This window comes from Morus notabilis, unplaced genomic scaffold (assembly GCF_000414095.1).
Source record: "Morus notabilis unplaced genomic scaffold, ASM41409v2 Scaffold165, whole genome shotgun sequence".
Classification (NCBI taxonomy): Eukaryota; Viridiplantae; Streptophyta; class Magnoliopsida; order Rosales; family Moraceae; genus Morus; species Morus notabilis.
In genome coordinates, this window is record NW_010363979.1 from 819372 (window position 1) to 891080 (window position 71709).

General features: G+C 33.5%; 6 protein-coding genes across 12 annotated transcripts in view; 2 read left to right on the plus strand and 4 right to left on the minus strand.

Annotated features, from left to right (window-relative positions):
* The window catches only part of LOC21406949 (uncharacterized protein At1g10890), a 7104-nt gene extending 2535 nt beyond the window's left edge, over positions 1-4569 (plus strand). Inside the window, exons 1-4 of one of the 3 annotated variants that reach the window (XM_024170393.1) lie at positions 1-498; positions 617-844; positions 3505-3724; positions 4159-4569. The exon at positions 1-498 is cut by the window's left edge and continues 506 nt beyond it. In XM_024170393.1, coding sequence (XP_024026161.1) covers positions 494-498; positions 617-844; positions 3505-3724; positions 4159-4425 — 720 coding nt within the window. In that variant the 5' untranslated portion in view covers positions 1-493 and the 3' untranslated portion in view covers positions 4426-4569. The remainder of the gene's footprint in view (positions 499-616; positions 845-3504; positions 3725-4158) is intronic. The other 2 variants (XM_010105597.2, XM_024170396.1) reach the window with 2 other exon arrangements.
* Positions 4570-25417: 20848 nt separating this feature from the next.
* Positions 25418-34167, minus strand: LOC21406952 (phosphatidylinositol 4-phosphate 5-kinase 7). 2 transcript variants are annotated; one of them, XM_024170390.1, is made up of 10 exons: positions 34103-34167; positions 33109-33276; positions 31896-32975; positions 31221-31388; positions 29839-30004; positions 28620-28730; positions 28127-28314; positions 27500-27651; positions 26729-26897; positions 25418-25804 (listed from the first exon to the last, which is right to left on the minus strand). In XM_024170390.1, the coding sequence occupies exons 2-10, from the start codon at positions 33123-33125 to the stop codon at positions 25525-25527; spliced, it is 2331 nt and encodes a 776-aa protein (XP_024026158.1). In that variant the 5' UTR covers positions 33126-33276; positions 34103-34167; the 3' UTR covers positions 25418-25524. The 2 variants fall into 2 exon arrangements, with proteins under 2 accessions (XP_024026158.1, XP_024026159.1); XM_024170391.1 differs by lacking the exon at positions 25418-25804 and adding an exon at positions 25929-26200.
* A 9560-nt stretch (positions 34168-43727) lies between these two features.
* LOC112092975 (3-ketoacyl-CoA synthase 7) lies at positions 43728-45095 on the minus strand. The gene has a single exon (XM_024170385.1). It carries the CDS (start codon positions 45093-45095, stop codon positions 43728-43730), a length of 1368 nt encoding a protein of 455 aa, XP_024026153.1.
* Positions 45096-46798: 1703 nt separating this feature from the next.
* LOC21406953 lies at positions 46799-52220 on the minus strand. 2 transcript variants are annotated; one of them, XM_024170416.1, is made up of 7 exons: positions 52006-52220; positions 50212-50311; positions 49970-50090; positions 49740-49861; positions 49008-49129; positions 48751-48910; positions 46799-47013 (listed from the first exon to the last, which is right to left on the minus strand). In XM_024170416.1, exons 1-7 carry the CDS (start codon positions 52130-52132, stop codon positions 46905-46907), a joined length of 861 nt encoding a protein of 286 aa, XP_024026184.1. In that variant the 5' UTR covers positions 52133-52220; the 3' UTR covers positions 46799-46904. The 2 variants fall into 2 exon arrangements, with proteins under 2 accessions (XP_024026184.1, XP_024026185.1); XM_024170417.1 differs by lacking the exon at positions 46799-47013 and having other exon boundaries at positions 48747-48910.
* Positions 52221-56433: 4213 nt separating this feature from the next.
* LOC21406955 (importin-4) lies at positions 56434-64487 on the plus strand. 3 transcript variants are annotated; one of them, XM_024170374.1, is made up of 22 exons: positions 56434-56878; positions 57114-57246; positions 57627-57763; positions 58048-58093; positions 58493-58705; positions 58867-59370; positions 59457-59591; positions 59688-59903; positions 59986-60075; positions 60162-60406; positions 60509-60597; positions 60927-60967; positions 61636-61666; positions 61770-61892; positions 61980-62197; positions 62288-62383; positions 62486-62598; positions 62845-62980; positions 63109-63213; positions 63346-63759; positions 64178-64256; positions 64395-64487. In XM_024170374.1, exons 1-20 carry the CDS (start codon positions 56604-56606, stop codon positions 63544-63546), a joined length of 3147 nt encoding a protein of 1048 aa, XP_024026142.1. In that variant the 5' UTR covers positions 56434-56603; the 3' UTR covers positions 63547-63759; positions 64178-64256; positions 64395-64487. The 3 variants fall into 3 exon arrangements, with proteins under 3 accessions (XP_024026142.1, XP_010103905.1, XP_024026143.1); XM_010105603.2 differs by having other exon boundaries at positions 64178-64487; XM_024170375.1 differs by having other exon boundaries at positions 56797-56878; positions 57647-57763; positions 64178-64487.
* A 3162-nt stretch (positions 64488-67649) lies between these two features.
* LOC21406956 (pentatricopeptide repeat-containing protein At1g19720) lies at positions 67650-70565 on the minus strand. The gene has a single exon (XM_010105604.2). The coding sequence runs from the start codon at positions 70395-70397 to the stop codon at positions 67755-67757; it is 2643 nt and encodes an 880-aa protein (XP_010103906.1). The 5' UTR covers positions 70398-70565; the 3' UTR covers positions 67650-67754.
* Between the last annotated feature and the right edge of the window lie 1144 nt (positions 70566-71709).

Here is a 71709-nt window from a genome sequence, read left to right on the forward strand (position 1 = left end):
GAAGTCTTTATTTCTACGCATTCTAATAGACAGGGATTAGTGGTTTGAGTGTTTACCTTATACTTGGTATGCTTTGAACGTTGTCATTTATTTATAGCCTTTATGTATAGTGTAATTATGAATTCAGTTGTATACTTCTATTAATACCATGCCGATGCAATTATGGCTGATTTTGTCTGAAAAGGTCTACTGATTGTATTAGCTCAATTGGGAGAATAAATTGATGTACGAATGATCTTTGGAAATTGACTTGCTAATTTTCCCAAATTAAGGATATCAAATACAAATAGTTGGAGCAAAATAAACAGAGTATTGTAAGAGCAGGATATAATTCTTGCTCTTCATAAAAATTAAAGACAGCTTAGTTTCATCCCATGCTATGGGAAGTGAGCAGGTGATGGGTGCCGTTGAGTATCCTTTTTTCGTTCGAATGTGACATTTGCTTCTTCATGTGATAAAAGGTGGAGCGCAGAAAGGTTATTCTTAACAATGTATGAGGTAACTGTACGTGTTTTTGTATTTCTCATGCTGTGGTAGGTTGTCGTGATAGTTCTTGATCAGCATGCCATTATAATTCAAGGTTCATGGTTTCTCAAACTTATATATTACTGCACAGAAGGAAAAGTCGTTCTGTTTCCCCTAGACGTCGTAGAAGTCGCTCCCATTCCCCAACTCCAAGGCGTCGTAGAAGTCATTCTCGAACTCCAAGGCGTCATAAGCGACAAAGAAGTCGAAGCGTGTCACCATCTCCAATTCATAAATCATCTAGTCCAAGTATTGGTTCAATAGAGCGCAAGAATGCTCATGAAAAATTGAGAAAAGAAGAGGAAGAAGAGAAGAAAAGGTATATGAGTTGATTCATACCAGTCTTCTTATTTTCATAGTCCGTGACCTATTTTTTCTTTTATGGAACGCATGTGTTAATGTGACCTTTTTGAAATGTAGGCAGGCTTTCTTTATTGTTGTTCCACAAGTTATTCTGTTTAAACAATTTTGCTTTTTGGATTTATTGTATCAGACCTTATATTAATCATTTTATTGAGTTGATTGGAATCATGTTTTAGCTAATTTTTAATATAAAATACGTTATATTCTTTGATTATAGTGTAGTGTTTTTTTTTTTTTAACTCATGGAAGAAGGAAACTCTGATACTAGATTTTTTGTTGAGCCTTGTTCAATAGTTTCACACAACCATATGGCAACATTAGTGATCTTGCCAAACGAGCCAATTGCTCATTGTTTGTTTTTCAAGGAAAATTCAAGTTATGATGTTTAAAGCGCTAATTTCCTACTTAGTAGTTAGTTTTTAGGATATAGAAATGTTCTGCATGCTAATTATAGTCTTCTATAACATTAAATGAGTTTAAAGTTGCGGTAATTTTTTTTCCTTTATGCTTTTCTTAACTCTTAGAAAATGAACTTTTAAGATTTCATTTTTCACAATGGATGTGTAAAGCGGCATATTTAATTGATAGACATTAGTTGGCTAGTAGTTCTAGTATATGCATTTTCATAGCTCTTTCTACCTCCCTGGCTCCCTCTAACCCCATCAAGTTTATTTGATTTTACTGGTAGCGTGTAGAAAAGGTTGCAGGGTGCTCATGCAATATGTTACCACACTAGTTCTGACTTTATTTAATTTGAAACTGCGTAATTTTACCATTCATCACAGAATTATAAATAGTCATGTCATATAAAAAAGTAGTGGTTTCAAAACTGTTACACAGGACCAAAGGAAAAAGAAGTCATTTATTTGTATTCTTTTATGACAAAATGGAATAGAATTTTCATTGCGGCACATCATCGCACTTTGAATGCTTTGCCATTATCAGTTCGTATCATTACAAGAGGCTATTGAGTCACTTTTTCACGTTTCAAATGCATTGTTAATACTTTATAATTTTCCACTGCTTCGTTTCATGTGCACCTAGAATGTAATGCATTGATGACCATTAATCATAATTGTTCGGAGAAAATGGAAATAATGTCTTTATGTTTGGTACGTAATGTCTACTGAACGAAATCAATAAATTTTGACATGTTTAGTTATTGGCGTTCTTCTTGATTCATAGGTCTCTACGTTCCATTGAATGCTTGATTTCCTATTTCTTAGCTGATATTAGCATGCTAATGATTTAATTCATTTTCTTTTTTCTACATTTCACTTTTTTATTTTTTTTAATAATATGTTGGATCAAACAAAATACAAAGGTATCCGTGTATTGTCGCATGAAAACTCAAGGTTCTAATGGCACATAGGTTTCCCTCAGAAAAAGGGAAAAAAGGCCCGTAGGTATATATTTATTTGTTTTCCCATTGCTGCCCTTAAGAGAATGGAACAAGAGCAAGTTAGCCATGAATCATGATTTTGCCGGATCAAGAGTAACATAGTTCGAACTTCGAGTTAGCCATTCAAATTGGGTTTAAGACTCTAGTTTGAGGCGGTGTTTCCCTTGAAAAAGAAAAAAGAGAAGAGTTTGAGGCGTTCTCTTTTCCTCTCTAACCCGATCTGCATCCTACCTTAAAAGAAAGCTATTACAATTTTCTTATCATAGTTGTAAATGTAATTGTTTCAATTCTCTTTTTATGCACTTTCCACTTGTCAATGAGCCCTCATTGTTCCATGAATTTATTTTCGATTTTGGTATGACCACTTGGTAAATTCAATCTAACGAGGTTAAATATAGCTTTCTGGTTAATCTCAGTGTCTTACTATCCTATGAATCAAATATATTAACTTTCTAAGCGCCTTTAGTGATTTTTTGTTGTTGCCCTGCATCCAAAGTAAGGAATTGATCCATACGCTTCTATAGTGGGTATGCTGTTGAAGGTGTGTCCAGGTTAGGCTTTGGTTGGGCTGTAGTCAGACCCTTTGAGCTGGAATTGACTCGTATTCTTTCACAACCCTAAACTTTCATGTTGCTAACCTAGTACTCTGCTATTGTGGAGCTTCTGTTTTTGGCCTATGAATGTCTTTTGAACTGTGAAATATTGAGCCTTTGGCGATTGAAAAAGGATTAAACGCCGGCCATACATTAAGGAACTTACAGATATTTTCTAGCAAAAATGCATCATGCATGTAAAGTGTGTTTCAGTGATTAGTTTTAAAACTGCAACTGGTTACTTGACAATTTTCTCTACAGGCTATTCTCAAGGAAGATACTGCTATAGTTCAACTTGTTATATTTGATGATCAATATGGTGCTCCTTTATCTACTGTCACCAGTTTTGAAACTCATTTATTTGGATCAGATTCACTTAGAGGTATGCCTTAAAAGCATAAGCATATGATTAGTGCCTTTGCCCCGTCGAAGGTTAGTTGCATTTTGTTATAGTCGTGGATCGACATAGATGAAAAAAAGAAGAAGGATCATATGTTGCCTGCTCTTCTATAGTTACTCTTCTCTTGATTTAGGACATTTAGGATCCATAACGAGGCCTTTCCCCTAATTTGAATTAGAGATCACTTTTTTGCTTTAACTTTTTTCCCCACCTTTACTCAGGCGGCAGCAGGAAGCAGAATTAAAACTTCTGGAAGAAGAGACTGCAAGGAGAGTGGAGGAAGCAATTCGTAAAAAAGTTGAAGAAAGCTTAGATTCAGAGGAGATTAGAGTGGAAATAAAAAGGCGGTTGGAGGAGGGGCGGAAGAAACTTCTTTATGAAGTTGCTGCTCAACTTGAGAAGGAAAAGGAAGCCGCACTTATTGAGGCTAGACAAAAAGAGGTAAATCATTTGCAAATATTCTTCCTTCAAGTGCGTGATGCATGACCCCTTTCTACCTTGAACTTGTTTTTGCAAGCGTGAATCATCCTGAAAGTTACTGGACGAGCTGTACGTGATTTATTTGGGAAGAATTTTTCTCACTTTAAATACCCTGGTTTTGAAATTAATGAAAGATAAAAGTTGAAGATTACATGGTAAGGGGTACGTGACTCAGGATCCCAGATAAGATGGTTTTCCAGCAGACGTGGATGGACAACTGAGTAGCCCATTTTGATTCACGAGTGACTCTTTTTTCAGCCCTCAAAAAACACATGAAAAGAAAGAAACATGATCTTGATTCTGGAAGTTTTTGTGTCTGCCATCTTCTACTTGAATTGATCTGGGTTATAAATATTCTTATTTCTCACGCTGGATACTTGCGTGATTGATCAAAGGAACAAGCACAGAAAGAAAAAGAAGAGCTAGAAAGGATGCTTGAAGAGAATCGTCGGCAGGTGGAAGAATCCCAGAGAAGGGAAGCTCTGGAGCAGCAGCGGAGGGAGGAGGAGCGGTACTGGGAGCTGGAAGAGCTGCAGAGACAAAAAGAAGAGGCCTTGCGGAGGAAGAAGCAAGAGGAGGAGCAAGAACGGTTAAACCAGATGAAACTTTTGGGCAAGAACAAATCCAGGCCAAAATTGTCATTTGCACTTGGCTCCAAGTAAAATAAGAACTGAATTGAAGCGTAATTCCTTTCTGACAAATCTCTGCTTGGACTTGATTGGATGTTTGAATATGTAATTTAAAAATATTTTACACAACAGTTTTCTTGTGTTATAATGACTTCAATTCCCAAGTTGATTTTATCATGTTGTCAAGTTTAATACATCTTATCCAGTCAATTGTCTGTTATTCTCTATTTTACTGCGGGGGACTTCTGGAGTGCAATGAACTTTTCTTGGTGTAGCAGCCGGGATTTAGAATAGCTCTAAACATGAATATTTGCATAATCCAGTTCATGCCTTAAATTAGATCTTATTGCATGCTAGTGGTTTAGCGAGGCTTTCACTTTAATAGGGCTGTATATTATTTTTTTAATATAATAAAAATAAAAGGTTAACTTCAATAGGAGATATATATATACTAATTTTGAACGCATTTAAAATAACGGTTTAGGGTTGTTTCTCGGTTAAAAGTTGTCAGTATCAGTTGGTTTGGTGGCTGAATTTATTATTTTGATTTTTTAAAATCGTGCATTGAAATTGAACCGCATAAGGGAGTAGTCGGTTCGGTTAACTGACTTCGATTTTCTATCGGTATTCAATTTTTGTAATCAGGAAGGTATCTCTCAGTAAATCATAAGGTTACCAACATCTTTAGTTGCATTTTTTATTCAGAAAATTTGAAAAAATGTAAAACTTTCATTCTATGCAAATATGTAATCACAATAAATGAAAACAAAGCACAACATCCAAATTGATAATACTACAAACAAAAAATATCCAAATTCAATGTCTAAATCCAAATCACTGAGAGTCGAGAGTGTAAGTGGATGAAATGAAGGGAGTGTAAGTGGATGAAATGTAGGGAGTGTACGTGGATGAAATGTAGGGAGTGTACGTGGATGAAATGAAGGGAGTGTAAGTGGATGACATGAAGGGTGTGTAAGTGGATGAAATGAATGGAGTGTAAGTAGATGAAATGAAGGGAGTGTAAGTGGCCTAAACTCCGGAGAGAGATCATCATCGAAAGAATAGAAATCAAGATCTTCCGTTGAGGTGGAGATGGAGGAGGTGGTTGGGGTGGTGGTGGTAGTGGTGGGGGTGGTGGTGGGGGTGGTCTTGTGTGTCATGGGGAGGGTGGTGGTCTTGTGTGTCGTGGGGAGGGTGGTGGTCCTATGTTTCCAAAATGCTATCAGCCATATGGAAATGAAAATAAAAACAAGTGCAAAAAGAGCAAGCAAAAATTGAAACTGGGAATCCATTTCAGAAATTGAAATTGGTTTCTGAAAGACTGAGAAATGTTTAGTCTTGAAGAAGCTCTCTCACCGCCAATTCTAACTTGATTATTGCGTATATGAGGTATATACAAAATGCGCACAAAAGAATAAAAACAACAAATGATAGTGCAAATGGAGAGAATATCAAATAAAAGAGGGCAATGAAACCGGATAAAAAGCAAATGACAGTGAGAAAGATGAGAAAACGTGGAAACAAAACAACGTGACAAGACATGCCTTCTGGAAATAGTACTTATGGAAATAGTGCCTCCTGGAAATAGTCCACACTCTGCGCCGAGCAAGAAATGAAATAATATTTTGTTCACGTTTTTCCAGACAAAAAAATGAGATTGAGGGAGAAAATGTGTTTGGAGGAAAAAAGGTAAGAGAATCGAAAATAATCATTTTTCAGTTCAGTGTTCAGTGAACGTTTAGTTCATTGATTCAGAACTATTTTTAATTTACGTGTATTTTTTTAAATGAAAATACCATAATGAGTCACAAACTTTAATTCGAATCATGACACAAAATTTTGTTTCAAACGCACACTTAGTGTAAAATCATTTAGAAAATGAAAACGATTTGAAATCGTTTTTCATTTTTTATTTCTATTTCTTTAGACAGAAGCTGTTTTTTGGGGCAGGTAGGTGAAGATTATATAACTAAACGAAGTTTCAATTTTTTCTTAAACTGAAAATAATCTATTAATAAAACTACTAAATATATTTTTAAAAACGATTTCTATATGAGATTAAAAACGTTTTCATTTTCAGTTTTATAAAAAAAAAAATTATTTTGGAATTAATTTTAAACACACGTATGAGCAGTAAAAGTAGAACAAGCAGACATGACAAGCAAGAGTAGCCTGCAACAAAAAGCAAAAAAGTAATAATATGCTACTAAAATTTTATAGACTTGCTCAGGAAAAAAAGTAACGCACGTATGAGCAGTAAGAGTAGAAAAAGCAGACATGACAAGCAAGAGCAGCCTGCACAAAAAAGTAATAATAGGCTTGCTCAGTCCGCGAAGTCGGAGTTTATAGACTTGCTCAGGAAAAAAATTACCAAACCAATCTCGAGATCAGAGACTGCCGTGTATCACATTTCGTCTGCGTAGTCAGAAAGAGAGAGAGAGAGACCGCCGAGGACCTGCCAGGAACAATCTGATAATCTTGTTTGAAACGATGTGATCATTTTCGAGAAACGATTTGACATTCTTGTTTGAAAGAGTGCGAGGGAGTTAAATGGATGAAATGAAAGGAGTGTAAGTGGATGAAATATAAGGAGTGTAAGTGGATGAAATGAAGGGAGTGTAAGTTGATGAAATATAGGGAGTGTAAGTGGATGAAATGAAGGGAGTGTAAGTGGATGAAATGTAGGGAATCTTGTTTGAAAGAGTGCGAGGGAGTGTAAGTGGATGAAATGAAGGGAGTGTAAGTGGATGAAATGAGGGGAGTGTAAGTGGCCTGGACTCCGGAGAGAGATCATCATTGAAAGAATAGAAATGAAGATCTTCCGTTGAGGTGGCGATGGATGAGATGGTTGGGGTGGTGGTGGTGGTGGGGGTGGTGGTCTTGTGTGTCGTGGGGAGGGTGGTGGTCCTATGTTTCCAAAATGCTATCAGCCATATGGAAATGAAAATAAAAACAAGTGCAAAAAGAGCAAGCAAAAATTGAAACTGGGAATCCATTTTAGAAATTGAAACTGGTTTCTGAAAGACTGAGAAATGCTTAGTCTTGAAGAAGCTCTCTCACCGCCAATTCTAACTTGATTATTGCGTATATGAGGTATATACAAAACGCGCACAAAAGAATAAAAACAGCAAATGATAGTGCAAATGGAGAGAAGATCAAATAGGAGTTTCATATACGTGTGTCTAACCAATCCTTCATTTTAGGTATTTCCGATAAAGGTCAAATCTTATGGAGAAGAAGATTCATTTTTTTCTTGACCCCCTATCTTTTATTTTTATTCATACTAACTAACAGGGGGTCAAATCCCACGTTGTTGGCGAGAAAACCTCGTCTCTCAGAACCCTGTCTCTGACATTATTCCCATCTTTCGGGAACAATTCCGGTTACAACTCCTTAAGTACAAGACGGCACTGATCGGTCTGTAAATCAGAAAAGATGAGGTCCGGATATTGTTTAATGAAGGATCAGGGAGAGAAACTCATATTTTCCGTATGATCGCTAAAAGAACTAAAGGATGAGAAGTGGTGAACCTCTATTGGCCTTTAGTTCTTTAGCTGCTATACTTGACCGACGTCGGCTCCATATGGTAAGATTAACGTATGAATTGGTTACAAAACGCTGGACTTTTATTTGGTAGGCTCTTTATTCCATTCCTTCGGAATGGCGGGCCTCAAACGCTTTTTTCTTTTTAGAAGGTCGGCCACCCTGTTCATCGAGTGCAAAACTTGACAGTTATACTTGACCGACGTCGGCTCCATACAGGATAACAGATGTATAGTAATTCTTTCAAAATTTCATGCTTAGCACATGCTTTTTCAAACAATCACTATACATCCAGGAGGTGAGATAGAAGGGAGAGGCAGCCCTCGTACCTAACGTATACTATAACAAGGAGCTATAAAAGAGTAGTCAAATGTAACTAGTAACAATAGGATTGTCTATCCTGTAAAGTACATATTAATTGTATGAGCATTTTAATTAAATATAAGCTTGAGTTGTTTTCTTTTAAATAGTACCTATCATTGTTAGACTAGAATGTTATTTGTATTTCATGTATAGCATGGCTAAGGGAAGGGGAAGGTTAATCCCTTCCCCTTCTCTCGCTCCTCAGAAGCCTACAGGAACGGAGTTGATGCTCCCACATCCATAGCATGAGTAGTTAAAGCAAGTGAATGATTTGAAATTCGAGTTATTTCACGGAATAACACTCGTATATATTGAGCTCGTAATGGTACCTCGCAATTCAAAAGTCTCTCTACGGCTGAAGAATGAGCGTGTTCTTGGGCCATCGTAGAAACATAGATAGGGTCGACGACAAAACGAACAACGAAACTTTACGACAGCTTTTTCATACACGTTCACTTGCATCACATACACAAGTGCTCTCTGAACCGTGCAATAAGGTCACCCATAACACGGCTCTCCCACTTGAGTTACCTTAGCCCCAGGCCATGCTATTCAACGATATTGGAAAAATGGCAGCGTAACGTAACAACTAGTATGGAAAGCTGGTCGCGAGGGAAGGAAAGCGTTTCAATAGGAGCCCTACTTCCCTCTTTGCGACCTCATCACTTCAATTCAAGCGCAAACCAATTTCTTTCTTAGTCACCAGGCTTCGCGCACCTTTGGTACTTCAATAGGGCGAGTTGTTTGATAGTGACTTCTTTCGTTTGGTAGGGTGACGAAAGGCAACTTCCATCTAGGAAACAGCCGGAAACTCGAGAGTTTCTCCTTCCTCTAACAAGTAAGCAAGTAAACTACCTTTGGAAGCGTTCGCCCGTAACCAAAGCATATCGTTCCCGCGGTACTTTCCTTGGGAGAGCAAGAAACAAAAGAAAATGATTCTTTTTTTCCCTTTTCAATAAAGAAGCCCCGCTCCATAAAAGAGGGCGATGAAACCGGATAAAAAGCAAATGACAGTGAGAAAGATGAGAAAATGTGAAAACAAAACAACGTGACAAGACATGCCTTCTGGAAATAGTGCCTCCTGGAAATAGTCCACACTCTGCGCCGAGCAAGAAATGAAATAATATTTTGTTCACGTTTTTCCAGACAAAAAAATGAGATTGAGGGAGAAAATGTGTTTGGAGGAAAAAAGGTAAGAAAACTGAAAATAATCATTTTTCAGTTCAGTGGACGTTTAGTTCATTGATTCAGAACTATTCTTAATTTACGTGTATTTTTTTAAATGAAAATACCATAATGAGTCACAAACTTTAATTCGAATCATGACACAAAATTTTGTTTCAAACGCACACTTAGTGTAAAATCATTTAGAAAATGAAAATGATTTGAAATCATTTTTCATTTTTTATTTCTATTTCTTTAGACAGAAGCTGTTTTTTGGGGCAGGTAGGTGAAGATTATATAACTAAACGAAGATTCAATTTTTTCTTAAACTGAAAATAATATATTAATAAAACTACTAAATATATTTTTAAAAACGATTTCTATATGAGATTAAAAACGTTTTCATTTTCAGTTTTATAAAAAAACAAAATTATTTTGGAATTAATTTTAAACGCACGTATGAGCAGTAAAAGTAGAACAAGCAGACATGACAAGCAAGAGTAGCCTGCAACAAAAAGCGAAAAAGTAATAATATGCTACTAAAATTTTATAGACTTGCTCAGGAAAAAAAGTAACGCACGTATGAGCAGTAAGAGTAGAAAAAGCAGACATGACAAGCAAGAGCAGCCTGCACAAAAAAGTAATAATAGGCTTGCTTAGTCCGCGAAGTCGGAGTTTATAAACTTGCCCAGGAAAAAAATTACCAAACCAATCTCGAGATCAGAAACCGCCGTGTATCACATTTCGTCCGCGTAGTCAGAAAGAGAGAGAGAGACCGCCGAGGACCTACCAGAAACAATCTGATAATCTTGTTTGAAACGATGTGATCATTTTCGAGAAACGATTTGACAATCTTGTTTGAAAGAGTGCGAGGGAGTTAAATGGATGAAATGAAGGGAGTGTAAGTGGATGAAATATAAGGAGTGTAAGTGGATGAAATGACGGGAGTGTAAGTGGATGAAATGTAGGGAATCTTGTTTGAAAGAGTGCGAGGGAGTGTAAGTGGATGAAATGTAGAGAGTGTAAGTGGATGAAATGAAGGGAGTGTAGGTGGCCTGGACTCCGGAGAGAGATCATCATCGAAAGATTATAAGTCAAGATCTTCCGTTAAGGTGGCGATGGAGGAGGTGGTTGGGGTGGTGGTGGTGGTGGTCTTGTGTGTCGTGGGGAGGGTGGTGGTCCTATGTTTCCAAAATGCTATCAGTCATATGAAAATGAAAATAAAAATAAGTGCAAAAAGAGCAAGCAAAACTTGAAACTGGGAATCCATTTCAGAAATTGAAACTAGTTTCTGAAAGACTGAGAAATGTTTAGTCTTGAAGAAGCTCTCTCACCGCCAATTCTAACTTGATTATTGCATATATGAGGTATATACAAAACGCGCAGAAAAGAATAAAAACAACAAATGATACTGCAAATGGAGAGAAGATCAAATAAAAGAGGGCAATGAAACCGGATAAAAAGCAAATGATAGTGAGAAAGATGAGAAAATGTGGAAACAAAATAACGTGACAAGACATGCCTCCTGGAAATAGTCGACACTCTGTGCCGAGCAAGAAATGAAATAATATTTTGTTCACGTTTTTCCAGACAAAAAAATGAGATTGAGGGAGAAAATGTGTTTGGAGGAAAAAAGGTAAGAAAATCGAAAATAATCATTTTTCAGTTCAGTGGACGTTTAGTTCATTGATTTAGAACTATTCTTAATTTACATGTATTTTTTTAAATGTAAATACCATAATGAGTCACAAACTATAATTCGAATCATGACACAAATATTTGTTTCAAACGCACACTTAGTGTAAATTCATTTAGAAAATGAAAACGATTTGAAATCGTTTTTCATTTTTTATTTCTATTTCTTTAGACAGAAGCTGTTTTTTGGGGCAGGTAGGTGAAGATTATATAACTAAATAAAGTTTCAATTTTTTCTTAAACTGAAAATAATCTATTAATCAAACTACTAAATATATTTTTAAAAACGATTTCTATATGAGATTAAAAACGTTTTCATTTTCAGTTTTATAAAAAAACAAAATTATTTTGGAATTAATTTTAATTGCACGTATGAGCAGTAAGAGTAGAACAAGCAGATATGACAAGCAAGAGTAGCCTGCAAAAAAAAAAAGCAAAAAAATAATAATATGCTACTAAAATTTTATAGACTTGCTAAGGAAAAAAATTAACGCACGTATGAGCAGTAAGAGTAGAAAAAGCAGGCATGACAAGCAAGAGCAGCCTGCATAAAAAAAAGTAATAATTGGCTTGCTCAGTCCGCGAAGTCGGAATTTATAGACTTGCCCAGGAAAAAAATTACCAAACCAATCTCGAGATCACAGTCCGCCGTGTATCACATTTCGTCCGCGTAGTCAGAGAGAGAGAGAGACCGCCGAGGACCTGCTAGAAACAATATGATAATTTTGTTTGAAACGATGTGACAATCTTATTTGAAAGAGAGTGATGGAGTGTAAATGGATGAAAGGAATGGAGTGTAAATGGTTGAAATGAAGGGAGTGTAAATGGATGAAATGAAGGGAGTGTAAATGGATGAAATGAAGCGAGTGAGAGTTCGAAGGAAATTAGAAGGGAGGAAAAAAACGACAGCAGAAAGAATAATGAAAGTAAAAAACGACAACATTAAAAAAAAAAAAGATTCGCCGATTCGGTTTTTAACCGAACCTCTAAACCCAAAACTGAAACCGAAACCAAACCACCTTTGAAAGAGTTCGGTCGGTTAACCGAACCGATTATCTTTGGTTCCACGTGGCGCTGTCTTTTTCAGTTTTTGAGTAATTAGTTCTTCGGTCAGTGGCGGTCGATTTCGGTTTTACTATTTTTTTGTACAATCCTATAACGGCCGATTGAGATCATGGACGACCACTATGCGCACGTGCAACTCACAACTAAGAAGAGGCACATATGGGCTCTAGGTGCGACAGTTGATTGTGTCAGGTGGACCCGCCACATTCTTGCGTCAACCAATGAGCGCGTGACATGTGGCCTGGTTGTCGGCGACTTTCTTTTCCATGTGAGATCCGCTGCAGTATTTCGCGTGAAATCATTTTTTCCGGCCAATGAGACTTCAACACGTGTCCACTTAATTGGTGAACTAACCACGCGCTGCCACATGGATTCCATTGAAGATGCCTTCCAATAAGAAACGGATGCGTGGCGATTTCAAAAAAGGTAGCACACTGCATCTTTTCTTATCAGCAAAAAAAGTAAAAAATAAAAAATAATAAAAAAAATAAAAAAAATATAACTTAATAAATAAGCAACGAAACGATTCGTCGGCTATACCCCAAAAATTCATTGTTCTTTAGAAGGATGCAATAGTTGTTTTTCAAAACGCGAATCTTTATACGTCAAAACAAAACAAAAAATTATAAAAACTGTAAAAGTTATTTTTAAAAAATTAAAAAAGAAAAATGAGTCCGGGCGGTGCCCTACCCCAACTCAGCCTCAGGTGGCGCCAAACACGCCAAAGTATAGACGGCAAAACTCTCACATCAACCCATCATTTGGTACAAGACTAAACCTTATAAGAGCTTGTGTTATTGACTGCCATAAAAATACAAAAGAGCTGAAGTGGGAAAACGACAATCGAGTTTTATTCCTTCCAAAAATCTTTTCATATCTTTCATTATTTGAATATCAGAGAGGACAACAAGGTACACAGTGGCAAAAAGCAAGAAGACCGGGATACTTCCAATAGTTTTACTGTTCGAATCTTCCAACATGTCTCATGAAATTCAGTACCTTAAATGCTCCGACGCTCTTTTTTCCAGTCCAACATTGAATTCATCAGCAGCTGCGTTATATTTTTATACCAGCTCAACCAAGACTTCATGGGTTTCTTTTACTCTTTTATAAAAGCCATTACGTTTTCACTCTATACACACACACACAAACACACACATGTATATATGTGTTTGTGTTTGTGTATGTATGTTTGTAAATGTATATGTCGATATATAAACTCATATTTGTGGGTATTTTTGTGCGTGTCAAAGCCAACATGTATGGAGGAGTGATAAGGTTATTCAACTCCTTAGTTAAGATGGAATTAAGAAAGAATAAAATAAAATAAAATAAAAAAACAAACAGCATGCACAGAATTGATATAAATAAAGAATTTAAGCGTCAAAATATATACCAGATCATAAATAGTGCCAAGTTAGATCATGAATAGCTAGGGCAAGAAACAACAGGGTTGGACACCATGTAGCTATAGTAAAGATTCAGCCATAGAATCTGAACTGACATACACAGGAATAGATGAAAGAAAAGAGAAAAATATTTCATATTAATGTGTTTGGAGAGCAGCCTTCAGCTGGCTTAAGTATTTTCTTTCCCCATTAGTCGATGTTATTTACTAAATTACTTATATTGAATAACCTAACTAATTTATGAGTTGCAAACTCTAAATTACTAAAACTATATTACTTTTATTTCCCAAAAGATTAAACAACTATATTACTTTTATGAAGGGTACTTCTAATTAGCACCATTAGTTCCTGAACTATAAACATTAATATTGTGAAAATTCGGTCCCGAAAATTTTAATTGTTAGCAGTTTTAGTTCCTAATAGTAAAAATAATTAAAGATTTTTGAACTTTAACAAATTAAGATAATCATTTCACTATCGCCTAACAACTAAAAATTTGACATAACACTTGCATAAGTGCAAAATATTCTAGTTTTCAATGAGCTTGAAGATATCATTTTCCACATAATTAATATAACTCTTTGTGTAAAATTTCAAGTTATCACGAGATGTACACGTAATAAAGTCTGTTTAAGTCTTAAAAATCCTTTGTCAATTTTAGTGTTAGGACCAAAACTGCAAAATAGAAAGTTTAGAAAGTAATTTGTAGGCCTTGTTCAGTTATCTAATTTGAGTTTTTAATTCATTTTAATATGTGATTTTTTGTGAGAGTTTTTTACTGTAGTAAACTGGAATTAAAAACTAAAATAAAAAAACTGAACGAGGTTTAAAATTCTACGGACTAAAGTGAGACTAACAATGCTAATCACCTTCTTATAAATATATTGATATGTTATAAAAGGATAATTCACTTACCAAATCACTTAATATATATATATATACACACATATATAGAGAGAGAGAGAGATGGAGAGAGAGAGATGATCAATACCTGTGCGACAGTCATCATCGTCTTATAATAGAGAAGATATGAAGAATTGGAAACGAGGAAACGACGTTTGAGGGGAATGAAGCCTGGTCCGACATCACTTAGGGCTATATATGCATATTGATTGTATGCATCTATATATATAAATATATATCTATGTATATATCACGAAACATTACGAATTCAAAGACATAAAAGTACGCATGATTATGAAACAGACTTAATAATGAGTACCCTAGATGACATCGTGCCAAGCAACATTCCCATCAAATCCTTAACCTCACTGATTATGCGCGCGCGGCCATAATATTTGATCATATCTAGTCTTGAGCATCTACATATATAGACTATCCAGTTTCTCCTTTTGTAATTTGTACCCCAGAAACCTAAAACCAAACTTCCCTTAAAAATTAATGATAACAGTAACAATAAAAAGACACCCACATAACATAAGTAATTCAGAGAGTAGTGCATGAGAGCGCTTAATCTAGCGAGCAATATTCCCATAATTTGAAGGATGAAAGACTTGGTATGGCTTTGAATTTTGATAAAGGTGAAAGACAAACAAAGACAGACAGGCAGACAAAAAAGACAGACTGGCAGAGGGAATTATGTGGTACTTAGAACAATCACCTTCTTAATTTATTCAGAATATATATATATATATACAAGCTTGGAACTCTGAAAATTGGCCTATGCCGAACATATATATATGGACACGAATCCTGAGTGATCTGCAAGTTCGCTATTTGGGTACGTAGATACACAATTTAATCGAATACTAATTGAAAATCTTTATTCGTATTTTTTTATTTTATTTTTAATATTATTTGCTGTGTAGCTCTATGGCATAACTCTATCTCTGTATAGTATGCTTCCGTCATAGCTCTGATCAAAGAACGTACAAACTCCATTTGAGAGATAAGATTCTTCACTATAAATTATATTATAATCTGCACAAAATATCATCCATAATATTAATTTCCCTTTTCGTTTTTATCAAATTTCTAAATCAACCTCTTTAGTTCGCTGATTCGAGTTGAGATAAGACTTTATGTGAAAGCTTTTTTTAGTAGCAAAAAAGTTAAATATGACTGTTTCTGAGAGCTTTTTACTGTAGCGAAACTCGAATTAGTGAAATGAACGGATCTGTAAATTTGATACACAATTTGGGATTCTTTTATGCTGCCGGGAAAATATTCTCGGCACCGTGCCAGGAGATACTATAATTTGTAAAATTTTACGTTAAAATTTGCATACTCGACCGACAAAGTTGTAAAAGTTTCGATAATTTGTGAAATTTAAATTTTACGATAATTTACGTTAGAACTTACAAACTAGAACAATTCATCATATAATTTGATACACAATTTGGGATTCTTTTATGCTGCCGGGAAAATATTCTCGGCACCGTGCCAGGAGATACTATAATTTGTAAAATTTTACGTTAAAATTTGCATACTCGACCGACAAAGTTGTAAAAGTTTTGATAATTTGTGAAATTTAAATTTTACGATAATTTACGTTAGAACTTACAAACTAGAACAATTCATCATATAATTTAAAATTTCACAAATTATCATTCGAGTTTGTGACTTTATCGTTTGAGTTTGTAAGTTTTAACGTAAAATTTTACAAATTATCGTATCTCGTGCCGAGAAAAAGTGTCTCGACAACATAAAGAGACCCCACAATTTGATATTGTTGTATCCAACCTAATTTAGCGCCCGTTTGGCATACGAGTTCAAATCAAAATTCTTGATTATGACTTTTAAAATTTAAATTTTTTGTTAGAGAAAAATATTGTAGCAGAACTAAAACCACTATACTGTAGCATAACCCATATACCAAATATAAACTTAATGATTGAAAAGATTTTACAACCCGCGCATCATTTCTTTTGTTCAAGCACATTTTAAGTGAAGTTTATTAATTAATTAGTAACGTAATTATAAGTTAAAAGAGTGGCCTCGTTCACTTCGCGGATTCGAGTTTTTAATTCGAGTTGAGATGTGATATTTTCTGAGAGCTTTTTACTATAGTAGAAAAAGTTAGATGTGACATTTTCTGAGAGTTTTTTACTGTAAAAACATAAAATTAAAAATTCGAATCGGTAAAATGAACAAGGCCTCAATACTTTTAATAGGAGTGATTTGTAAGTGAAACTGTTCACTAGAGCTAAGCACGTGATCCATACGTTAAAACTTGCATACTCGATCGACAAAGTTGTAAAAGTTTCGATAATTTGTGAAATTTAAATTTTACGATAATTTACGTTAAAACTTACAAACTAGAATAATTCATCATATAATTTAAAATTTCACAAATTATCATTTAAGTTTGTGACTTTATCGTTTGAGTTTGTAAGTTTTAACGTAAAATTTTATAAATTATCGTATCTCGTTCCGAGAAAAAGTGTCCCGACAACATAAAAATACCCCACAATTTCATATTGTTGTATCCGGCCTAATTTAGAGCCCGTTTGGCATACGAGTTCAAATCAAAATTCTTGATTATGACTTTTAAAATTTAAATTTTTTGTTAGAGAAAAATATTGTAGCAGAACTAAAACCACTACACTGTAGCATAACCCATATACCAAATATACACTTAATGATTGAAAAGATTTTACAACCCGCGCGCATCATTTCTTTTGTTCAAGCACATGTTAAGCGAAGTTTATTAATTAATTAGTAACGTAATTATAAGTTAAAAGAGTAGGCCTCGTTCACTTCGCGGATTCGAGTTTTTAATTCGAGCTGAGATGTGACATTTTCTGAGAGCTTTTCACTATAGCAAAAAAAGTTAGATGTGACATTTTCTGAGAGCTTTTTACTGTAAAAACATAAAATTAAAAATTTGAATCGGTAAAATGAACAAGGCCTCAATACTTTTAATAGGAGTGATTTGTAAGTGAAACTGTTCACTAGAGCTAAGCACGTGATCCATTTCATTTCCCTGCAATGCCATAATACTATAACATCACCTTCTTCTTGTCTTTTCCCTTTCCCCAAGCATCATTTCATACTCATATTACTCTTACTTCTACTTTGGAAAATTTTGAACTTAGGCACTACTTGTAGCAATTTGGTTCCTCAACTCGTGAAACTTAACATCCATATCTCTCTGGACGTTTGAAAGTGACTAAACAAATTCTTCCCATCATTTGACAGATGAAAATGCTCAAAGCGCGGGCCACACGAAGTTACTTTTGAGGATAGAATTGTACAATGAATGTTTTGCGTTATTATTTTGAAATATTAGCACCAAACATCATAACGTCACATTTATTCCTCATTATGCTAAAACATTGGTGTTTTTAGTGACCAAACTTTCAGCGACACTATCTTGTGTTATATTGAAAACAATGTTAGTTGCTGAAACGTTTTTGTCCCTCTCAATATAAAAGGATTGTTCTTTTGTATTTTTGAGTTATGGTGACTTGAGTGATGATCTTAAATTGAGTTTGAGTTTTAACTTGAGTTGAAGTTGTAACTTGAGTTTGTGTTTGGATGTGCACATTTGAGTTATGATTTAAATTGAGAATCTATTTGAATTTTTGTTTGGGTAGGTCAAAACTTAAATTTGTATTTAGATAGCATTTTAATAAAAACTCAATGGTGATGAAAAATTTTAATATGGTATATAAGTGAGGTTTTATTCGTCTTTTCGTTGTGAATGCATAAAAAAATCATCTCAATCAGAATTAAAACGAAAAAATTATGACATTTTTAATAATAGAAAAAATACTGTTTATTAACTTGAGTTTGAGTTTATAAACTCTAATTGAAGAAAAAACTTGAACTCGAGTTTAACTCCAAACTCGAATTCAAACTCAAATTTTATAAAAGAACATAAACTTAAATAAAATTATAATTCAAATTTAAATTTTTTCTTTGAGTTTTGTTATAAAAGAACAACTACAAAATGTCCACTGTGTAGTCAAAGAAATTTTTGCGATGACGTTATCGATCGTTGTTGAATCCCTAGAAAAATAATATTTTCAGTGAAGATTAATTCCTTATTACTTCTACTATAATATTGCTTACACGAAAGTAATTTGGCGGCCGAAAAACATTTTGTTTTGCTTTTGAGGCTGAATTGATAGGGTCATAATGTAGCTGATTGTCCTGCAAATTGGGTAGCTCCTAGAGATATTAATGACTAATGGTACGATAATCCTGATTTTTGCTCTCAAAATGTAGATCGTGATTTGTTATGCCTTCTCAAATATATAGATTCTATATTAGTCACTGAATCTTTAGTAAATACGTACTGTTTTTTCATCTTAGCTGTTCCATCGACTTTTATGCTATGTTTAGTAGGGGATAGAGAAATATGCTCCAACAAAGTAAAATTAACAAAATGACATTTTTCATTTTTTATAAAGAACAACTACCTAATCATTTTTTGTAAAAAGTGGTCATTTTATAAATAAAAATTTTTAAAAAGTTATTTTATTAATAAAATTTTTCTATTGAATTATTTTTACAAAGACCTCGGTAAGATAGATAAAAAAGAAAAAAAAAAGAAGTAAAATATTTAAGTGAATAAAGTAAAATAATTTTTTTTCATATTATTTGGTAGTAGAGAAAAAAAATGAAAAGAAAATATTAAATTTAAAGCATTTTATAATAATACCTTAATATAAATAAAAATATGATGAATAGTGGAGGTTAAAATTGTTATTTTACATCTCATTTTTTTATCAAATTTTTTTCCTCCTCTTTTCTTCTCAAAATTGGAATGATTAAAAATTAGTAGGCCTCATGAATTTTTATTTTCTTTACTTCCTCATTTTCTCTCTACCAAACAACTTAAAATTTTAATTTTCTCTATAAAATCATTCCTTTATTTTTTTTCTTCTCTCTTTTCCACCTTACCAAACATACTGTTAGTTAGACGGCTTTTAACGAGGCACATTTATAATTTGTTAGCGAGGTAGAAATTTTGGCTTACTTCTATTTGATCAACCTCCAGTCTTAGGCTCTTTAGCTTTATTTCTGGATTTTTCTTTGTTTTGGGAACTCATGCTGCCATTTTGATGTTTTCTTTTTTTTATTATTATTATTTTTATTTTTCCTATATATTAACGAGTAAAAATTTTCTTTCGCTGTGATAGTTCTCACATGTTTACCAACCTAGTTGAGACGTGTCTTTAAAGAACAACGCAACTTGTTGCCTTTATTGCAAAAAAAACAAAAAATAAAAAAAAAATCTTTAGGTGGGACGTTTAATTGGAAGATTCAAACTATGATTTGAATCATGATTCATAGGTCGTTACAGTATTTTCTCTTATAAAAAATACACGTAAATTAAAAATAATTTTAATCACATAATTCTAATCTATGAACTAAACGCGGTCTATTATTCTTAAATAAACTTTTGGAAGTCCTTTACTGTTGGAAACCCAGTATTAGTAGTTTTTAGTCATTCAAGAAATATCGATAACTTTTCCTATCAAATTTGATTAAGTTAATAGGATTGAGTTAATTCAGTTATAACAACGACAGACATATGGGTCTACGGTCCAATGGAAACTTAATTAGTAAATAAGCAATTGATCATAGAATGAACTGGCCGGCCTTAGTGCAGAAGAAATTGTCAGATCTTGATATTTTGAAAAAGAAAAGTAACCAAAAAGCCTGATAAGAAAAACTCTTCTCACCACCTTGGATCTTATAGGGGAAAAGGTTTCAAATTGAGAAAATTTTAGGGTCTATTTAGTTTGTTGATTCGAGTTTTTAATTTGAGTTAAGATGTGATTTTATGTAAGTTTTTTATTATAGTAAAAAAATTAAATGTGTGTTTTTGAGAACTTTTTACTGTAATAAAATTTAAATTCTAAACTTAAATCGGTAAAATGAACGAAACTTTAAGTTATTTTTATTTTTTTCTTTTGGTCGTTTGCGATGCATCCACGTGTACAAACTCAATATATTTGGGTTTAGAAAGTTGTTTAAGGCCCGTTTAATTCGCTGATTCGAATTCGAGTTGAGATGTGATTTTATGTGAGAGCTTTTTATTGTAGTAAAAAAATTAGATGTGATTATTTATAAAAGTTTTTTACTGTAACAAAATTTGAATTATAAACTCGAATCGATAAAATGAACAGGCCTAAAAGTCGAGAGAATGTGCCTTTAGTGTCATAGAAATGCTAACATGTCGAATCAAACACTCCTAAAAGATTTCGGGCACATTTTGTTGGTCAATCACTCATTCATTCAGTACACAAAGATGAGCATTTTTTAGTTAAATCAATGAGAATGGGAAAGTACACAATCACTTGTGCCTTTTTTATTATACAAATGCTCAAAACACCTGTGTTTATAAAATCAAACCAACAATAACAAGGCAATTATACTCATCTTTTCTTAAGAAGTAGGGTGACCTTCAGGGTCCCATCTTCCTGCAAAGTGTTTCCGCCGTCAAATTACTTCTATGCAGCTGCATTACAATAGAAGTAAAGAAACAACATGTTTGTATACAATTTCTTTTAAAGGGTTACCGACATTATTAATATATATATCATTCCTTTCTAGAATGAAACGAGGTTATTCGCATCGTTGATATGGAAGGATATTTAATGAGTATATTTTATATAATGAAATTATGTATGATTGTGACAAAAGACAATATGAATTTTTGATAATTTTCTTTAAGTATAAAAATTTTAATTGAGCCTACCGATGATCATATGTAGAATGATCTTAATCCTGAGTTATTAGCATACTCTTATTTATGGATTCGTGTCTTTTGACTCACTCGGAAAAGATCTCGACACGCTTAGATTTTATCCTTGTATCTTGGAGACATGAAGAAATAGGTAGCTGAGAATGCTAATATTACGAGATGGAATCCATTCCTTTTTTAGAAAGAAGCAGATAAATAATTCTCTCGATGATTGATTCGGTACTTAGATTAGTAGGAGCTCCAATTTATGAATGTGTTTTATGAATCACTATCCATTAGAAAATCAATGGTACTCAAAGATAAAGATGTAATTAGAGAGGTTAACGGATATCACCTAGCTCTAATTATGAACTATTTATGGAGGATCGATCTATATGAAGTGACTATATCAAATGGACGTTTCACAAATGTAATTAATTATCTATAATATCAATAGTGTAATTCTAAGTTTATAGTGGAATAACTTTTGTAATTAATAGAATTAATTAATTAATTAAAAAATTATTTAATTATTAATTTTATTGGAGCTTGATATTACGGGTTCATTAGTCACTACGTCGTCATGTTAATTCTACAAGACACTAAAGGTAAAAAAGTAAATTTAGAATTATGAAATTATAGAATTCTAAATTATATCACTCAAAAATAATTAATTAAGAATTAATTAAACATTAAATAATGTAATTATTATTTAATTTAATTTTGGAAAACAAAGGGTACACGCCCAGTCACTGGGTGTAGGGGACGTGTGGCACAGGGAGGAATCCCATTGGGATTCGCTTGCTTGTTCTCTAAGTTATCTAGTTTACTTGTTTACAAGTTGTCTAATTAAAATTTAAATTTACGGAAAGTTTAATTTTTATTAGAATTTGAATTTTGAAACAAAATTAGAAAATAGATAAAAGAGAAATCTTCTCCTTTTTTAACTGCTATTGGCGCCACACACATAGTTTTGGAAACTTTGGTGGCTGAATTTCACAAGGAAAAGGAAAGAGAAAATATTCTAAAATTTAAACGGAAAACTATCTCTAAATTTCAGAAAACTTCATCTTATGTGATAAGATAAACTTTCCATAGAGGTTAGGAGACACTCTAAAAATAAGGGATTACAAAAAATTAGAAAACACAAATTTCTCATTCTCTTATGTGATAGGCGTGTAACATATCAGTAATGAGCGTGTAACATTTTGTCAACAGCGTGCAGCATGCTAGTGACCGACGTGTAATTTTTTCACTCCCTTCTTAGTGGCTTGGCTATTGTTGGCATGTAATACACAGTTGGTTAGTATGTAACCTTCCTGCAGTGGCGTGTAACATTTTTTAGAAAAAAGAGAAGAAAAGTTCTTTTATTTCAAGTTCCACATTTACATGTGTTGATGTTTGTGGAAGACTTGTGAGACGAGTGATAGTCTTTATTGTGTTTTCAGGTGTGCCCAAACACACAATCTCGTTAGAATACAAGAATTGACAAGGAAGCCTTGTGGTAGTTTGAGGAACGGGAGCACTTGAATTGTTCGTGATCAAAGACTCAAGTTATATTCCTAATTAGTCGTAAGGTATAATTCCTGAATTAAATTAATTAGATTAATTTATTTCGTTGTCAATCAATATATTCTATAGCGTTCACAAAAATTTTATGAAAATTTTTATTCGGACCCAATCTATATTTCTATGTTTCTACACCCGAATTCGATTCGGAAACCAACACCAAGGACTTAAGCTGCTCAGAAGCTCTAAAATGTAATCCCACCAGAAGCCTATAATCAATTATGTGCTGTGATTCTAAGAACATGCAGTCTAATTCTATATGTCTGCACAAAAAGAGAGAATTCTACCAGTATTACATTTTGTGAATATACATTGTGTACCAAGATCATGACATTAGAATTCAATTTTCAATTCTTTCTGTTAATTGCAAAAAAATAAAAATAAAAATAAAAATAATAGTAAATTTCAGTTTTCTTGTGAATTTCAATCCCAACTGCTCCCTATCTTCTTAGAATCTTTTATAATATTGTCCTAACCTTCACAAGATCTCAGATATTATTCTACAGACCCACAATTTTCTGCAGCTTTCTTGTTTTCTTACCATCACCTTTTCTCAAGTGAGTGATATTGATACAACTCGGTACTTTATAAAAATAAATTGAAAAGAAAAAATGACACTTGATTGTGTTGGTAAAAGTACATTTTTATTGACTTAACTCATATATTTATACTAGTCAGACCACACACGTGATATTTTTTTTAAACGATTATTATACAAATTTTTGGAAGAAAAAAAAGGGAGAGAAAAGAAAAAAAAAAGGAAAAAAGAAACAAAGACAAGGAATAAAAAAAGTAAAAAAGAAAAATAGGGAAAAAAGAAAAAGGAAAAAAAGGGTAAAGAACAAGAAAAATTGAAAAACGAAAACAAAAGTAAATAATTAGTTAAAAAGGAAAAAAAGGGAAAATTAAAAAAAAAGTCACGAGAAAAGGGGAATTTTTTTTTTAAAAAAGGAAAAACATAAAACGTAAAAATTATATAAAAACAAAAAAAATGGTAAAAAAACGTAAAAAATGTAAAAAAGAAAAGAAAAAGAATTTAAGAAAAATTAAAAAATGAAAGCAAAGGTAAAAGATTAGTTAAAAGGGAAAAGCAACAAAAAGGGGGGGAAAAAAAGGAGGAAAAGGACAAAAAGAAAAAGAAATTAAAAAGAAGGGTCACAAGAAAAGGGGGGTTTTTTTTTTTTTTTTTTTTTTTTTTTTTAAAATTCCCCAAAAAAATTTTTTTTTTTTTTTCAAAGTTCCCCAAAACGCTGGCAGCACGGGGGATGCAATTGCAACTATAAGTCATTGAAAGACAACATTACCACGCATCTTTTAATTGTTTCTTTTTTTTTTTTTGTATTTTGTTTGAATCCTATTGATTCTGGTGTTGAATTTTGGTTTAGCCATTTCTTGTACGACAAGTTAAAAGGCAATGCAGAAATCATGATCTATTGATATGAAAGTTTGATATGGAAGAGGTTTCAAATAAGCGACACTTAACGACAAAAACAAGTAATCTCAAGTTAGAAGTGGTGTTATGTTTAGTATTTACAACATCTCTCGACCATGTTGTTCTTCATCGACAGTTTTTGTGATGTTTCTTTACTTGTACTGTAATACTATGGTAATTCCTCAAAAAGAAATTGTATACAAACATGATGTTTCTTTACTTGTACTGTAATATTGCAGCATGGAAGTAATTTGACGGCGGAAACACTTCGCAGGAAGATGGGACCGCGATGACCGCAGGCTCAACAAGGCACAAAACAGGCTGCAATTGCAGGAAGAAAATATATTGTAAAATGCTTCAAGGTACAAATTTATCAGTGCTTTTTCATCCAAAATGACGAACAAAATGTATACCGTTCTGTTCTTATATTACTAACATGTTGACGTTGCTTGGAAATCTCAAATATGCTAGCAATAAACAAAAATTTGCTCTTGAATTTGCTCTGATTGGATACAATTTTCTTCTTTTGAAGGGCAATGTGGGATGTTCACGTACTTGCAGACGTGAGGATTGCCAAAATTCTTTTGGCAGGAAATCGGATCCTGGTTAGACTCTATGGCCATGTGCTTTAAGATTACAAGCCCATTCATTTTACCGATTCGAGTTTAGAATTCGAGTTTTATTATAGTAAAAAACTCTAAAAAGCAGTCACATCTAACTTTTTTATTACAGTAAAAAATTCTCACATAAAATCACATCTCAACTTAAATTAAAAACTTAAATCAGCGAACTAAACGGACTCTACATATGCTCTCATGTTTGCGGCCAAATTCAACTGTCCAATTCCTACGTTCAACTGTCTGATTCCTTATATTTGCTGCCTCGGAAACAACTACCGTTTCGAAATAATAGCTTCACGACAATATGGCGACGAATTCTCTCGCTGAACACGTTTTCTCCTATTTGAAAATGAGATTAAATGATAGAGATGCTTCAATGGAGAAGTGAATTAATACACAAGCAACATGACATGATCTTTATATCATCGATGTAACATGAAGTAGAAATGGATGCTCTTATTACACGCATGGTTATACAAATGTACAACAAATAATATTAAAAGAATTGCTTATAATAGTTTGATATGAAGCCTTTCGTATAAAAAGAAGAAAATAAAAATAAAAATTGTTATTGTGAATAATAAAATAAAGGGAAAACAAAACTAGGGTCTTTCATGGTAGATCGGGGAAAATTCTCTCTAAGAATTTGGTGAATCGACTAGCATACAGGTGTGGCTCAACAACAGAAATTGACATGGGGTCAAATTGCGTTGACTTGTATGCATGCTCGAGTTTCTTTTTCACATTGTATTCCTGCAATATGTCAATTATTCCCATAAAAAGAACAACATCATAAACCTCAAAAAGTTCAACTTCTGAAGAGTCTTCCTCAACAAGACAAAGCTTCCGCTGTGCCTGCGCCGGCATATTTACTCCTAATTGCACTCGTAACCTGAGAAGAATGCAAGTAAATGTCTGTTATGCTATATTCGCACAATAATAAAACTGCTCTCAGATTCAACTGACAAATAACATCGAGTCACGGTACACAAAAACTTGTGAATGAAAATGATTGGATTGATAAAAAGTTCCGTTCGGTAAAATTCTTTTTTTTTTTTTTTTTTTCCTTTTTCTTTTTCACTTCATAGGACACACCCGTTGTGTAACTATTTCCACTTTAGCCTTATCGCTTCACTGCTTTCCATAAACGGGTCTACACACGAAGGAATAACACTCCTCAGATCCAAAGTGCCTCTTCTTCTTAGGTGATGCAGGACACACACAATCACCTTATCTTGGAATCCCCTTTGTGTACATATCGCCTCCTTTCAACTTTACTATAGTTTTCCTGCAAACATGTCCACACAAGAAGGGACAACCTTCGTCGTTATAAGTACCAGAGACCACCCACTACCAGTTAATGTGGAACACTCCATCATAGCTATTTCAATATCTCATATTTCACTGTATTCCATCCCAAGTGTCTCTATTTTCAGAGTAACCAAGCATAAGAGTAGTGACTCAGTATTGTTGATCACAACTTTACCACTCCACTAATCACCCTTAGTCTAATAGAGTTTGCGTTTCAATATTCACCCTTGTTGTTAACCCAAAGCACCGGTGAGTGTCCTAAATTAAGAGTGGTGTGACCTGTTACTTTCAACTTGGCCAAATCTGAGATGCAATACAATTGTGAGCAATGGCATCAACAAGTGATGGTTATCCATTTGAAGGTAAAGGAGGCTGTAAGTTATTAGGCTTATCATTCCACACACACAGAATTAAACATTAATCATAACAAATGTCAAGCAAAAGATTAGTTATGCCAGGGGTGACGAAACATTAGTAAGTAAAAAAAAATAAGCATAGAAACTACCTTCCAGTACCAGGGAGTAAAACATCAACTTCCTTGTCGCCTAAAGAAAATGCTTTTAGTGTCCTTCCTCTGATGTGAGGACCTGGTGCAGTACTGACAGAACTAGGTTCATGAGTTACCAATCGCAGGCCATTAGGAGGAATCGGAAGTTCAGCTTGCAGATTTTCACCTACTCAAATTAGAATGAAACGATTCATAAGCTAAGACAAAAGTAGAACAAGACAAGAAAGTATTTTCAAATAATAACACCAACGCATACATGGCAATTAACTACCATCTCGCTGACATCGTAAGAGATAATCTATTTTATTCCTTTAAGAATAAAATGTAGCTAGCTGTTGATAAGAATTTCTGTCAAGCCAGTCTGGCAAACAGCAGATCTGCCCGTAGCATTGCACTAAAATCACGTATAATTACATCCCGAAGGTTTACGTCAACTCTGCAGTGAGGTTTAGAGGCTTTTTCACTGAAATGACCTTGGTTACAAAGAGATTATAAACGTTACTATCTCACTTTCTGTCTTTTAATTGTTTGGGTCGGACGTGTTCGATTTTCTTTGAAGCAAGTCCATTAACTTTGTTTCTTGTTCTATGTACAATTTGTAGAGTACCATAGGTAGTTTAAATTTGAGATTTATATTGATTTTTGGAGTGAAACAAACCATTCATTCAAAGTAAAGAGAGAAAAAGGATTCTAAAACACTGAAATCAATAACTTGTACAATAACTACCAGTAAATACCAAAAAAAGATTTGCAGAATGAGACGCCTACCGTCATTAGCAAGTAAAGTCTCTAGAGTGTGCCTTGTATCAGGAGGTTCGAAGGACTTGAGCTGCTCAGGAGCTCTAAAATGTAATCCCACCAGAAGGCTATAATCAATTATCTGCTGTGATTCTAAGAACATGCAGTCTAATTTTATTTGTCTGCAAAAAGAGAGAATTCTACCAGTATTACATTTTGTGAATATACATTTTGTATCAATATCATGACATTGGAATTCAATTTTTAATCCTTTCTCTTAAAGGAAGAATTAAAATAAATGAATTCTTTCTGTTAATTGCAAAAAATAAAATTAAAAAATAAAAAAAAAATAGTAAATTTCAGTTTCCTTGTGAATTTCAATCTCAACTGCTCACTATCTTATTCAGATCTTTTAACTCTTATCCTAGCCATCCCAAGATCTCAGATAATGCTACAATTTTCTGCAGCTTTCTTGTTTGGTTACCCCTTTAACTACTTCAAAAACAAAATATATAAACACAAATATTGAGCTTCATCATCACCATTTCTCAAGTGAGTGATATGATAAAACTCCGATACTTTATAAAAAGATTGAAAAACAGATATCATACTTGGTTGTATTGGTAGAAGTACCATCAGAAATTTTCATCGACTTACTTAAACAGTGACTGCCGCAATAATTTGTCCATATGAAACTCATATGTCAGATCCAGATCTTTCAATGTGGTATGCTGGCTGATTTTATCTTTCTTTGTGATTCTCCCATGAGTTGATCCTTTCAAATCATAGCGACGATGAATCCGTAGTTCAGTATAGAACATATTCCCCATGACTACAAACCGTACCTGAGAAAACAAAATGGTTAAGAAGAAGAAAAGTAGTGAGCTGAATCACAGATGAGAAGTGTGGGCATCTTCTACGATAGTTTAAAGATAGCTCATTTTCTATTCTTTTGTGCTGCAAGGATGTTCCATAACGCGTTTTTTTTTGTTGCTGTGTTTCGTTAAATTCTTTTTCCTCTTTGCTTTATTTTGTTTGCTTGTTAGTCGTTCTCGTTGTCGATTACGCTTTATTTCGGAGAGAAAACAAATCATTGAACAAGATGCTTGGGAGAACTAAAAGTAAGTGCAAGTGATAAACTTGTAGACACCTTTCTTCCACCTCTTAACTTTATGCGATGGAGTCCAAAAAATTTCGTAATGAGTGTATTTTCATGTTCTCCTACATGACGATAGTAATTGGGCAGCATCTTGAGCATTGCCTACAAAAACAAATTAAATGGAAAAGAAGAACAAACAATATTATATATGAACATCCACCGCTTTTATCATTAAGTTAAAAAACACAACATTGGTACACTATTAAGTTTTGAAAACACAAGTGTAAGCTCTCAAATAATATAATTAAGCTACTATACCACGGAACTAATTTTGATACAAATGCAATGTGTTTCAACATCTTCAGCTGCAGTCCATTAGATTATTTCACATGTTATTTTTTTCAAATAAGAAATATCAACTTCAGAGTCACATTTTCAGGTAAGAAATTTAACCTGTGAATAAGTGTTTTCCAAATCACGATGTCATTATTTGAAATGTAAAGATTCATAAATGTAACCACTTATCTGTGAAGTATCAGCAAAAGTAATTTGGAATCCACAAATCCCATAATAAATTAGAAAACAGAGTAGTTTGGACAAGAGATGTGTCATGATGACAATGGCCGTACCTCTGTGTCTATTTGACCAGCCAAAAGATTACTAAAAATGCTTTCTTACAGTCTACCTCGCCTCATATGACATGCTCTGACTACCAGAGTTCGGGCAAACAAGATAATCTTCTGTTCATTATTTTTTATGATCACACTAAAGTTTGATCGTCATGAGGAGTTTGTCAAAGTCACTCAGAATCCCAGGATCCTATGAGTGGGTGGAAAAGTCTTACGTTTGTATTCCAATAAGTAAATATTTTTGTCACAATTCCCTGAATATATTTAAAAACTGATACACAAGGACGCAGCAACATCAACCTAATTTCATTCTTGATCCTTGGTATCACTTCAGCCCTAAGGTTCTACAGGATTTCCAAGTTAAATGTGAACATCCACAAATTACTTCCATGTGCAAACTGAACTTTGCTACCCTATTTTTGTTTGTTTCATGATGTGTAATCTTGTTGCCAAAATTGACCTGACAAGGACCCTATAAGTTTAAATTGTAATTTTAAACAACTTATCTACAGCCAAAAAAACGTGATAAGGTCCAATAAAAAAATTGTCACTTTCCATTCAGATAGACAAGTGAATCAGATAGAGATGCTACAGCTAGAAATTCAGAGTACAGAAATAAAATATTATATGGAAGTTCAAACCTTAAGTTCCGGCCTTTTTAATGTCTTAATTACAAATCTATCATCATGAGAGAGATAGAAAATACTGCCACTTTTCCCCGGAGAAGAAAGCTCTCTTAGACCATCATCACCACAAATGGACATCATATACTCTGCCGCATCTAACTTGAACATTTCCCTCAAATTCCTAATTTAGGTTAACAAGATTAGAGGAAATACTGAAAGAACTTTCAAATAGCTAATGCATATTGGAAAACAGAATGTATATGAAGTAATCATGTGGGGCGCTTTGTAGATACTAAGAAACTTAGGGGTCTGATTGTTATTCTGGTCATTGATGTACTTTATCAGATAATATTAGGATACATATCAAAATCCTTTATATCCCTCATATTATCCTTTTGTGCATCCCTGATTTTATGTCTTGATTTTTAACTATTTATAAATTGACAGCTCTAAGTAGAGTTTCACAGGTTAAAGAGGGCTATTAGAAGGAGAACAAGTAGTATTTAGTTTGTCTCGTTTTACTTTTAGCCGTGAACCAAGGTTCCTGAGTGTTTATTATACGTATGCAGGAAAGATAAAGATTAAACTTTTTCCCTTTAAATATGTAGGTAGCAGATAGTCAAAGTCAAACATTAAAAGAAAAGCATTTCACACCAACCGTGTACTAATGCATCATAAAGTATGGTTAATGACTAGTATAAGATATAAACAGGGGAGGAAGTTAAACAAAACAAGATGATACATTATGAACTTAAAAATTTGCCAGATTTAACAAGGCAACTAAAGCATAAAAAGAAGCAAAAATCACAACGATGCTTGAACTTTCAAAGTTACTGCGGAAAAAAAAGAAAGGCAAAGAACCCCATAAAGGTATAAACCTATTAATTCCTTCCCTCTATGAAGACAAACTCACATAAAATTTACAGCATACTAGTTGTTAGGTAGTTTTCTGTTCTATTCGTACTTTTTTTCCGCACAAAAATATCTGGACAGCATGTTTCAAAGCTTAATACCATTATTTTTGTCTTTTTCTGGAGTAACTCGAACCAGTCAATTTTACGTGAAATGTAGGAAGACACGATGGATTAACTACCATAATTCCTCTCCTTTTGTTTTCTCCCAATCCCTAGAGTCAGAATTTCCCAAAACTTTTGATGTTATTATTATTATTTTTGAAAAAAAAAGGCCTCTTCAAAGTAATTTCAAATAAAAGATGTGAAAAAATGAAAGGAATACTATTTCTTATTTATGAGACTATGGTAGACCCTTATTAACCTAATGCTACAACTTCAATGGCCAGTGAAAGTGACCTAGACAGACAGATAACCTGTCCTCGAGTGGCGCTCGAGCAAGCAATTCAAATGCATGCATCTCGCACATATAAGATTAGAAAATACCTGAAGACCATAGGGCAATAATCTTTCCAGTAGAAATCAATTGAATCGTGCGGAGGTGTGAACTGGGAACCTTTTCGGGGGAAATACATCCTTATTCTAGCTCGATCTCCAAAATCGGAAGATCGAACTTCACGCACAGGAACTGGTGTGATCTTGCCAACAGTATACCTGTGAACTTCAAATAGGATTTCAGTAAATGTTACAAATCCCAGAAAAGTAGTTAGTTTACTTAAAAGAGAAACAGAAAATACCAGGAAAAGTTTCACCGCCAAAAGAGAGAGAGAGAGAGAGAGAGAGAGAGAGAGAGAGAGAGATAAATGCAGAAATGAATTTAATAAAACCACTTGAACTGAATTAATCCATTTAACAGATTGAAATTATATCTCGGTAAATTCTAGCTGCAGATATAGTGATTTAGAAAAGGAAAAAATTAGGCTTATGCGTGATTGTTTATATGGGATCACATAGTGAAAGTATCTGCACCTTAATCTGGATAAGAAAGTAATGTTTTTGATTCTCACAAAGGAGATTGAAACTTGAGGTCTGAGTTCTAATCAACAAACAACAAATTAGAACTTATTATACACACTAGACTACAGTTAACAGTTGAATTCGAGAAATGATTTTATCCACGCACCCTAAACTGTAAAAGAAAAGATGAGAGAGCAAGCAAACCTGATACCAAGTTGCAAATTAAGTCTTAAATAATGACTCCGACGGCCTTCAAAAATGTCAATGCATGACGCCTTCTTTGCTTTGTCCGTATGAAAGCTATTTGGCTCTTTACATTTTTTTGACAACTCGGTATACTTCCTTATTCTCTCTTTAATCAGAACCCCCTGCATGTATTCCCTTTCATAGACTAAACTGTCACTATCTTGTGACACATATTGACCTCCTTCTATAGTATTGGACAATGTGCACGAGGGGTCATGGCACAAGAAATTTCTAGAAGAACTAGAAGTTCTAAAATTTTGCTTTAACAATGTAGCCCCGTGTGATATTCGACTTGAACTTTTCAAAAATCCACCGACAGAAATCTTCTCTGATAGACTTCTCTTAACAATTGATGTTTGCGCTTTTCCTTCTGAATTCAATGATGAAGATGACAGCAGATTCTTCCCCTCCTTATCATAATCACGAGAGCTACAACACTTCATTAGGTATGGATGTTTACTTCCAGCAGGATAGAAAATTCCTTTTCCATCCTTTAGATCCTGACTCCACGTTCCAAAATAGTATCCTCCATCTGCATACCTATAAATGCCATTCCCATGTCTAAACCCATTTAACCAAAGGCCATCAAAAAGATCACCATTTGCCCATCTCATAACCCCTCTACCACACATTTTCCCAGCTTTCCAACTCCCAATATACATATTTCCACTGTTCCATGTGTACTTACCGCTACCATCATGTGCTCCTTCCTTCCATTGACCTTCATAAATTTCAGAATTACAATATTGCTTTTTTCCAACACCGTGCACAATATTCATCCTCCATGCCCCCCTGTAAATTGACCCATCAGATCCAGTTAAGGTACCAAAACCATGAAGGTAACCCCCAGAGAAATCACCTTCATATCTTGCTCCTGACAACCAGATCATGTTTCCTTTCCCTGTCATCTTACCATTTTCCCAATCACCCTCATATACAGTCCCATCTGACCACGTGTATTTACCGTTACCATGTGGCAGCACTCCATTAAAATTTCCAACATAAACGTCCCCATTTGAGAAGGCTTTCTCCCCAGACCTGGAATTAGTTCAAAGAGATCAGAACAACTAGATCAAGATACTGTTGCAGTTGAACCTGACATTCTTACATGAGAACAAAGGGAGAACAAAGGGACACACAGAATTAAGCTGACAAACTTTACGAAATTTACCTTTCAGTGTCTTCCATAACCAGCTAATGAAAACCAATTCAACTGCTCTCAATGACTTCTACTAACTTCATCTCTCAAACTCTTTCAAATCTAGACAAGCCATTAAGAAGTTAGAAAAAACTCTCTTCATGAACCTTTACAGCTAACAGCCACAGCAATCGTGCACCCCTGTGTATTCAACCATAAAAGAACAAGTCAATATAAGCATAATCAAAAGCATTCAAATTTTGTTGTGGGCAATTTACTAGTTCTTGGACACTGATTTAGATTAGCTTTGTGATGGCCAACAAAAATGTTTGATTCCATATTCTCATTATATTGCTTATGATGGTCCCCAATCATGTTTGTATCTGCTTTGTGAATGCGCAAAAAGTTAAACAAACACTTGGCCCGCTAAATTTGATACTTTTCGGTTAAGATAAGTTAACTAAGTTGAAATTTTCATTTTTCTGCAGCTCTTGGATTAGAAGAAATTGATTTAACCAAACCTAACCGAAAAGTACACACTTGCTGTTAAAGGAACCAATTTTGACGAAACAAAAACATGAATTCATTGATATTGCCAACATAAAATTTGAGAATATCCCAGTTCACTATTTGATTCAAATTACTTATTTCTAACGATATCCTATATTTCTAACAATACAAGAACAAAAATCATAGGATAAAATATTACAGTTGAACTCATTTCTAGCTCAAAACTTCTGCTTTTTAGCTCACAAACAAACATGTTATTCAGAGAGAAACGAAAAACACAATAAACCGAAAACAGAACAATAAGTCACCACTCGTTTCCATTTGAAATTCACTTTTCTCCATTATTTCTCCTTCAAACTCCATTTCATTTCATATATTCCATTGAATTAAATCAGAAAAAACACTGATTCGAAGCAAAAACGATTGGTTTTCACTCAAAAGTTGAATGCAAAAAAAAAAAAACAAAAAAACAAAAACAAATATTTCCGAATGAGGAAAACGAAAAGAAGAAACTCACCTCGATTTAGACCGGAAAATGGAACGCCAACCAGCGCTAACCAGAGATAGCTTAAAGAGGATGAATTGATTTCCAAATTGAAGAAGAAGCCCTTTTTATTCGAGTATAATAAATATATAATAATATTATATCAGTTCGTTCTTTTCCCCTACCAAATAAATTAATAAACAATTAATTAATTAAAAAATCACATCAAATTGAACCCACCTTTGTCTTTTCCTTCGTATGGAGATCCTCCTTGAAATTGACACTTCACCTGTTCACCACTATTATCTCTCACTGTTTTTATTTTTTTACTATTTTATTTTTTAATTTTTTTTGTGTGGTTCAAATTGTAATTTAATCAGTAAATAAAATTTAAATTTATTTTGTGTAAAAAATAGTTACTATTTAAAAATAGTTTACACGGTTGAATTTAATTTTTTAATTAAATTCTAAATTTAATAATTTAATTAAATTTAAATAAAAATATAATTCAGACTCTATACTAATTAAATACGAATTCAAACCTTATTTTCAATTTGAAAACTGAATTAAACAACAAATGGGGTTGATTTCTCTTTAATTAAAAAGATGTTTGGTTCATGAATTATAATCATGAGATTAAAATTATTTTTAATGAATAAAAATACTGTAACAAATTATGAACTATGATTTAAATCGAGATATAAATCTCCAAACTAAATAATACATGCTCTTCTCTTCTTTTCTAAACAAAAGAAAAGAGGGGAAAAAAAAAAGGAAAAATTGTTAACATGGCTTTCCGACCAACATGCATGACCGACAAGTTTGTTCTTTTCTTTTCCCTCTTTCGAGTATTTTCCTTTTCCACTGTGCCTTAAGTGTTGGGACATGGACACGTGTCGGGAAGTGGGTCCCGAATCTTTATATTTAAATATTCCTTAAAATTGTGGGATGAATTGACAGCCACGTGGGGTCCACTGGAAGTCAGTGGTTGTGATTGGAGGATGCGTGAACCTGAGTTGTATGTGATTCTCATGGGTTTATTATAAATTTATTTAAGGCTCGATTAATTTGTTAATTTTAGTTTATTGATTTGAATTTTTATTTTAAATTAAGATATAATTTTATATAAAAAATTTTTATTATAATAAAAAAATTAAATATAACTATTTACGTAACAAAATTTAAATTATGAACTTAAGATCCCGTTTATTTCGCTGATTCGAGTTTAGAATTCGAATTTTGTTACAGTAAAAAGTTCTCATAAACAATCACATCTAACTTTTTTATTACAGTAAAAAATTCTCACATAAAATCACATCTTAACTCGAATTAAAAACTCAAAACAGCGAACTAAACGGGCCTTTTAATGGAATCGAATAATGCCGGAATGCTGCGTAACTTTTTTTTTATATATAATTAATATTTTTTGTGCTTCTAAATTTTAAAATTATTTTTAATTTATTTTTTACATTTTAAAAATTCTTACTTTACTTCTTAAATTTTAATTTAACCCTACTCAATCCATTTTGTTAGTATTTATGTTAAAATTAAATGAAAAAGGAAGTTAAATATAGTCACTTGGTGTTTTTTATTTATTTTTAATAGAAGGTCAAATAAAATGACCATATGTGATCACAACATTCTCTTTTTCTCCGTTGTATTTAATGGAAACTCTAACGAAAAGAATTAAATAAGATTAATTTAAAATTTAGGTGAGAGCTTTTTTTTAAAAAATTTGAAAAATAAATTAAGAACAAATTTAAAGTTTAGGAGGTACCAATAAAAATATATGTCCATATTATTTTAGTAATTGGACTCTATAGCACCTCATGCAGTAGAGCAATGTGTTACGTACGGATGTTATTTTTAATATATTATATACAATTCACAATATTACTTTACCTTTTCTTGAACGTAGACATATAAGAGAAGCCATTTCAAAATGGTATTTATTTTAATGGGGATGGGTTAAAACTCATTAAGTTGAGTTTCACTATCTACTTAATCGGTTTTAGTATGTATAAGCAGCGGAGTTTTAACCTCATCAAGATGAATAAAGATGCTCCATTTACATCACATGGATGTGGCACCACTCACACCTTTTTTTTTTTTTTTGTAAAAAAAGGAATTTAGTGGTGCATTTCATGTCTCCTAGTCCCTTTGATTATAACAGTAATTTTAAGGACCACAGATTGTGTAGAAATGGCCTAAACTAATTTCTCACTGATTATCTAACCAGTCACTCACACGTTTTAAGTTAGGAGTGTCCATTAGGCAGACGGCGCAACACGATATACCATAATAATTAAGTGTAAATTGTGTCACTCACGCGTTTTAAATTAGGAGTATCCATTAGGCAGACGACGCAACACGATATACCACAATTAAGTGTGAATCGTGTCCGACATGCATCATGCATATCACATATATGTCTGAGATACAACTAACACTCTAGATTGGGTGGATTTTGTCTAGTGTTCATAAATACGTGAGCATGTCGATCCTTACCACAACACAACAGGGCCCTAACCATACATTATTTAACCTGCATTAATAACAGGGGATGCTGCTTGCCTGCCCATATACACAATATATATATATATATATATATGTATACACGCGCAGCACGTGTGAGCGCTTAAAATATTATGGCATATTTAGTTTGCTAATTTGAGTTTTTAATTCGAGTTGAAATATGATTTTATGTGATAGCTTTTTACTGTAGCAAAAAGTTAAATGTGATTATTTTTTTGAGCTTTTTACTGTAATAAAATTCCAATGAAATGAACGGAGCCTTAATTTTGCATTAATATTATTAGTTTATTAATTAGTTTATCAATCTATCCAAAAAGTTTAAACTATTTAAAAATGTACGAATAATATATAGTTTTATATTCAACATATATAACCTTTATGTGTATGACTGGAAATAGGCAAATGAGTAAGTAGATATTAATTAAACCAACTTAAAAAGAAACTAGAAACATGTTAAAAGTTCATTAACACGTGATGATAATTTTAAATGGCATAAAAATAATATGCAATCACAAGAATTTAAATTCAAGACCTCTTATTTTGATACCATACTCACTTATCAATTATTTTGAGAGGATGAAATCACTGGTTCTCAAGCCATGATATGTATGATAACAGTGACTGAATAAAAAATTTCGCAAGTGGGGAACAAGCAGTTGTGAATATAAACAAATGGATATATCTTGATTATAATTATCAATGTAATTGTTCTTAAGCGAGCACAAGAAAAATATAGAGATATAAATAATGAATAAGCAACTCAAAGTTAACAAAAACAAAAATGTATTTATCAAAATCTTATCGAGTGATGTTTGATAGGGTTTATGAGTAGATAATGAACTTATCAAAATCTAGCAATATTAACTCTTACCCAATCTTTATTATTTTGTAAAAGAAAATGTGCCATTAGGATGGGACGAGAAAAAAACACCCAAATGAGCGAAAAAGATTACATTATGAGCCAAAGTAGACGGAAGACACAGAAATCTCATTCATTTCACCGATTCGAGTTTTGTTACAGTAAAAAACTCTCAGAAATAAGTCATATCTAATTTTTTTGCTACAATAAAAAGCTCTCACATAAAGTCACATCTTGACTCGAATTAAAAACTCGAATCAACGAACTAAACGGGCCCAAAATATATTTAAAAAGCGGAAATAGTAGAAAATAGGCCAATATGAAAAGCTTAAGAAAGTATATAGGCCAATTTTTAGTTATAGAAATTAATTTATGGTTCATAACCAGATAAGTTATGGACAAACTTGTCAAGTTATAGTTCATAGCCAGACAAGTTATGGACAAAAACCGTGAATTATGGATAATAACTTGTCAAGTTATGGTTTATAACTAGACAAGTTATGGATAAAAATAGTAATTTGACATATTTATTAACTTATGTAAACTATTGGTCTATTTTCTTCTTTCTTTTTTAAAAAAGTTAAGTTTGTAATTGCATAGCACGCATGAAACAAATATAATACCATAATATCCTTAAGAGAATGTTTGATTTTTTTTCATCATTCTTAATCTCCATCCTTCCTGAGTATTATTAAATTCTCATATTAATATGGTCCCATGTGCTTTATATATGTTGACGCATATTCGATTAAGCAACTTCATTGTGGTAGCGAAACTTTTGTTCTAAATACGCTACTTTTTCACAATTAGTGAAGATCAGGTTAGCATATATATATATATATATATATATATATATTCTGGCTCTTCTTTTACTTTGAATGATTCGTTTCACTTAAAATATTGTGGTTAAGAGAAAAACGTTTATTCTCTTGCGCTTTATTTATATATCAAGGTTTTTATTTGTTAGGTAAAAATATTGTTTGGCTATATAAAATATAAATTATATAATCATGTAGGATAAATAATTATATACGAATCAGATTCCGGGGGGAAAAAAACAGAGAGAGAGAGACAAAAACATAGATTGAGAAAATAAACAGAAATTGTAAGTAGAAAGTCGTATCGGGCAAAAAGTAAATAAATTGCCATTAGTGTGAGAATATGAAAATTAGCTCATCTCTAACACCTTAAACCTTTTAAGATATATAGATTGATAATTTAATAATAAGAAAGTTAATTTGGATAAAAAGAAGGGTAAGAACAAAAAATATAAAATTAATTTGGGGTAAAAAGTAAAAGAAAAAAGAAAAGGACTTTTTTTGATAATTCTTGTAAAAATAAACTATCGGTAGCTCCTTACTCTTAAACGTCGTTAGTTCTGTATCAGAATTTATCTTTTTTACATATTTTTTAATCAGATTTAATGATTAAAAATTAAAATTACTGGTAGGATGGATTACCAAAGAAGCTCCAAAAAAAAATTGGAAAGATAAGAAAAAAAACCATTAAAAAAAAGTCAACTCAGACAAGCGTTTCAAAACACTGTTCATTATCCAGTGCTTTTTGAAATTTATATGTAGTTAGATTCTAACTATATCTTCAGAATTCACACGCTCTTTTTGACTAAAATTTTGATATGGTCCTTATTTTAGGAATCTGATCCCATATATTTGATATACCCACTATTATTCTGAGTTCATTAATGAATCTCTCAAAGCCTCAAAACTACGCTCAAGGATATGTCACTATAATTTATGTGCTAAAAACTATGCGACCTTTAATGAGCTTGAACATCATATTTGAAAACGTTTGCGCATGTTTTTTAAGACACAAAAATGAAAATAGTCTACAAACCGCGTTTGTTTTGTAAATATTTTAAAAACGAAAACAAAAATAAAAAACAAAAGGAGAATGCTTTTTGTGAAAGAATTAGAAAATGACTGAAAGTTATTTTTCCTTTTCTGTTTTCATTTTATAGTACTTATTAACAATGTTATAATATATTAATTAATAATTATAACCAAACACAATTTCACCTTTTTATTATACTCAAAATAATCGCTTAAAAAATCAACGAAACACAATTTTAAAATCGGTCCTAAAATAATTCTTAAAACAATCTTATTTTTACTTTTGTATTGAAAATAAAATCATTTTGAAAACGTAACTAAACGGACCCAATGAGAATAGTTTTTGTGAATGAAGTAGAAAACGATTTAAAGTTATTTTCTCATTTTCATTTTCATTTTCTAGTATTTATCAATAATGTTATCTTAAATAATTATTATTAATTACTAATTATATAACATATTAATTAATAATTAATAAATAGATATGATTAATAACTAATAAATAGAAAGTAATTACTTAATTATTAATTTATTATTATTAAATATGTGATTTATTAATAAAATAATAAATAATAAATAGTAATTAATTATTTAGTTAAAGATTAACCGTCAAATATTGATTATATAATATATTAATAATAGATTGTTAAATAAATAACTAATTATTAATTTATAATCATATATTATATCAATTATAGTTGATTAATTAGTAAATGGTTGATAAATAAAAAAAACAATAAGCACTCAATTAATAGTTAATATTAAATTATAATTATTAATTATGTAATGTACTAATCAATAGTATTTAATAATTGATAATAAGTAATTAATAATTATTTAAATAATAATTACTATTATTTAATTAGTAAATAGAATATTAATAAATTATTTATATACTAATTATTTATTATTTATATACTAATTAATTATATACATAGTTTAATTATTAATGTACTCATTAATGATAATATCCATTATTAATATATTAATTTTTATTTGTTAAGTGATTATTAATTATTTAATATATTAATTTAAGATTTTTAATTACATGTACTCAAAATAAAATTTCATAAATATAACGAAACATGATTTCACATTTTTATTATACTCAAAATAATCTCTTAAAAAACCAACTAAATATAATTTTAAAATCGGCCCTGAATGATTTTTAAAACAATCTCATTTTCACTTTTGTAGTGAAAACAAAATTATTTTGAAAACATTACCGAACGGGCCCTTTGTTTTCTTCTTTTCTTTTCTTTTTGAGATAGATTTGACTAATTAATTATATGATAGATTTGACTAATTAATTATATGATGGTACTCTACTAGATTCCAAGGAAAACAAAGAAATTACTAAAAACAAAATAAAATATACGGCATGCATATCTCATAATAACATTGAATATCGTTACGTGCACTCGTAAAACTTTGCACTATTTTGGATAATAATAAAAAAACTTTGTACTATGACCTAATCATACTACGTACTATGGTCCACAAATCATTTAATCACACTATTTAGTCAGAGATTAACTGTATGACGTTTTAAGAGTTAGGGGCCAAAATGAGATTCAAAATAAACCTCAAAAACCATTCATGAGATTAACCATATTTTAAATAATTAAGTGAGGGTTAAGGCGTTTAATACTTTAATTAAAGAAATATTGTTGCCTAGATTAGATAATGTATCCTACAATATATAATTTAGTTAGGACAAAAAAAGAAAACGTAAAACGTTCATCCAGCAGTACGAAGTTGTCCCTTGGAATTGCTCCAATTTCTTGTAAATAATGATTAAATTTAAACATATATGAAACACTTGTTTAATCTAGCGAACAAATATGATTATTTTATATGGATCATAATTATATTTTATATCAAATATAATTGTGTTATTATTTAATTATATTATGGTTACCTTTCTTAAGTGCTTCTACTCTTAAATGAATTTTTGAATCCGCTGAATCCACGACTGATGTGGGGAGATTTGAATATTACTATTCTTTATATATATATATATATATATTTATATATATATATTCTTATCGTTGGTTCTAGCTTAGAAATTTAGTTTAATTTTGTTATTAGTATGTCATTTATCTTACTTGTCATTTTGTTGTCGTTTATCTTAGTAGATATTTTATAATTGTTTTATAAGTGGACTATATAATAGCCATTTATCTATTGTATTAGGAAGACTTCAATATTTTGATAATTAAATTAGAGTTGAATTTCCTCTCCAATTTAGAGGTTTTCTCGTTTGTGGGTTTCTTTTAGGTAGATTTGGAAATCTTCTGTCTAGATTAAGCCGGTAAAACATCATTCTATTCATTTCGTGCATCAACGACCACATGGAACATAACCCTTCTTTCTTTCTTTGCTTTTTTTTTTTTATAGGAATTTCTTTCTTCGTTTTTGTTTCTTTGTTTCTTTGTTTTTTTATTTTATTTTTTTGGTTGAAAAGACAACCACCCAAGTCACTGCATGCACCATTCTCCCAGGTGGAACCTTCAAAGCGAGATGTGGTGGTTATTCGTCTTCATATATTTATATTGTATATATTACACACACATGACACAAATGATAAAGAAATTTACATCTCTTTATGCTTTATTATTTTTTCTTTTTGTTAATTATATGATGAGAAGAACTAAAACATTGACATATTCTTGCCGGCGTCCCACTTTTCTCCTTCTCAAAGCAAAGGACACCCACTAAGTTTTTAGTGTATAATACACATGGTATATCATTATCAATACTTAATTCAAATACTCTCTTCTTTATATATTTAATGTAATTATTTATAATTTCGACTTTCTTATTCTTCTTCCTCTATTTTTTTAAATAATTACTTTCTTCTTCTTCTTCTTCTTTATTTGGGAAGAAACCTGCACGTTTAAACGTGGTTTTGTAGCCGTTGCACCTATCCGATTCTTCCAGAACGCGAAAAGTAAAATATATATTATATATATACATATATATATACATATATATATATATATATATATATATAAAAGGGAACAAATGCATTCCCCCCATCATCCTTTAGAAAGCCAATAAACAATCAACCGTGGAGAGTTAATTAGGTTGTTTACCACTTTTAAGAACAACTTAATTGTTTTTATCACTTAATATTTATAATTCATTTCATACATCTCACTTTTACTTGAGACCCTTTTACTCTTAGGTGATAAATCACAGTTTATCAGTTATTAACCCCAATTTACTAATGATTAACCCTAATTTATCAATGATTAACCCCCGTTTATTAATGATTAACCCCTAATTTAATTAGTAATTAATTAACTCGAGTTTATCGGTGATTTATTATATTTGGTTTGAGGTCAACTTTGTCTTTTTAACTTTTAAAAGCGGTATGTTTCAAATTTCCTCATAGAAGTAGTTTAATTGAAAAAAAATCAGGTTTTTTTTACCTATAGAAAAAAATCAAAAGAATTCGCCTAATATTAATTAGGTTTTTTTTTTTTTTTTCATTCACTTTCAACATTTGCTTTTGTGAAAAAAGTCAACATATATTTATGTATTAATAAAATTAAAACGATAATTTGCACGAAAACTTTGGAACTTTTTGTTATTTATAAGTTGGTCAACTTTTAACTTTGACATTTAAGACTCTAAATGATATTATATATATAAATATATATATATATATATAATAGCATATATAAGTAGAAATAATTTGAAGAGTATCTTTATACTTTTACAACTATATTTAAGTACTTTTGTTAATTATATTAAGACTATTATGATTCTTAATTCAGGATTATCATTGCTTTAGGAACTAGATTTATTTTCAAATTAGAAAATATTATATTTGTTTTAGGATTTTTCTCCCATAAATAGAACGCTTAAAAGTCCTAAATAGACCACTTTAGGTTAATGTTATTTTAAGATTGGTTAATAAAAAGATCATTTTCATAGTTACCTCCCAAAGTATTTACCTTATTTTAATGTGTCTCTAATTTTTCAAAATAGTCTAAAACACTCCCTGAAAACGTGTAGGATAGGCCAATTAAAACTATTAAATTCTAATTTAACATATAAAAACGATTAAATCTTCAATAACAGCCAAAAAAACTGCAGAAAAGAATATACTCTCTCCCATCCCCATCCTCCTCTCTCTCTCGTAACAACCCATATTTTTTATTTTTTATTTTTTATTTTTTACTCATTACTAAACACTTTAAGGACATTTGATTTAGTTAATAGTTAAAAACAAGTTAATTACCAAAGTGGTCCTAGCAATGAAATCCACATTTGATGTTGCAATACATAAGAAAGCTAGGCTCTTGGTAGGTCTATATATATATATATATATATATATTAGTATATACGACTACATGCATATAATTGGCTCCCAATTACTTTTCACAATGGATTTCTTGAGTTGTCAATGGGACCCGTTTGGGATCTGAACCGGAAACAAACTGATCCTGTCGGACCATGCATTTAGCTCATTGGGATCAATATGAGAAATGCATTTCCAAACCGCACTATTGCACTTGAAACCACTCCCAAAAGCAATTTGCCAAACGCGGTCTCCTTTCTTCATTTTTCCCTTTGCCTCCAAATAGCACAGCTCATACCATACTGAAGAGGAAGAAGTATTACCAAATCTATACAATGTCATTCTTGAAGCCTCTCCATCTTCCTTCTCCAACTTTAGATTCTCTTCAAGACCATCAATCACACCCCTTCCTCCTGCATGTATGCAAAAGTGCTCAAAGGCCTTCTTGAAATTAGGAACGAAAAGCCCCCCGCCGCGGCGCCCCGGCGGAGGCCTAATTCTCCGCCGAACCGTCATCCACGCGTAGCGGAGTTGCTCGGAGTACGGTAGCACCAAAGGGCCTAACTTGGACACGTTGATTTTTAGGGCTTTGCTGGCGACATGAAGAAGTGATCTTGAGATTGACACCCCAACTTTACCGTCATCATCTTCGTCTTGGAAAACGGATTGGTAAGCTTGATCATCTGATCCGGTGTGCGTTCTGACGAGGTGTCGGAGCTCATATTTCGCCGTCGACTTGTCCGTCTTTCGGTTCGATAAGAGGATAGCCGCTCCGCCCATTCGGAACAGGACATTGGCGATCAACATGGATTTCTCTTTGCCTGTATAACCATTGGGAGACACAGCTTCCATGCTGAGAACCAAAGCTAAGGAGTTCTTGTGAACTCTTAGCAAATCTTTCGCCAAACTTATCGCCAAGATCCCGGCACTGCAGCCCATTCCGCCGAGGCTGACACTCCTCACGTCGCTTCTGAATCCGAACCTGTTTATGATCATCGAAGAAATCGACGGCGTAGGGCAAAAGAGGCTGCAGTTTGTGACGAGAATGTCAATGGTTTTCGGGTTTATGTTTCGTTTGGAGAGGAGGTCTTCAACGATGGTGAAGAGAACTTGTTCGATCTCGGCGTTTGCGACGTGGAAAGAATCGCCAGGAGGCATTTCATGGACTGAAATAGGCATGCAAGCCTCGCTTCCAATGCCTGATCTCCATAAGACCTTCTCTTGGAAGTCCAAGCTCTCTTGGTCAAAGACATCGGCGGCTTCCGAGTGTTCGATGAAGTGAGATTCGGGGACGCGAAGGGAATCAGGCGGCCGGTAGCAGGCGAAATCGACGAGGTAAACGGGCACGGGTTTGATCCACAAATAGATCAGAAGAACAACGATGATCAAAGTAGGTGTTACAATGGTGATATGAGGGTTCGAGAGAGAGAAACATCTGAGTAATAAGTTGCTAATTATGATGTTCTCCATATATAATCGAAGAGTGTTGGAAATAGCTAATTGTTAATGGTGAATTACTAGGACTTTGTAGGTATAATTTTGCATCCCTATATAAAAGAGGAAGAGTTTGACAAGGTTTTGCAAGTAAAACAGGAGTTTGTAACTGTCATTGCAGGAGTGTTGTGATCTTGTTATATCACGTCATGCATGCATGTATACACGGTGCAACTGTATAACTAATTTTGCTGATAAATGAAGTTACGTACTCCGGGGAGAAATATATTCAGATGAATCGATTGATCGAAGAGTTGTAATTTGTCAATATCATATCATATGTTTAAGAGCCAAAATAAAAATAAATAAAATTTGTTTAGGCGAATATCTTCTAAAACAGCCCGTTTAATTCGCTGATTCAAGTTTTTAATTTAAGGAGTTGTTTAGTTGAGAGATTCGTATCCCGATTTAAATCATGATTCGTGGTTCGTTATAGTATTTTCTCTCACAAAAATACACGTAAATTAAAAATTATTCTAATCTTATGATTCTAATCCATGAACCAAACGTCTCCTAAGTTAAGATGTGACTTTATGTGAGAGCTTTTTACTATAGTGAAAAAATTAGATGTGACTATTTTTAAAAAAATTTTACTATAGTAAAACTCAAATCGTTAAAATGAACAGGACCTTTGTTTTCTTCCGCAGAGTATATATGTAACTGTCCCGGGAAATCACATTATTTCAGGACTCCCTGTAGTTTCTGAAATGTCCCACAATTTCCACTAGAATTCTAGATTGCGGCGGTTGATTTGTCATGAGCATTGCATGCATGTACAGATAACAACGTCTATTCTATTTTCAGAGCTACAAATACATAATAATAATAATGACGACGACGATGATACGTACCAAACAACAACAACAGTAGTAATAATAATTATTATTATAATAATAACGTAAAAGTAAAGTGAAAGTAAAAGTAGAAGTTTGTAAGATGCAACTTTCTGATATAAGGGGGAAAAAAAGTTTACATAAAATGTGTCCGAATGTTACAAGTAGTCAGGTACCGAGTAAGCAAAATAACATGGTACACCATGTTCACTTAATAATTTTTCTGCCGAACTTTATAATCTTTAGACTATCTCCAATACAAATTCTTTGTCAAGTGTATATTTGACATACAAAAATATAATATAATATGTTATTTTCATATTTACTTCAATGCATAATGCTATTTAAAATGCTAAAATTTACTTTTTCTATAAGCATTAAGCTTTGAAAATTATAAAAGTAATCTTTTGATGTTAAAATAATTTGAAAAAATAAAAGTTGTATTGATTAAATTAAAAAGTAGCCATACCAACTAATAAGACTCAAATGTCAAATTTACCGTATGTTATACTTGATGAGAAATTTATTACAGAGTATAGCATTTAGTAAATTTGTCACAACAATAGCATTGCATTAAAGAGTATTTTTTACACTAAAAAATTAAATTTATAATTAGCACATGCAGATATTGCATTGGAGATACAAGGTAGGAAATTATACTTTTATTATGTAGGTGTCGATGAAGTGGTTTGAACCCAGACCTTGTGGTAGCAAAACCAAAAGCCTGACCATTCCAACACCCCACGGCTAAAAAGTAAGCTTTTACTGAAGTCAAACTGCATCAACAGTGTATTCTTGCGTATGTTTGATATCCCATTTTTATTTCTTTTTTTTTTTTTTTTTTGAGTGAATATACATGAATGAAAATATTATTTTATTGACATCAAATTATGTTTGTGATTGTTTAACAACTACAAAAAAAGAAAAAAAAAAAAAAAGGACAACAAACGAACTATGTTTGTGATTCCATAGTTGATACAGTAGTGTACGATACCTCTTCCGTGTACTCATTTTCTTTAACCTTAGTCCAAGAAATCTTCCATATCTCGAGTAAACTTTGCCTGCATTAAAGGGGTCACAGCTTATGCATGAGAAAGTGGACGAGAGAGAGAGAGAGAGAGAGAGAGAATTTAACAATGTACACACTCGAAATCGAGATATGAAAATGCACAGGAACAGCAATTTGAAACGACAACCATGCAAGGTGCACAAATTTTTGTTCTATAAAATGCGGAAAAATATAGAGTCCAGGGAAAAAACCATCGTCTAAAAACACAATACAATTGGGATAGCTAGTATTAGCAGAAACGCCTTTGACTCTGTGAATTGTTAGACAGATACCAACTCAAGCAATAAGCCTATTCAAAAACCATGAAATATAAAAGGGGCATCATGTCAGACTCGGATACACACCGAAAAATGAAATCCAACATTTAAGTATGACCTATAAACCAAAACCAGTAAAAGGAAGCAACAATCATTATGAGGCCCATCTTAGTCTTCCATTAAATTTACAACCTGAAGCATGTTTACAAAAAGTTTTCAGCTTAGGCTTCTTCCACTAAATAATAAATGCACGCCGATTAACCCACTCAACCCAACCCATTATAACTCGAACCCGACTAACCCGATCAAGAGATCAACCCAAACCACCCAACCCGACTATTAATTGGGTGGGTTTGGGTTGAGTTTTTCTTAGACCAACTTAACCCAAACCCACCCAAACTATTTATATATATAAATAAATATTTTCCTACCTTATAATATATAGTATTTGTCTTGTGTTTTACATCATTTACTTGACAATCTATTATGTTTTATGTTATATGAGTTTTATTATTGTTTGTTTGTTGGTTTACAAGTTATATATTTAAACTTATTTTGTATATATTTTATTTTCATATTAGGTTATAACTTATTAGATAATTTTAGAGCCTTATAAGACTAATTTTATGATGTAAGTTAGCTTTCTTTTTATATATTTCTTATTTAGAGTTCAATGATTAGTTTTATTTTTTTTTTCATTTTTTATTTTTTTATTATGTTTAATCAACCCACCCAAATTTTAATTGGGTGGGTTGATTTTAAACTTTGAGTTGATTGGGTGGATTAAATTTGAAATCAACCCACCCAAACTTGATTGGGTGGGGTGAAAAATCTCAAAAACCCACCCAACCTACCCTGATGTTCACCCCTAGTGGTCAATTTGCTTAACCTAGTAAGCTTATGAAGCTCAACAGCATAAAACTAGTAACTAACAAATCATATCTACCATGTTCGATACCTATCATTATTCCAAATAAGTACATAAGTGCAGAAAAACACATTTTCAGAAGTTTTAAGCGAGGAGGATAGACAAGATACACTTGTTTAGAGAGCAAAAAGGTCCTGACAGAGAGTTTAGGTTGGTCAATTACAAGAGAGAGCTGAACAAGTAAAATTCTTCCAAAAACAAATACATTTCCGATTCTAAGCAACGTGAAGGTTTATTAAATTCATAAGAAAAAGACAGGAGAGGTAGGACTATCAATGAAGTTTTGTAAATCTTAAAAATAATATATATTAAAACATATATTACAAACAAGAAAAGATGTAAAATAATAAAATACGAGAGATGTGTTTCTTCCGGAAAAGTAGGTATGTGAAAGGAATTTTTCTATGATTTGATTCCTTGAAGAAATTGCACCAAAGTTGACAAGATAGAACACTGGGAATATAAATGAAACTAAATCCAAAAGAAAAAAGTATCAATGAAAATAGTAAAATACTGAGAGTGTATCCCCGACAGCAACACTTACCTATTTGTTTGAACAGTCCTCTTTGCCAGCATGAGCGTCAGGAAAACAGGAACCATTGCCGCACATAAATGCTTGAGTGTATGCCCGCTTACAATGTGATGTGTCCAACCATAAATCACCTTATCAGCAGCTTCTTCCACCTTGGCTAAAAGATAAAATCCTGCAATTTATAGCAAAAATTATGCAATCTACGTGGCAAAAAAGCAAATGAAATCTCAGAACAGAATAGAGGAAGCCATATCATGAGAAACACAAACCTGCAGCCCAGAGCCAGTATGTTGAGTGTGTGTACATTGGAGGCAACAAAATAGCCATCACGGGAATGACAATGCAGGGAACAAACTGGACCAAAGCATATGGTCGGAGATCATCAAAAAACCTTGAAGAAAAATGTGAAACGGCAATAAGACTAATATTAGAGATAATATAGAATCGAAAAAGCTCTAAGCTGTTCATTCTTTTGCATTTGCATTAGCTGTTTCAGAAGCAAAGTGAGGATACTATGCTTTAATTGCGACTTTAGATAAAATAGACATTCTAACATCAGGTAGAATTGTCAAAAAAGTAAAGATGGAACAATAACAAATACACTTCCACACTCCAACTCTGGTTTTACCAACACACCATCACTTAAATAGCTCTTCATATTATTTACATTTACCTCTCTAAAACTCCTTTTGTACTAGAACCGAAGTTCTTCACTGAGTATTCAAGTTTTTCAATGAGGAAGGTAAGAGCTTAAACTCGTATGAAATACCAAGTTTGATTAAAAATACATGATATGACAAGGATAAGTATACTCTAATCAATTGAGGAGAAAAAAAAAACATGATATGACAATGATAAGTATACTCTTATCAATTGAGGAGAAAAAAAAAACATGATATGACAAGGATAAGTATACTCTTATTAATTGAGGAGAAAGAAAAAAAAAAAAAAAAAAGAGAAAGAGAAAGAAAGAAAGAGAGAGAGATAAGTTTGGTGCTTGCCTCCAATACAATATACTAACTAGACCCGCCAAAAGTAGAGGAATGATAGATATTGTTCCCCTTCGCTCATCAATTCTTTCAATGATAAAGATTGCCATGATTGAGGTGAATGCAATAGTCATCTAATTTTATCAAAAAGCGCTTTGTGTCAAAATTAGAACAGCATTTTGATGACAGCATTATAATTTGAAACGGAAAGAAAAAAAAAAGAAAAAACAGAGTAAATTCACCGGTAGGCGATCCCACACAAGACGAGCATCATTTGGCTTCAAATGGTAGTATGAAGATCCGAAAGCAACAGCGGCAACACCTATGTAAAAACATGTCCAGCCCCAAAGCTCGCCTTGCAAGCTTGTCATTTACATTGAAGCATTAATCATTATCAGTGGTCATACAACAAAATTAAAAATAAAATGAAAGTATAATAGATTGGATCTTTCAGTTAGATGGGCACAATAAAACAGTACACTACCTTAGCCTAAAATAATTCCCATAATAGCAAAGCACCAGCCCAATTACACCAATAACAAGGAACGGGAAATTTGAAACCACGTTAAGCATATTAGGAATTCCTGGGGTACAATAAAGGATTCCATCAATTTCAACAAGGCAGTAGATAAGGAAAAGTTTTGAATATTACTAAAGCCAAAAGAATGGCCCAAAAAAAAAAAGTCATATATGGCACGACGGCAGTAACCTACATCATGTAAATGTAACAGAAATTGCAAATTGAAAAAAAAAAAAAAAAAAAATTACATGCACTAACAGAGTTCTTTACCCAACTGTGCCAAATCCAAAGAGAACCCACTGAATTATTGGAGAACTCACTGTAACAAACATCTGATATTTTCTAAGCAACAATTTAATGAACACGTATACCAAATTTTAACAGAAAGACAGAGGTTATTAGAGGTGAAAAAGAACATTTGTTCGAAGTATTACACACACACACACACACACACTGACACACATAACTAAATCACACAGTTCAAAGTAGTACTTCAAGTAAGTTTTTTATTCCTGAATAACTGCATTGAGAGAAATTAGCAATCACCCAACGACTAAAAGAAATTCTTATACTCGAATTGAAAAGGACCAACAACTAGAAAATGCACATAACAACCACACCAGATGATGTATTGCGAGGTCATATGCACACAACGATAAGCAACATTAAAGTTTCATAAACAAAAATAATGAGTACAGAACCGAAAAGGAAAAAGATGCCCTCATGAACCTACATAAAGACTGCACAAGCAGTAAAAAGCAAAATAAAAATAGGTAATTGCAGCCCAACAAAACTAGATTTAAAGGGACATCTAAACTCTTTTATTGAAACGTAATTCCATCGCAAAAAGCTCTATATCATCATGTCTCATGCACTTAAATTGTTGCAAACACTGAGAGCAATTACCCCCGATATCTACAAAGGAGCCTATATCTATACTCCAGTAATAGTTCAGAATAGATAAATCAAGGATAATAGTTTCAGTATCCCTCTTACGCATTACGCAGTAGGAAGGAGATAACAACATAAGGGGTTACCTCCTTTGAGAATTGAGACACATCAGAAGTATTAACTTTAAATGCGTGTGATTTAAGCATGAAATGAGCAAAGTGTACTGGAGTTTTCCGATATGGATGAAGATTTGCAAAGTTGTGTTAATTTGTAAACTTCAGCCGAAAATGCCTACGGAATCACAGATACAACCATCAATTTAGATTCCAAGTTGCAACCTAATTCATGACTTTTCTACAGGAACGGATCAAAAAGCACTGAACCCTAAATTCAAGTGAAATTTCTACAACTTCTAAGATTAGATATAAACCTAATGGTCTAAGTCTATCTAGCTAACGTTTTAGCCAATTCGACCCCAGTGCAATCTTCTCCATACAAGTTCAAATTTTGGTTGTGCTAATTGAATTCAATTTCATCCAACATTCACCAAAACAAAATGCCACTTGTCATAAAAAGAAAACAAAAATTCCTTCTCAGAACTGAAAATAACAATAATAATAATAATAAAAAATCGAACCGTTTCTCCAAGATCATCAAACACATTGAACCACTTGCAGATATTCATTATAATCATTGACTTCAACTTGAGTTTCAACAACCTTACATTAAGGACTTCAATTTTCACGCCAAATTAAAAAGAAAGAAAACCCACTCCTGTGCAATCCCTAGAAAATATATATGCAAGTGTGTGTGTGTGTGTGTATATATATATATATATAGAGAGAGAGAGAGAGAGAGAAGATTGACCAAAGAAGGTGCGCTGATCGGCGAAATCGTGGTAGGCCTGAGACTGGGGAATGGCTGGAGTGACGATCATCAGCACTACGAAGCATACGATGGCAACTCCCCATGCCCAAATCGTCCTCTTCCTCATTTTCTCAATTCAATGCACAACTTCCCCCAACTTCTTCACTTCCTCCTCCTACTTTCTCATTTATACGATAATTATTTTTGGGGCTCAAATCTGCTCACCAATTTTGGTGTTTTAATTGGTTAAACACCAATTAAATCATAACACGTTATATAAAAATTTAAGTTATTTTTTAATTACTTTTTTTATTTATTATAAAATAAAATAATTTAATTTAATTAGTTAAACACTAATAAAATATTAAAAATTAAACAGCGATCTAATTTTTTAGTTGATTGAAATTAAACAAAAAAGAAAAAAAAATAAGGATGCCTGTAGATTGGATTCTTTGCTGGTTGTTTTGCATGATACTTTCCTTCTTTTATTTTACGAGTTTGATAAATTAATCATTTAATTTTTTTAGCAATCCACTTTTTAAATTTTATAATTTATTACAATATTAGTTAAATTAAAAATAAAATTAAAAATTGAGACGATATCTTCAAAATGAGTCTTTAATAAGTGTAATTATATTTGTTTATATCGAATTACTCCTTATATACGCATCACGAGTATTTTTTTCTAAATTAAAAGTTAACTGTTTTGGGAGAAAAATCATTATGGGTCACAAGATTTATTTTTTCTAAACACTCACGTTGAGAATGCCATCTAAATTTTTAACTTTGTTTTCAAATTGACCGATATTACAATAAATTTCAAAGTTTAAAGGGTGAATCATCAAGAAAAAAAGTTAATTGACTAATTTGCCAAATTCGTAAAGTTTAAGGGGTGTAAATGCATAAAAACCTGTCTTTGCTTCTTTTTTCTTTTTTTTTTGTTTTGTTTTTGAAACTGTAGTAAATAGTATTTTTTTTGAAATTAAATTAAGTAAATAGTATATTTTAAAACTATTTATAGTAAATAGTAATTACGTGGTAAATAAATTATTTATACAGTAAAGGAATTATTATTTACAATTGGTAAAAAAATAGCTTATGTAGTAAAAAATTTTAAATTTCAAAAATAACTTAAGTGGTAAAAAAATTTTATTTACGTGAAAAAATTTTTGCGTTTCATTTATGTGAAAATATTTTTAATAGTTGTAAATAAACTATTTACTTAGTAAATAATTCATTCACTGCGTAAAGTGTTCTTTACTTCAAATCATTTTAAAATCTATTATTTATTTAATTTAATTTTATAAATATGTTATTTACTATGTTCTTTTTTTTAAGAAATCAATTTGATATCCCTTATGTCTTTTAGAAAAAAGTATTAAACCCGTATTTTTAATAAATATAAAACAATATTTTAATGTTTTAAAAAATATGAGAGACACTTTGGTGTAAGTTGTTTTTTTATATAAAATGTTTTACTTATCCTTTTCTCCTCTTTTATTTTAATGGTCATGCAACTAGAAATCATAATAAAAATATAAATAAATGTTATCTTCATGTACAAAATTATAAATATCAATAAATTAAAATTAAAATTGCTCATAGATTGAAATCTTTTCTTTTCTTTGAAAAAAAAAATCAATTTGGTACTCTAGGTTGTAAAGCTGTAAGTTCAGGTCGCCCGATTCTATATAGTATGTGATTAACGGCTCGAACGATAAAATTAAATTGGGCTAAGCCAACCTGAGTTAAGAGAGAGTCAACCTAATCGGACGATAAAGGCCTTTGAATCTGGCTGACTCGAATATATACATATATAGATATATATTTTTGTAAAAACTCTTATAAATATGAGAAATTATAGAAAATAGACCAAGATTTAAAAGAGAACCAACTATAGAAATTAATAGGTCATTTTAAGTGTGTGTAGAGCAAAAATTTGTGTTATGATTCAGATTATAGTTCGTGACTCGTTATAATATTTTTTTTTTATAAAAAATACACATAAATTAAAAATAATTTTAAATAAGAATTCTAAATTTATGAAATAAACGTATTTTTTTATGTTTTTAATTTTTAATTTTCCAAAATTATCCTTTTTCTTCTTTTTTTTTTCTCTCGATCTATTCTATCTCTCTCTCTAGAACTTTCTCCCTCCAGACGTTGATCTCCTCTCCCTCTCATTAGGCGATCACCGACGCTCGTCGACGGAGAACGTGAACTCCGGTGAATGTCCTCGTCATTTCTCTTCCTACCTGTCTTTCTCTCTCCTCTCTCCTCTCTCCGTCAATCTCATCCATCTCTCTCTCTAATCGGAATGATCGGTGGTCGAGAACCCTCACGAACGCTGGCAACGCAGATTGATCTCCTTCCTCATTCTCGTTTTACCGTCCAAGAGAGACTGTTCGACAATCTCGTCAGAGATCACCGAGAAATCACAGCGGCGCGAGACGAGATCTTGTGGCTCGTCGGCGTTTTCTTGCGATGATGCCCAGATCTCCTCACGTGGCGTCGCGAGTGCGGAGCATGAAGGGGATCTCTCCTCGCGAGGCCGGAACCGCGAAGTGCAATTCATTGCGACACCGGAATCGTCAACGGGAGCTCGTCACGACGCCGGAAAAAGTGAAGGGATCTCCTCCGGCGAGTGATCTTTGCCGTTGTCGGCCTCCAGAGAGTGACGTGCTGTTAGACGGTTCTGAAGAGAGAGAGAGAAGAGGGAGGAAAAGAGACGTAACGAGGAGAGAGACGAGAGAAGGGAGAGAATTTTGGATTTTTTTTTTTGGAAGAATCTAGTGATGGAACTTTGGACGGGCCGCCCGCGACCGCCCGAAAAGTCCGAGGATTTGCCCGAGCCCGAACCCAATCCGCTCGAGATTTTCGGGCCGCCCGCCCGAGCCCGAATTTCACCTTGAACGGGCCGCGGGCTTGTATTCGGCGGCCCGAGCCCGTCCGAATTGCCCGAATTTTTTAAACTTTTTTTTAATATTAAGTTATTTATATATATATTACAATTTGAAATGAACACACGAACTCGGGTTTTCGGACAAAATTTGAGTAAAAATTCAAAAAATAGCCATTTTTGGGTTTTCGGGCAATTCGGGCAACTCGGGTTTTCGGGCAAAATTCAAAAAACTAGCCGTTTTCGGGTATTCGGGCAATTCGGGCACCTCGGGCGGGTCGGGCAATTCGGGCAGGCGGGAAAAATTCGGGCAAAATTCAAAAAAATTCAAAAATTCAGGCTTCGGGTCGGGCAATTCGGGCACACCCAATTTTCGGGCAATTTTCGGGTCAGGCAGTTCGGGCTTGGTCGGAAAAATTCAAAAAAATCCCGGCGGACGGCGGTATACGGTGGTTAGACGGCGGCGGGCAAGGGTAGACATGTCAAATTCGGGCTGCCCGAGCCCGAACCCGAATTTCTTGCTTGGGCGGGCAGGAATTGGGCCGGCCCGCCCGAGCCTGAAAAAATTCGGGCTTCGGGCGGCCCGCCGACCCGAAGTTCCAGCACTAGAAGAATCCAGTAGTTATTGCATATTAGTATTCTAGTTTTAATGTGAGGGCATTTTCGGATTTTTAGTTGAGTGTAAATCCACATTTACATTAAGATGGTTTATTTTTGTTGATTTGAGTTGAGATGTGATTTTATGTGAGAATTTTTTATTGTAGTAAAAAAATTAATTATGATTATTTTTGAGAGTTTTTTTTATAGTAAAACTCAAATTTTAAATTCAAATTATTAAAATGAACGGGTCTTACTAACTTCTTATTTAAAAGTCTTAAATTTTGATTCCCCTATCAAATTGGCATACTTTCCTCTTTCTCTCTATAAAAATAGATTATCGATAGTCTTCTATTTTTCAACCGTCAATTTTGTATTAAAATATATCTGTTATGCATACTTTTTTATGATATTATTTTAATCAAATTTAATGATTAAAAGACCACCGGTAGGTTGGCCTATCGAAGAAGGTCCATGTTATTGTTGTTGTTAATTTTTTTTTTTTTTTAAATAGTTGTTGTTGTTACTTTTTATTTAGGGTTATTGACACAAATGATCCTTAATTTATTTAATAAATGAAGTTTAGTTCTTAATATTTTTTTTGATAAATTAACCCCTAACTGTTTTAAATAGGTGTAATCAAATTGTATCTATTTTAAACTGTTGTGGGTCAATTTGTTAAAAAAAATGTTGAGAGATTAAACTGTCATTAACTAAATATGTTGAGGATTATTTGTGTCAATAACTCTTTTATTTATTTGTATATACACATATATTTTAACCCGAAACATTACAGAGAAGAGAGCCTTAAATTGCGGTTACTTATCGCGGATTTAAATTTAAAATTTTAATTTGAGTTGAGATATATTATTTTTAATTTTAAAAGCTTAAAACTGAAAACTCGGTTAAATTAAGGAATCCCTTTGTCCCCACAACCGCAACACTCGCGGTTCGTCTCCCTTAAGGCTTAAATACAAAGCAAACGCAAACTTCACTTGCCCAGTTGCCAAACCCCCCAAAAAAACCCTCGCAGCGCACACACCACGGCCATCTCAATTCCTAGAGAGAGAGAGAGAGAGAGAGAGAGAGGGAAGAGAGAGAAATGGCGCAATCGCTGGAGCTTCTGCTGATACAGTTCCTGATGCCGGACAACGACGCGCGGCGGCAGGCGGAGGAGCAGATAAAGCGGCTGGCAAAGGATCCGCAGGTGGTGCCGGCGCTCGTCCAGCACCTCCGCACCGCCAAGACCCCCAACGTCCGCCAGCTCGCCGCCGTACTCCTCCGCAAGAAGATCACCGGCCACTGGGCCAAGCTCTCTCCTCAGCTCAAGCTCCTCGTCAAGCAGTCCCTTATCGAGAGCATCACCATGGAGCACAGGTCAATTATTCAAATCTTAATGCTTTTTTGGTTCTCTTTTGTTTTCTGTTTGGTTGCTCGGGAAAAAAAAAGTTGAGAAATTTCAGGTTTTGGAAATCTAGAACCGTGTATTATGAGTTTGTTAATTCTGCTTTTGCGGTGTAATTTCTCATTTCTTCTGCTACGAATTTGAGTTCGCTCATTTTTTTTTCCTTTGGAAATTGACGCAATGATCGCGTATAATTTTTGTTTTCAGTCCGCCAGTAAGAAGAGCGAGTGCAAATGTAGTTAGTATTGTTGCAAAATATGCCGTTCCAGCAGGAGAGTGGCCTGATTTGTTGCCATTTCTCTTTCAATGTAGTCAGAGTGCTCAAGAAGACCATAGAGAAGTAAGTTCATGCCATTTGACAATCCATTCTCATTAACTATGCGTATGATAGTTTTATTGTTTCAAATTGAGCCGTCACTAACGACCTTCTGCCCCCATAAAAACTGTTGGATTCCATGTATGCACATGGTCTGTATTTCTTGTTAAAAATTTATTAATGCCTCTGGTTATAGGTTTAATTGAACGAGGATAGTTTTGAGACTTCTAACTTTAAATTAAATAGACGAGTGAAGGCGGTCCCTCCAACCTTCGGTTCACCATCTAAAGCTGATTCTCATCTTCTCGTTTCGAACTTTGTTTAATGTAGCTCTGTTTCTTTTGTTTGTTTTCTTACCCGCGAAATGTCCTAACATCTATGGTTGTTTTGTTTGGATGATAAAGGTGGCATTGATTCTTTTCAGTTCTTTAACGGAAACAATTGGGAATACATTTCGCCCACATTTCGCAGATTTGCAAGCTCTTCTTCTCAAGTGTCTGCAAGATGAGACTAGCAACCGTGTCAGAGTTGCTGCTCTAAAGTAATCTTCTTTTTATTATCATTTCATTTATTTTTGTTTTCTACTTTTCCTTTTAATATTTTGTTCGGTGCTTGAAGGCCCTGCTGATCCTAAGTGATATAGAAAGAATTTTCTTTATCGATGGTGATCATTCATGGTATCCATAGCAATGCTTCTTTCTCGGCCAAATCCTAATGTCTTTTTTACTTTTCCTGGTCTCGAGTCTGATTGACTCGACTTTTCTGTTGCTGATTAGTCATTAACATGTGAGACTACTTACTAAATCCTTTTGATTTTTATTCCAGGGCAGTTGGGTCATTTATAGAATTCACTCATGATGGTGATGAAGTGGTGAGTATTGGTGCGAGACCTGCCAATTAGTCTAAAAATACTATTTTAGATGTTTATATTATTTTTCTATTCAAGCAACATGTTATAATTTTTAGTAAAAAATTGCTCCTCGTGTGTATTCTGTTTCTACTTCTTGTATACTTGAGGTTAACTTGAAGCCCAATTTGAGTGCTGAAGATACGAAGCTTCACTTATGTTTATTGTAGTGGGTTTAATGAGAGCTAACAAATTATGACACAAAATGAAGAAGCAAGAAAATAGCTTATACAGGAGCATTAAGTCAGAAAAAGGATTAACTTTATTATGTAATAAAAGTATATGTAATAAAAGTCTTTGTGGGATTCTGGTCATCATCCAAAGGTCTATTCTTCAGTGTTGATAACATTTGGGTTCATGCAGGTCAAGTTTAGAGAATTTATTCCCAGCATTCTAAATGTATCCAGACAATGCCTTGCTGCTGGTGAGGAGGATGTTGCTGTAATCGCCTTTGAAATTTTTGACGAGCTCATTGAATCTCCTGCTCCTCTTCTTGGGGAATCTGTTAAATCCATTGTGCAGTTCTCTCTTGAAGTTAGCTCAAGTCAAAATTTCGAATCTAACACGCGTCATCAGGTTAGAGAAGGGGAAGAGACACTCACACACGCACACAAAAAGAAAAAACACCCACCCACACAGAGACACCTGTGCGTGTGTGTTTTATGGTGGGATACAATTTTACTGCACTTCATTTAAGGATTTTTTTATATCTTATCTTCTTCCCTTCTTTTCTCCAGGCAATTCAGATAATTTCTTGGCTTGCAAAATACAAATCTGCTTCCCTTAAAAAGCATAAACTAGTTGTCCCTATTCTGCAAGTTATGTGCCCTTTGCTTGCTGAATCAAATGATAGAGATGAAGATGATGACCTTGCCCCTGATCGAGCCGCTGCTGAAGTTATTGACACTATGGCTGTGAATGTACCAAAGCATGTTTTTTCACCTGTTTTGGAATTTTCTTCTTTAAGCAGTCAAAATGCAAATCCTAAATATCGTGAAGCTTCTGCTACAGCTTTAGGCGTCATTTCAGAGGGCTGTTCAGAATATATGAAAGATAAGCTTGAACAAGTACTTGATATTGTCTTAGGGGCTTTGAGAGACCCTGAACAAGTGGTAAGGGGTGCTGCGTCTTTTGCAATAGGTCAATTTGCTGAATACCTGCAGCCTGAAATTGTTTCTCATTATCAAAGTGTTCTACCATGCATTTTGAGTGCACTTGAAGATGCATCTGAGGAAGTGAAGGTAAGCATGTGAGAAAAAGATAAATGATGAGATCGTTACTGATTATCATGCATATGGTAAGAGTAATGATCAACCTTCTAATGCAGGAAAAGTCATACTATGCTTTGGCTGCATTTTGTGAGAATATGGGGGAGGAAATCCTTCCTTTTCTTGAACGTTTGATGGCGAAACTACTGGGAGCTCTCCAAAATAGTGCCCGTAATTTGCAGGAGACATGCATGGTATGAGGATGCTTCTTACTACCCCATCAGGTTTTGCTTGAATTCAAATGAATCGTTCTCTACCTGTTAATTTAGCTCTTTAATTTGTCATTGCAGTCTGCAATTGGTTCAGTTGCGGTTGCTGCAGAGCAGGCCTTCATTCCATATGCTGAAAGGGTTCTAGAATTGATGAAGGCTTTCTTGGTGCTTACTCGTGATGAGGATCTCCGTGCACGGGCAAGAGCTACTGAGCTAGTTGGCATAATTGCAATGTCTGTTGGGAGAACTGGGATGGAGCCAATTCTACCCCAGTTCATGGAAGCTGCAATTTCTGTTAGTGACGTTGGCATTTCTAGTGACTGATGGGCATATAACATTCTATTCACTAACTGATTTACATATTTGGTTCTTCCAGGGTTTTGGATTGGAGTTTAGTGAGCTTCGCGAGTACACTCATGGATTCTTTAGCAATGTAGCAGAAATATTAGATGATGGTTTTATACAGGTTAAAGAGCTGTCTTTCTAATTGAGTCAAGCGTCTATGTGTTTCTTAGTGCCCGTATTTACCTTCAACATTATTTTCTCAAACAGTATCTTCCTCATGTTGTCCCTCTGGTATTTTCTTCGTGCAATCTTGATGATGGCTCTGCAGTGGATATTGATGAGTCTGATGATGAGAATGTTAATAATTTTGGCGGAGTTTCATCTGATGACGAAGCTCATGATGAACCAAGAGTCCGTAATATTAGTATAAGAACAGGAGTTTTGGATGAGAAGGCAGCTGCAACTCAAGCTCTTGGGTTATTTGCGCTGCACACAAAGGGTTCTTATGCGCTGTATCCTTTACCGTATTTGACTTACTTTTGTAGTTGTATTCTACAAAACTAATGTATTTGGTGATGCTATTCTATATTTTGATTTCTTTGATTGCCTTTAAGCTATTTGGAGGAGTCATTCAAGATTTTGGTAAAGCACTCGGGGTATTTTCATGAAGATGTTCGGCTTCAGGCAATCATTGGTTTGAAACGTAAGTCGCACCATCTTTGCATGCTTGGTTATGTTTCACTTGGTGGTAGCTTATTTGTTTTTGTTCATGGGATCAATTTTGAAGTCTTCCATTTAATCCATAACAGAATGCAGTTCTAGTATGGTGCCCTTATTTTTCTAATCTTTTCAACTTATTTTTTGCTTTTCAATGTAAATTATGGAACTTCATAGTGTTAGTTGTTGGGGTGCCGATGTTTATTATTGTTAATTTTTGGTGGTCATTAGCTTGTTTAGAGGGTGTGTTATCCAAATATGCTAAAGCTATCACAACCCATTAATAATGCATGTCTTGGTTGATTGAAACAACAGATATTCTGACAGCTGCACGAGAAGTTTTTCAGAATCATAATGTGAGTAGTTCCTTTAACTAATTGGCAAGTGTGTTGTTTATTGGACTATTGCATGATACTGTATTTCCTGTCCAGGAAATGTTTGACTTACACTTTATAGTATGGTTATCTGCCCTTAAAGTTTTCTGGATCTTCAATTCCTGCCAAGTGTAGCTTAGTATGGTTTCAATGGTTACCCCAATATGTATCCATTTGTGGGTATCATTGTTTTAGCCACTGATATGAATCAGATGGTTGTAACAAATTGAATAGTTGACAAAAAAAAAAAAAATGACAATGAGCATTAAATTTAAAGACTCCATAATTATCTTTTTTAATTGATGCTTGAGGTTAAGTTGTTGATTTACTTGCTATAGCAAGTCATATAAATCAACACATCATCAAATGCAATTAAGGTGTATAATTATTTTTACAATTTGATTGATAACCGCTGATGGAATTTAACCATTGAAAACTCATTAACACACACACACCCACGCACGCAGTGTAATTATAAGACGTAGAAATCATTTTCAAGCTCCTTCTTTTGGGTTGGAAACCTAGGTGTAGGAGATATTTTTAGTTTCATGGTGCCTTTTGGGAGTCTCTTCAAGCCTTTTCATCTGTTCCTGGACTTTTGCTAGGTTAAGCTTGCTTTTTAATATTATCAACCTCTCTTTAATATGCAGGAAGGAGCAGCTAAGGCAAATGAAATGTTTGGTAAGATTATTTCCGAAATTAATTCAAACATAATCACATAGGAACTTATAAACTAATTCTGGTTCTATTTTGCAATTCCATTGAAGTTCTTTATTTTCTGCAGATACTGTGATGAATGTTTATATCAAGACTATGACTGAAGATGATGACAAGGAAGTTGTTGCTCAAGCTTGTACGAGCATAGCTGACATAATTAAGGATTATGGTTATGGCACTGTTGAACCTTGTATGTATGAATTTTGTTTGGCTTCACTGTGTCGCTTATTTCAGTAAATTTCCAAATTAAAATGAATTCAAAATATTCGGATTTCAGACATGCCTCAGCTTGTTGATGCTACTGTGTCACTGCTTCGTGAGGAATCCGCTTGTCAGCTAACAGAATCTGATGATGATATCGACGATGATGATACTGAACATGATGAAGTACTGATGGATGCTGTTTCTGACCTTCTTCCTGTATTTGCAAAGTCAATGGGTTCCCATTTTGCACCCATCTTTGCAAAGCTCTTTGAACCTTTAATGAAATTTGCGGTGGGTTGCATCAGATGCTTGAGTTTACTTAGTTATAATACCTCAGTACAGTGTCCTCTTATTTCTTAAACTTGACCATTGGTGATGCAGAAAGCTTCACGCCCTCCTCAAGACAGGACAATGGTGGTTGCTTGCCTTGCTGAAGTTGCTCAGAACATGGGAGCTCCCATTGCAGGCTACGTTGATGTAATTTTTCCTTTTTCTCCTTTTTTTTTTTCTTTTTCGTTTTTTGCTTATGTACAATGCTTTTAACACTTGTAGTTCCTGAATATTTTTTAAATGTTTCAGAGGGTCATGCCCTTGGTGCTCAAAGAACTGGCGTCATCAGATCCAACCAATAGGAGAAATGCTGCATTTTGTGTTGGGGAGTTGTGTAGAAATGGTGGTGATGGAACATTGAAGTATCCTATACAAAAACTTTTCGTTGTTCCTTTTCTGAAGTTTGAATTTTCTGTACCTGTCCTATCTATTATTGCTGTGTGCCCCGTTGATAAGGGATCCATGTCATGTGACAAGTCATCTTAAGAAGACTCTTACGCTAATCTTAAGAAGATAACCTTGTTATCTTAGCATTGGTATTTATTCTCTCTAGTGCTTAATTGTCATAGAATTTTCCTTCTAGAAGTTTTTTCGTTAACTGAGAACAGATATTATGATGGCATATTGCGTGGACTTTACCCATTGTTTGGAGAATCAGAGCCAGATGATGCTGTTAGGGATAATGCGGCTGGTGCAGTGGCAAGAATGATAATGGTTCACCCTGAATCCATCCCACTAAATCAGGTTAATCTTCTCATTCTTGCTAAACATCATTTAAAAAGAAGGAAAAAAAAAACTCGTAGGAAGTCTTAAATGACATCTTCCTTTTGTAATTAGTTTAGCTGGGTATTTATTTCTGTTGCTTTCCTCAGGTTCTTCCTGTTTTCTTGAAAGTTCTTCCACTGAAAGAAGATCACGAGGAGTCCATGGCAGTGTATACTTGTGTCTCCACTCTAGTGCTATCATCAAATTCGCAGGTATCTGAATAGTTTCATTGTTCATATGTGAAGCATGAACCGGCCTTCAGCCTGTACTTTCTCTTTTTATTGACTCTTTCATATGGATTGTATTCTTATCTTGGCTTTTCTGTTCTTTTGTATGCAAAACAGATCCTTTCTCTAGTACCTGAGTTGGTTAATGTATTTGCTCAAGTTGTGGCATCCCCGGTTGAAACTTCGGAGGTTAAAGCTCTAGTAGGCAGAGCTTTTTTGCACTTGATTTCACTCTATGGACAACAAATGCAGCCCCTTTTGAGCGGCCTCCCTGCCGCACATGCAAATGCCCTGGCTGCATTTTCCTCAAATAACTGATGTCTAATTGAGCTGGGAATCGCGGTTATTCCTCACGTTCCAATTTGTTACTTATACCCTCACTATTTATCCGAGTCTTATTGATTGAGCGAGTCACATGTCGTCATTTCAACTTGTTTTTGTCGCTGAGGTTGCTTCTCAAAGAGATTATTTTTCCTGCCCGTTGTTTTTGGTTGGGAACGGCTGAGTTCTGAAAGGCCATCATTATGCAAGGTAAGAAGAGTTTATGAAACACCTGCATAATAGGTTATGGGTCCGTTTGGTTCTTGCATTTAAATCAGTGATTTTGATTTTGAATTTAAATTTTGTGAGAACCACTCTTTGGCGGCAACTTTTTTGATTCAAAATTTGTGAGAAAAAAACTGTAGCAGAATTAGAATAATGAGTTCAAACGCAGGAAGCATATGGGCATATATATTTTGAAAAAAGATTCTGTTACAATTTGGACTTGAGACTGTTTTGTTGGTTAATTTGAACATCTTTTGAAGCTAACTTTTACTCCATTTCCTTGTGTGTGTGCGTGTACATACTACATACATGCATGCGTGTGTCCGCAACCAATGTCTGGCATTTTGCTGCTCCTAGTCAGCATGAATTTTTATTAACAAGTGTAGTTATTCTCATTTTTCAGGTCTTGCTTGTGCTTCTTCCAGCACCATCTCCATTTTTCCTGTCCGGAGAGATTGCGTTGCGTTATTCATTTCCTGAGTGTATATTTTCTGATTTTTATTTGTTATTATTTCTATTTTTTTTTCCAGATATTATGGCTGTGTTCTTTTGTTCATTTATTTGTTGGGCTTTTAAAGCAGTCATATAGTCGTGTGATTGTAGATTTTTGTACTTTATAGGCTTAAGAATCAAGCATGAAGAATCATAGGCTCTTGTCTTTTGTAAGAGCACATTATATGGTAATATATTTTTCTTTTTGCCGTTTCAGATTATATTTTGTAATCTCTCTCTGTCTCTCATATTGCGTATAGCTTTCAAATTATTGGGAAGGTCGACATATGTTCGCAAGTAATGAGCTCCTCTTCCTCTGCTTTCTTTTTTTTTTTTTTTTCTTTTTTTAAAGCTTTTATGATGATGAATAGTAATAAGCTCATGGGTAAACCAATTAGTAGAGCACAAAATGGGGAGGTGATAGACATGATGAATAATGGGTCGTCTAGTATAATACACCAATCATATATTATTGTAGGACAAGGACAGAACCAATCACATTTATTCTAGCAAAAATCATATTTTATTGTAGGACAAGAACCAATGGATCCCTTGAAAAAAAAAAAGAACAAGAACCAATGGATAATAATCATAATATGATATGTAGTTCTATTAGATGTTGAAAAGACAAACAGACAGGTTCACAACTAATAAGATTTAGAGCTCGTTGTTTTAGAGTAAAATTTTAAAAAAATTTAAATTTAAGTTACAATTTTATTTAAGTTTATAATCTATTGTAAATTTTGAGTTTAAACTTGAGTTTTAACTCAAGTTTTAATTTGAGTTTGGGGCTAAAATTTGAGTTCAAGTTTTCTTTTCAACTCAAGTTTTTAAATTCAAACTTGAAGTTAATGAACAATATTTTTTCTATTTTTTCGTTTTAATTCTGATTAAGATGATTTTTTTTTTTGTGTTCATAACGAAGAGACGAATAAAATCCCACTCATATACCCTATTAAAATTTTTCATCACCATTGAGGTTTTATTAAAATACTGTTTAAATATAAATTCAAGTTTTGACCCACCTAAACACAAACTAAAATAGATTATCAATTCAAATCATAACTCAAATGTGCACATCTAAACACAAACTCAAGTTATAATTTCAACTCAAATTATAATTCAAATTTAACTCAAAATCTACATTCAAGTCACTATAACTCAAAAATGCAACCGAACAAGCCCTTAAGCTATCCAGTTGAGCCAACTAGTAGCAACAAAAAATGCAGATACGAAATAAGAGTCCGTAAAAAAATGTCTTCTATAATATGTATATAGTAATTTGTCATTTTTATTACGCTCCCACAATTTGCCACAAATATATCGATCACAAGGAATATATTATAAATCCTCTTAAGGCTGCTGGATTGAAAATGAGTAGAAGTTCCTTTCACCTACTTCTGTAAATACTCAAGGTTAGTTTCTGCATGAAATCTTATCATTTTTAATCTTGTAATTGTGATTGATTAAATATATACTAATGGGAGGATTCACTTGAAGTTTTAAAATTTATGCCACTGCATTGACGGTATTAGAAATTCTAATTAAACTAATCGTTTTTATTAGAATAATAGATATTAGATCTAATATGTCATTCCTTAAAAAAAAAAAAAAAGGTCTATATATTAATAAGAGGAGTCCAGATCTGGATTTGCACTCTGATATTTGAGGACATCGTTGTCATTACACTTTCTAAATTATCATCATTATCAAGAATTAATCTGTTTTGTTTTCTTTACTCATATCTACGCATACATCACAATTCATGCATGAATTCATAAATTAAGTCTAATTAAGTAGGTATTCCTAGTATTGTTAAATTAAGAAATGTCATTTTTTTTTAAAGATTGACTGTAGTTTTAATTGATTTTTGATAAATTATATATTGATCTTGGTAAATTATTAATTAGTCAATCATTAATTTACCAAGGTTTAATGTATCAATTTTCAATCTCGTAAATTATTGATTTCATAATTTTTTTAAAAATGGTATTTTTTTTTTCTTTTTTTTTTTAATTATCAAAACTAAGAACCTTTTCTAAAAGTGTGTTTTAGAAAGGGTCCCCTTCACACAAAATAAACGAACTCAAATTTTTTGTCCAATTTTAGTGTGTAAATAAGTGTCTAACTAATCATATCATGTTATTATATGTAAAATCCAAACTATTTTTTAACTAATTCTTTTGTAACACGTTATAATTTGTTAGACACCAATTAAAATATCATAAATTAGACAGAAGATGGGATCCGAAATTAACAAAAGCCATATATACGAGACGCCAGCACTTCTGTCCTCATTGCTGTCCGCCACTAAAATTTTTGAGTCATTCATGTCATCTGTTATTGAAACTACCGAAAATGGAGTCAACGAAAGGAAAACAGAAGGTGTAGAATTTAGGCTAAATATATATATATATATATGTTTCTTAAAGAAAATGGGGGCGAACCATCCACACGGTGCTAGTTGCGTGAAAAGAACTTATTTCATTTTTGCTAGAAGAGTAACTTATTCAATTTATTAGTTCATTTCCTATTCTACTTTTTTTTTTTTTTTCGTCTATAGAAATTTCCTATTCTACTTCTACACACATGGAAGACGTATCATTATTCATGTCAATTTATAATTTAGGCATTCTCATTGATTTTCTTTAGTTTTTCTCTCTTTTAAATGCAAAATGCTAGATTCCTACCACTGGGGAGCTAAGATTTTGTGAGGGAAATGCAGCCTGTAGGCCCAAATGCGAAAAAAAATATTCGAAAAGAGTAATCAGTTATAAATGCAGATGGGAAAAGGGACCCAAATTTTGTATATGCTGTGTGAGTATGATTGACAATGTTTTTTTTATGAACAATGTTATAGGACACCAATGGTGCTGGTGCTGATCATTATCGACTAATAAAAAGTAGATTCGGTAACATAAAACCTATTTGCTACGTGTTCTTTAGCACCCTAATCCATATTTTAATCATAAGAGACTGTCAAAATGAAACTAGTAGCCAAAAAAAAATCTAGAATGAAGTAAATATTTTGCGATTTTACTATATATATATATATATATTCTGGTAAGATTTGAGATATCTTCTTCTCGTTCATGATTTTCATAATTCAAATATTCGTTTGCAAAATGTGTCACCTACAACAGTACTATGTTAGGGACTATTCTTGGATCTGAAGACTATTCTTGGATACGTAACTCAGAGGATTTGATATTTAAATTCCGATGTGGAATATTCAATTATGATTGTACGTATTGTGTATATTTTAATGTAATTTATTTACTTTTATGTATCACTATCTCCGATTTATAGACTTGTATTTCTTTTCTGGAAAAGGAAAATGGATTTAAAAGCATGAACAGATAATATAGCAAATTATCCTTTTTTTTATTATTACTTATGCCATGCTTTGCCAAAATGATATTTACTCGTTTCGCATTCATTACAAAGGAAAATAATAAATTTCATTATTTTGGAATTTTAACTAACCTCTACCAATAGTCCTTGCAAGAACAATGCCCGTTACTGAAACGATGTAGACACTTCGAGTCTGTCACATATATTTCGCACCCGTACGTCTTAGAGATGTACTTTGCCGTCTCATGGCAATTTCCGCACATTCTTAGGCTTTTAACGATTCTTATGCATTGAGCTTTCCTTGGGAAGCCAATGAGTGCAAAAGCAATCGCAATCTTTTCACAGTGTACCCGGCCGACCTCTTCTTTCTCCTCTTCCTCAATGCAAAGCCCCTCATGAAAACCGTATTTACTCGCTTTTCCTGCTATGTCATGTATCCAAGGATAGAGATAAGGTTCAGATTGATCACCGTTGACAAATGTGTAGACTCTATTTTGCAGTTCAATCCAGCATCTACCCAGATGCCTTTTCGTGGCGTTCTCTTTTTCAAGCTTTCTCATTTTCGGATCATTCTCAGATTTCGCAACTAAAGCATCCGCCTGCGCTCTTAAGCGCTGAATCAAGTAATTCCCTGGTTCCAAGTCGAGTATTTTATCCAGAGCACGCACCGTGAAGCCAATGTTTCTATGATTCCTACTCGCTGTGAGTAAAGCAGCCCAGACTGAGGAGTCTGGTTCCACTGGCATATTTTCAATGAACTCCATTGCTTCTCCGAGCCTACCTGGACGGCCATACAAATCCACCACAGCCGCATAGTGTTCTAGACCAGGAACAATGTTATAATCTTCGGTGATGCTAGAGAAAGCTAGCCTCCCCTTGTCCACTAGACCAGAAAGACTGCATGAATAAATAATACTTAGAAAAGTTCCTCTATTTGGTTTCAATCCTGACTTCGTCATGTCATCAAAGAGATCAAGAGCAGCATTCGAGAAACCATGCAAGACATAACCGGCGATAATGGAGTTCCAAGTGATGATATCTTTTGATAACATTCTATCAAATATAGTCCTCGAATATGTCATATTTCCTGCCTTGGCATAAGTGTCTAGTAATGAATTTGCCACAGGAAGTTCAGAGTCTAAGACTCTACGTAGTATGCAACAATGAATCTCTCTTACCTTTTTTTCTGCAAGTAGATTTGCACAAGTAGGCAATACACTTAACATGGTAACCAAATTGGGAATAACACAGTAGGACTGCATTTGTCGAAATATCCCGAGTGCCTTGTCTTTTTCCCCAACATGTAGGTAACCGGCAACGAGAGAGTTCCATGATGCAGTGTTTCGTTTGACTTTGCCATCTTTTTCCATCCTTCGAAAGAGATCCATGGCTTCGTCCTCATCACCATTCTGTATATACCCCGAGATCATCACATTCCATGTGATAACATTAGGTGCTACATCTGATTCCTGCATTTTCATGAAGAGTTCACAAGCCTTACCACAGTAACCAGCTTGGCAATAACCCCCAATCAACGAGTTCCAAGTGAAAACATCTTTCTCTATGATCATATCAAACACCTCTTGAGCAGCTTCCAATTCCCCACACTTGGAATACATGTCAATGAGTGAATTTCCGACCAAAACATCTTCAATAAGACCAATCTTAATTGAGAAGGCATGGATTTCCAGCCCTTTGCCAAGTGATTTTAGAGACGCACAGGCTGAAACTGCGCTTGTAATCGTAACTGCATTTGGTTTCACTCCAGCCAAAAGCATCTCCTTGAACAAATCCAATGCCTGATTTCTCCTGTTATTTTGAGCAAATCCTGAGATCAAAGATGTCCAAGTAAACACATCAGGAACTATCCCTAAACTTTCCATCTTCTTCATCAGTCCCATGGCAACATCAGTTTGCCCCAACTGGTTATAACTAGCAATCATTATGTTCCAAGTTACCAAACCCGGTTCAGTCCCTTCTTCTCTCACTGCATCAAACAATCTAGTAGCTTCTTCCATCCGACCATTCTGGCAAAACCCGGATATAATCGCATTCCAACTGACCAAGTCCCTCTTATCCATACTCTCAAAAAACCTCCTTGCCCAATTCAGTTTCCCACATTTCGCATACACAGCCAAAATCGAATTGATGACGCGAATAGAACCACAAAAACCGCACCGAACCACCATCGAATGTATCACCTTGGCTGTCTTGAAATCCGCGCAGTTCCCACAAGCCTCGAGGATCTTAGGCAACAGAAATTTATCGGGAAGAATACCATCTCCCATCATCAAGTAAAAAAGCTTTAAAACTTCCTTCCACCTCTGCTCTCTAGAGCACGCACCGATCATGGCCGACCAAGTGAACAAGTTTCTCTCACGCATTCCATCAAACACCCGGCGTGCGTCGTGCAAGCAGCCACATTTCGCGTACATACTTACCAACTTAGTCTCAACAAACGGATTAACGTACTGGACCAATCCCATCATCCGAGCATGGAGCTTCCGACCCAACTCAATAGAATTCGTATCGATACAAGACTGAAGTAAATTCATATAAGTTCTGGGTTTTAGTTTTACCTTCGACCCACGTTCGGCAATGGCGTCGAGAGCCGCAACGGCGTCGCTGAGGCGTCCGTCTCTGCAGAGCTTATCCAAATGGGAGTCGAAAGAGATGGTCGTTGAGAATTCAGATGGCTGAATAATACCAGCTTTAGTGGGAATTATAGGCAGTACTGGAGGAGGCTTTAAGTTGCAGGGAATTATTACGTTCTCCATTGTTGGAGTTTCTAAAACTTTTTATTTTTTATTTTTTTTATTTTAAAATTCTCCGAGTCTACATTTTCCAGTTCATTATCCCCTTTTGTGGTCTACGAGCTTTGGATATCCGTTAAGATTCAGCCGTTTTTTTTCTTTTTTCTTTTGGCCACTCGCAACTCAGGTCTCGGCTTACTGCTGATGTAGTTTTCTGGAAAACGACATTGTTACATTAACAACGAAGTCCTTTTTTCGGTTTTTGAGCAGAAAACGATATGACCTTAGAATGAACATTCTTTTTTTCTTTCTAACAAATGTTAGTTTTTTAATGAGTAATTTAGTAATAATAAATTTTATTAAAAATAAGTGTGTGAAAAGTAAAATGGAAGGTATATATTTTATACAAAATTTAAAAATAATGTCAAGTTCATAATTGATGTAGTTGTGGTGATTTTAATATGTTAATTACTCTGAATATGGTTTTGAAGAAGGAAAGCATACTTAGTCAATGAAAGATTTAGAAGATTTAGTGCAATCATGGAGATTTCTGCAGATTCGATATAAGATCTATTTGAAGAAAGAAAAATAGATTAATTACTTGATGAGTGCTTCTATTATTATTGGAAAAGGAGAAAAATGTATAAAAGATATATATATATATATATATATGTGTGTGTGTGGGTGCATTAACGTGGAGAATAAGAGTGAGAGTGGCCTATGCTTTTATGTGAGGGTATGTGCTTTATAAGGTAATATGTGTGTGTGCAGACTAAATCTATCCCATTAAGAAGGATTTAAAATTGGTAATCAGATTGATTTGAAAAAGTATTCAATTGGCACTTGACCTGGATTACACGTGAATTATTGTTATATATATAGCATATGGGTGTACGTGAGTTTCACAGCCTTGGAAGTGAGAATATTGGGCTTTTATGTTTTTGAGATTTTAAAGCAATTCAAGGCTGCCTATATGAGGGGTGCTCTTACAGAGAATATTTGCAGAAGAGAAAGTTTGTGATTAGTGAGCCTTTGAGTGTTGATTAAAAATCGTCATTCGGGAGAAGGATTAGAAGCTTTTGGGAGAAAGTGCACTGCCAGCCGAAAGGATTTCGCCGTGCAGTTTTTTAAGCGAGTAGTGCTCGTTGGACAAAGCCATTAAGGAGATTCGACATGGCGGTGACAACGTTAAGGAGGGAGTCTTTGGGTGTATAAGTCCGATTGGTGTTTGTAATCCTTTGATCTTAGTAGATTGTTTAATGTCTGGGCATGTCCCTGCAGATGTAGGTGTGCGCACCAAACTGTGATATCAATTCCTTGTGTCTTTTATGTTTTT

Coding starts and splice junctions, on each gene's coding strand:
- LOC21406952 (XM_024170390.1), bottom strand. Junction 28,731..29,838: donor TAAAAAGGCCGGAACTTAAG/GTTTGAACTTCC, acceptor TTGTTTTTGTAG/GCAATGCTCAAGATGCTGCC. Junction 26,898..27,499: donor GACTTTACTTGCTAATGACG/GTAGGCGTCTCA, acceptor TAATTTGAGTAG/GTGAAAATCTGCAAGCTGAA.
- LOC112092975 (XM_024170385.1), bottom strand. CDS start 45,095: ATGGAGAACATCATAATTAGCAACTTATTACTCAGATGTTTCTCTCTC.
- LOC21406953 (XM_024170416.1), bottom strand. CDS start 52,132: ATGAGGAAGAGGACGATTTGGGCATGGGGAGTTGCCATCGTATGCTTC. Junction 49,862..49,969: donor TTGTGTGGGATCGCCTACCG/GTGAATTTACTC, acceptor TGATAAAATTAG/ATGACTATTGCATTCACCTC. Junction 49,130..49,739: donor GTTAGTATATTGTATTGGAG/GCAAGCACCAAA, acceptor TTTTTCTTCAAG/GTTTTTTGATGATCTCCGAC.
- LOC21406955 (XM_010105603.2), top strand. CDS start 56,604: ATGGCGCAATCGCTGGAGCTTCTGCTGATACAGTTCCTGATGCCGGAC. Junction 57,764..58,047: donor GTCAGAGTTGCTGCTCTAAA/GTAATCTTCTTT, acceptor TTTTTATTCCAG/GGCAGTTGGGTCATTTATAG. Junction 60,076..60,161: donor TAGATGATGGTTTTATACAG/GTTAAAGAGCTG, acceptor TTTCTCAAACAG/TATCTTCCTCATGTTGTCCC.
- LOC21406956 (XM_010105604.2), bottom strand. CDS start 70,397: ATGGAGAACGTAATAATTCCCTGCAACTTAAAGCCTCCTCCAGTACTG.